The sequence below is a fragment of the Cryptomeria japonica genome, chromosome 11 (assembly GCF_030272615.1).
Source record: "Cryptomeria japonica chromosome 11, Sugi_1.0, whole genome shotgun sequence".
NCBI classification, from domain to species: Eukaryota; Viridiplantae; Streptophyta; class Pinopsida; order Cupressales; family Cupressaceae; genus Cryptomeria; species Cryptomeria japonica.
This window is the reverse complement of record NC_081415.1, coordinates 240,504,830-240,576,918: the sequence shown is the minus strand read 5'-3', so window position 1 is coordinate 240,576,918 and position 72,089 is coordinate 240,504,830.

Here is a 72,089-nt window from a genome sequence, read left to right as displayed (position 1 = left end):
ACAGTAAACCTCGAATCATAGATTTGTATCTTGTCAAATTAACAGGTACTGATGCATCCTTCAATGATAGTTTATCAATTGTAGTCATAGGTGTACTTACCGGTTTAGAGTTTTCCATGTCAAATTTCTTAAGTAATTCCTTCAAGTACTTTGATTGATTTATGAATATACCTTTATCAGTCTATGAAATCTACAATCCTAAAAAGAATTTTATCTCTCCAATCATAGACATTTCAAATTCTTCCTACATCTTATTAGAAAAGTCTTTACACAATCCATCTTCCCCTCCAAAAATGACATCATCAACAAAAACTTCAATAACCATGATGTCATCATTAGTCACTTTGTAGTCTAAGTTGTTGTTAGCATTACCTTTGGTGTAAGAAATCTTCAAAAGATATTTGTCCAATCTAGCATACCAAGCTCTAGGAGCTTGCTTCAATCTATATAAAGCTTTCCTTAACCTGCAAACCATATCTTTATCATTTGTCAAAGAAAATCCATCAGGTTGTTCAATGTAAACTTCCTCTTCAAGATAACCATTCAAAAATGCACATTTAACATCCATTTGATATACTTTATAGTTCTTGTGTGCTGCAAAAGCTAAGAATAATCTGACTGCCTCAATTCTAGCTACCGGTGCAAAGGTTTCATTGTAATCAATTCCTTCTTTCTATGAATATCCCTTACACACTAATCTTGCTTTGTTTCTAATTACCTTACCATCTTCATTAAGTTTATTTCTGAATACCCATTTATTTCCAATTACATTTTTTTTTTTAGGCCGGGGAACCAATGTCCATGTTTTATTCTTTTCAATTTGTTCTAATTCATCTTCTATAGATTTAATCCAATGTTTATCTTCACATTCCTTATTAATAGTTGTTGGTTCAATTTGATAAATTAGACATACCTCTTCATTTTTTAGTCTTCCTCTTGTCATAACTCCTTGATACTTATTCCCAATTATCTGACTTTCAGAGTGATTCAATCTTACATACCTGGGTGTATTCACTTGCTATTGTTCTTCAGTCACTGTGGAATTTTCAGATGATGCTGGTGTGACTGGATCAACATTCTATACCAGTGTACTCATTGTAGGTACATTTGCGATTATCTCAACTGCCAGTTCAGAGTCTATAGACCTTCTAAACTATTCATCAATCTTCACATTTGCACTTTCAATGATTTTCTGCAATCTCTTATTAAAACATCTATATGCGTTGCTCTTAGATGAATAACCAAGAAATATTCCTTCATCACTTCTAGGATCAAATTTGCCAATATAATCATCTCTCCTAATATAACATTTGCTTCCAAACATTCTAAAATATTTAAGAGTAGGAATATTACCAAACCATAGTTCATGAGGGGTCTTATCGGTTTCACCTTTGATGTGAACTCCGTTGAATGTATAAACAACTATATTGACTGCTTCTATCCAATACACATGAGGTAGGTTTGCTTATGATATCATGCTTCTAGCTACATCCAAAATATTTATGTTCTTCCTTTCCACAACTCCATTTTGTTGGGGTGTCTGAGGTGCTGATAATTGTCTTCTAATTCTATTCACTTCACATAATGTATTAAATTCCTTAGATGTGAATTCACTTCCTTGATCTGATCTCAAACATTTGATTTTCTTACCGGTTTCATTCTCTACCATAACCTTGAATAGTTTGAATTTCCCAAAAGCTTCTGATTTTTCCCTGAGAAAAGTAACCCAACACATTCTAGAATAATCATCAATGATTAGCATAAAATATCTATCTACTTGTAAACTTCTAGTTCTTGTTGGACCACATAAATCAATATGAATCAAGTCAAGAACATTATTGGATTTTTCTAGAATACTCTTAAAAGTTGCTCTAACTTGCTTTCCAAATTGACATTCCTTAAATAACAGATTGCGAGGTTTAACAATCTTAGGTAAATCCCTTACTGCCTTAGTTGTACTGATTTTCACAATGCAATTAAAATTTACATGATAAAGTCTCTTATGCCATAACCAACTTTCATCAATATGTACAATCAAGCATGTCTTCTCATTGTTATTCAAATGAAAGATATTACCTCTAGTCTGATTACTGATTGCAATTTTCAAACCAATTCTATTCATGATTTTGTATTTACCATTCTTGAATTGTAATTGAAATCCTTTTTCAACTAATTGACCAACACTCAAAAGATTACGCTTCAAACCTTCAACATAATAAACATTATCAGTTTTATGCTTACCATCAAAAGATATAGTGCCTTTTCCTCTAATCAAGCAAGCTTTGTTATCTCCAAATCTTGCTAGACTTCCATTGTATTCCTAAAAGGTTAAGAATTTACTGTTATCACCAATCATGATGTGAACATCCAGAATCAATGATCCATTCATCCTTTTCTTCAATTTTAGCTGTCAGGGCCTACTCTATCGGTTGAATAGTAGGTGTCGGTTGATCTTATATTATTGCAACAAAAGCCCATCCATTCTTCGTCGGTTCCTCATCAGAATCATCAGTAACTCCTTCATCAACATAGTAACATGATTTGTCTCTGTTCTTCTTAAATCTATATCTATGATATTCAGGGTTAGGCTTATATGTTCTTTTAGCTTCTTCTTTCAATATTGCATGTCTATCAGGACACCTAGATGCCATATGACCAATTTTATTGCAGTTAAAACATTTAAATGGTTCTTTACCTTCATATTTACTTCCAACTAGACCTTTAAGCATTTTCCTTGCAAATAGTGCTTCAAGCTCTTCAAGTTCTTCATTCTCTCTTCTAATTTCTTCAAGTTCTCTAGCATAGAGTGCTTTCTAATCAGATTTTTCAGATGATGATGATGAAGCTTTGAAAGCCAAATATGTCTTAATTGTAGCAATAGGACCAAATTCCTCAAGTTCAAAAGCTGAAAGTTTTCCAACCAAAGTATCTCTAGATATTGATGCATTAGGCATTGTTCTCAATTCATTAATAGCAGTTACTTTCATTTTTTATGCTGGTGGCAATGCTCTTAAAACTTTAGAAACAATTTCATCTTCACTTAAGGATCCTCTACAACATTGTATACCCAAAACAATTTCATTAACTCTTTCCATAAAAGCAGAAATCCTTTCATCTTCTTCCATTTTCAGATTTTCATACTTGCCCCAGAAGCATTCTAGTTTTGCAATTTTGACAGTGGTATCACCTTCATTCAATGTCTCCAATTTATCCCAAACAACTTTAGTAGTAGATCAGTCTGATAATCCCATGATTTGCTAATCTGACAATGCACTCAAAAGTGCTTCTCTTGCTTTGCAATCATTCTCATGATCTGTAGCCAAGGTTGGTCGATTAGGTTCACTTTGAGTAGGACCAACATAGCCAATCTTTGTAACATCTCATATGTCTTTTCCAATTCAATTCAGATGTGTCTCCATTTCGATCTTCCATATACCATAGTTAGTTCCATCAAGCTTCAGACTATCCTTCCTAAAATAGTTAGTTGCCATAGAATCTCCTCAAGTTGTTAAACTTCTGCAAAAAGAGGACTAAGCTCTGATACCAATTGTTAAGACCCGGAGGCAACTAAGGGGGGGAGGGGGAGTGAATCAGTTGTCTATTAATTTCAACCTGAATATAACTTAACCAAACTTAGTGCATAATACCGGTAAACCAAACTTAATGTCGGTAGATAGTTTAGTAGTTAAAAATAGTACCGGTAAAGATTAATGCATGAAACAGAAAGACAAATAACACACACAACACATAACACAATTATTTGCATGTGGAAACCCTGTAAGGGGAAAAACCATGGTGGGAAACCTTACCCACAATCAGATGATACTACTGTAGATAGTATGTGTGTACAAATGGGGTCTGGACATGTAGAAAGGTCAACTGCCTAAAGCTCACTACTCAATCACAAAATGGGAGTCACATTGACTACAATTGGATGGTTAAATCCAATGATAATGTACTGCTCAAAATAGCATCTTCATATGCTGGATTCGGTACTGATTAAGCTTTGATTGTCTTCCTCATACCTTCCTTGAATCTTCAAATGATGTCTGCGTGTATATCTCTTCTTATATTCGCATATACCTTATTACAATCCTTTTTCCATAATCCTTCTCTATATTTAATCTCACAAATGAGATCTTACATATATACCAAAACCTAAGACCAAATGTGTAGGTTGGCTCACTAAGATTATTATAATTAAATCAATTACAAATGAATCAATATGTGATGCATGATGTTAGCTCAATACATTTAAAACAATAACCAATCAATAAAACATCTCCATAACGTGTCGTGCTGATCTGGAATAGATAATGCTTGTCAGTCCATAACCTAGACCTATTTTCCGGTAACAACAAATATGCAAAATCAATTGTACCAATAATCAAATCACCAAAACTAAGTGTCCAAACAATGTCTTTGACATAACCAAGTAATCTCCAGATGATAACAGATCATCCTCTGTGCTGGTGAACAATATAACCTACCAGTGAACCAAACACTGGTGAACATAACCAAAGATCTCCAAGTGCTGATAAGTGTCCTCAAGTGTTGACAAGTGTTGACATTAATGACAAAACCAATGCAACACATCCATAATACCAACATATATATGTATACATACATACATACATACTTATATATATATATGTGTGTGTGTGTGTGTGTGTGTGTGTGTGTGTGTGTTGGTGTGTGTTGGAAACCAATAACACTGAGAGGAGAGGGTGAATCGGTGTTATAATAGAATAGTAGAATTTAGCCTTAACAAAATATTCATATACCAACTGGTATACCAGTATAAAAAGAATTGAAAGAAGTAAAGCAACCAATAAGCCAACACATAAATGAGAACCATAACACATAGATTTATACATGGAAAACCTCAAAGAGAAAAAACCACGGTGGGATTTGTGACCCACAATATTAATCCACTAGCTATATGAAGAGATATTAAAATATATGATGGGCCTGCACTTGCAAGAAGGCTTATAGCCTAGAGCACACTGCTCAATCACAATAGGAGCCTCACCGACTACATAAAATTCTAGACAACAATCCGGAGAAGTGTGAACTCCTAAGATAACATCTTCTATGCCAGAATACAGTTCTAGTTTAAGCTCTATCTGTTCTAGTTAGAAACCCTAAACCCTTTTACTGAAATAACCCTTACAATAGATTCCTCACATACATAATCTCTCTAAATAATTACATACACATATCCATTCCATTACATCCATATTTTTATTCTATCAAAATGATCTAATCAATTTGCCCTATATACCCTATACAAATTTATGCCTTATGACAGCTTACAAAGATATATATAATATGCAATTACATGTCAGCCAGATATAAAAAATGTATAAACATTAAAACATTTTGGTGATGCCATATCCAAGATATGTCGGCCTCCAATATCGATAACCTTTTCTATACCATGTCGGCATGCATTGTTGGTGACCAAAGAAATCCTTTCATCCTGCTAGTGTCGGTGACCAAAGAAATCCTTCTGTCCTTCCAATGCCGATGCTGGTGTAGAATCTGTGAAGTGCCTGTCGGTACACCATATGAAGCCAGAACACAAATTCATATTACCATCAATGACAACATAGTGAAACCAACCAATAGAGTGTCAATTGCTAACAGTATATATGTGTGTGTGTGTGTGTATATACATATACATACATATATACATATACATACATGTATACATACACATATACATATATACATATATACATATATATATATGTATACATATACATATAGACATACATATACACATATACATATACATATACATATATATACATATACATATACATATACATATACATATACATACGTATATGTATATGTATATGTGTATATGTATGTGTGTATGTATATGTGTATGTGTATGTGTATGTGTATGTATATGTATATGTATATGTATATGTATATATACATATACATATACATATACATATACATATATATACACACATATATACACACACATATATATACATATATTTGTATACATATATACATATATACATATATATATACATATACATATACACATACACATACACATACATACACACACACACATATATAATCTTTACATAATGCAAGTACATCTATTTGGAATTTTACTACAAAGTTAGAGAGGAGACTGAAACACACAATTAAACCAAAGTATATATCCATACTTGTCCAGATATACTTGTATACTAGCTAATCTGATTTTGATATCAAGATGTAGATAAAAAAGGAATAGTGACTGTTTATGGTGAAAATGGATACAACAATATTGAAAGACTAAATGAATTCAACCACAAAACCCTAGCCTAACAACAACAAAGATCCACCATAACATATGAAGATTACCTAAGACAATGCAAATCAAATGAAATCACAAAGAGTATACCATCACATGTCCAATAGGGTTTAAATCTCCATTCTTCCTATCTCCATTGATCTTACTTGATATATTTGCTCTTAGATTTTATGTGTGCACAAGAGCTCAACAAAGAACAAAAATGTGGTTGCAAGTAGGCTTGATCGCATATGAAAGTTTGAATGCTAGGATGCTTGATTAGAATGTATATGTCTAGGGGGTTGATAATGAAGGAAGCATCTCCTTATATAGAAGACACTATATGAAATGGAGGGATAAGATTGAGAGGTGTAAAGGCTAAATGGTCGGCTATGATTAGAGGGTAGGTAGAGAAAATAAGAAAATAATGAGAGGGTAGGTAGTGTAGGAATTAAGAGATGAATGACATGTGTCATGAGTAGAAAAGGTTAATGAATTAATTAAATAAATAAAGATTCATTTAATTAATAGAGCAAGTGGGATCAACTAAATAAATAAGATATTTATTTAATTTACGAAAATGATAATTTAAATAACTAAAAGTATTTATTTAAATGAGAAAAGGCTTAGAAGAGGATAAATGAATTAATTAAATAAATAAAGATTTATTTAATTAATAGAAGAATTAGGTTAAAATAATTAAATAAATAAAAATATTTATTTAATTAGACAAGACAATTTTAGGTGTCTACATTTTGCCCCTCTTTGAGACAATGCAACTTGTTGCGTTGTTTCAAAGAAAGTAATATGAATTGATACAAAGTTGCCCCAAGATGGGAATGATATGCCCCCTCGAGAGATTGGATGAAAATGTCTGAAAAGATCACAGACAATCTCTCAATAAGAAAGAAAGGCTAGAATGGACTGACAAGATAGAGTGACAGAGTCACAGGATAAAGAAAACTGACTCGAGAAACGAGGGCTAGGGCTAGGGCTAGAGCAATCTATAAGATAGACCACAAGGGGAAAACATCCTCATTGTCATCCACACATCCAAGAGATCAGAGTGCAGAGATAGTAGAGAGCAGTCAGCAGCGATGGCATTGCTACACAGATTCGATCACGTTCACCAATTTTAAAGGCCAACAGATGCAGGAGAACCGGTAAGTACCGCAAAACTTCCTTGTACTTTGTCGCAATAAATATTTTCATTAATGCATGCTAGGTGGTGCAATAAATGCACATTTAGGTATGTCTAGAAAAAATGTCAAGCGGGGTAAAAATGCTAAGGCACGTCTGTGCAATATGTAAGCGCGTTTATGTAATGAACGCACGTGTATGTCTTCAAGGCCAAATCAACAGTTTTGTGATGAACATATGTTGTCGATTGGATAAGCTACTGAGAGGATACACTCAAGAATAGACCCTATGATAAGATAGATTGAGACACTTTGTGATGAACAGCGAATACCAAGACAAAGTACTTTGTGATGAATAGGGAGTGCTAATATGAGCAGCACTTTGTGATGAACAGGGAGTGCAAATATGAGCAACACTTTGTGATGAACAGGGAGTGCAAAAAAAACATGTAGTACTTTGTGATGAATAGGGAGTACCACTAGGATAGAAAGAAACACTTTGTGATGAACAGTGAGTGTCATTAGGATAGAGCGTCATATGATAGATATAAGCACTAGGATAAAAAAACAACATTTTGTGATGAATAGGGAATGCCACTATGAATGACATGATTGATTTGCTTTACTGTAGGAGTACCTACCTATGCTAGAGTCACAGGAGAGATTCCCATCGACTCAGAGCTTGTGATCGGAGCTAACATTCAAGGATAGAGCAGCAGTTCAAGCTATGGGCCTGCGACATATTTTGTATGTGCCTGAGTTTCAGGCGAACATGGGATTGTTGACTGCTTTGGCTGAGAGATGGCACTCAGAGACTTGTAATTTTCATTTGTCGATGGGTGAGATGACAGTCACCTTAGAGGATGTTTATAGGATAGTGAGGATACCGATCGATGGGGAGTTAGTTCCTTACAATCGAGACGGAGATAGGGATGCACTGAGACGAGTGTTTCAAGATCCAGGACTAGAGATGAGGGTTGGACACATGGGAAACCACAGAAGAGATGATCCTAGGCTGGGTTCTTCTAGAGCTTAGACTCTATCGAGGCTAGTTGGCTTCGAGGGAGGGAGTTCATCATAGCCTTAGAGGGCTCCCTATGTATCAGTTTTGTACCATTTTTGTATGATGATGTAGACACCTTTGGGTGATTTTGTAGCCATATGATTTTGACATCATTGTATCATGACACTTATGATTATATATATCTATGAGATGATTTTTTGTGGCAGTTATATGCATGTGTACCTATGTGATGAGATGTTTCATGATGTATGTTTCTATGTGATTCTTATGTTATGGATGCAAATATGTACATGAGGAAATACAATATTTTTGTTCTTTTATGTTTTTAAATGTTATGCCAATGTGAATGTGAATGTATGAAATGCAAATGGATATGATAATGCAAATAACTATTTACATGATGAGAATGTAAAATGTGTTAACATGTGTTGTGTGCAGGATGTGATGTAATTGTGATGTCTATATGTATGTATGAAATGCTTAATATGTGGTAATGTAGGTGAAACTACATGAAATGCAAATGTTTTTGGTGTGTCATTATACTCAGTCATGTGATAGCAGGCTACATAGACTCAAGAAGTACGATGGAAGTCAATCAAGAAAGGGGGATGGAAGGTAAAAGATATGGAAGTGAAAAAGCTTCTTGTGCGTTATCATCATTGAGCTTTATTATGGCAAAATAGGTTATGACAATCGAGGTATATGTTCGACCCAGAAAGTCATTGTACCTGTTTGCATGGAGATCAGATAGTCACAAACAAGGAATGCCCCAGTTCATACTAGACTTACAATGTCCTCATATCCTTGGACAAGTCATAGCATTACTAAGAGACAATCCACAGACAACCAAAGAAAAATAGGTGACGATACCCCATTCTCGCCTTTCTAGTCAAAGACATCCTAGAGATAGAATCTCTAGTTAGAGACATCCTGGAAAAGCTAAAAGACATGTTACCAAAAGATAAAATCAAAAGAAAACCAAGACTCGACACAAACATCCACTATAGTCCTCAAGTTTAGTGTCTCTTGTCACTTGTATAAGTCTTATTTGATTGTGGTCACAATGTTTACTTTCACAAAAGGATAGATAGCACTAAACCATAATGTTGTCTAAGTCTATTGAAGGATTTGATTTGTTGAAGCCCATTGTTGCTGCTGTGTCTCATCTGAAACTGACTAAATCCATGAAACTGATACTTTATTGTGGAGAAGATGAAACTTTATTGCGGAACGGCAATGCAAATGTTGCTTTATTGTGGATTGTGCATGGATAGATTGAAGAAAAGTGGAAGAAACTATACTCCTTGAAACATGTGATTCTCTTAGTTCCACACCCATCACTAGATGTAGGATTTGCCTTAGCCATAGATAGGAGCTGATTTATTATGGATGAAAAGGGGTGAAAAGGAAGGATTATTATGGATGGCTAACCAATCTTAGGTAGATCAATGACAAGCCATGATGGGAATGGGTATGTTTATTATGGATGGATAGGTTGTGAGTGTGTGCAAAGTGAAAGGATGAAAAGTGAATCCTGAAGGAGGGAGGAGAAATGTCTCTACACATGGCACTGGTGACCCAGTTTTCACCATGGTACTTGCCCAGGGCACCACCGAAGTGGTTTTCATCATTGGACGAAAATGTTTTTCTTTACTTTTTTGATTTTTGATTTTTTTTTTGTGTCACAAGGTGCCTGTTTTCCAGGTTTTCACTAAGTAACGATTTATTTTATTTTATGATTTTTTTGTATTTTGAAATTTTTGAATTTTTTTGTATTTTTAAATTTGGATACTCTGAAGAGCTATGTGTAAAACCTGTGAAGGTGCATGCTATTGATAGGATCCTCCAAAGGTTCACCCTTTGGAGTTGAGAGCTGATATGCACCGGATCCATAGACTATTGTGATGATGTAAGGACCAAGCCAATTTGGTTCAAACTTTCCCTTCTTCTCTCTGTCTTGTTGATTTTTAGGATATTCCTTGAGAACTAAGTCACCCACCTCAAATGTGCGAGGCTTTACCTTGTTATTGTAATTGCGACATTTTTTGACTAAATAATATGTAGCTCGAGTGATTGTCTTCCTTGATAAAGGAACTGAGATGGAATTACTAGCGTGTGGACTACACAGGCCCATGTGCGTGTCACTTAAAGAAGTTTGGCCATCCCTAATAACAAAAGTCCTTTGAGGAAGCTCCATTAAAGGTCCATGATGTATCGCCAGAAGGGAAAGGATGTGCGGAACAAGTGGATGAGGGATGGAGGCTTATGATTGCGAAAAGAAGTGAAAGTATCATGATATGATGGAGACTTAGGATCAACAAGTATTATTTTTGGCTTGAGATTGTAGAACTTTTGCCCCCAGTTATTTTGATATTAGGGGAGATCAACTCTTGTTCTTTTTTCTTTATAGGATTTTTATCTTTGACCTTGATTTTTGTAGAGTCCAATAGATTTTGATTTTGATTTGGACTGAAGGACTTTTCTTTAGTTTTGACTTTTAGTTTTTCTGTTCATAGCTTGATTTTTCATCCCCAATGAGTAAGGGCTTTTGTAATTCTTGTTGATCCAAGTCTGGAAGTGGGGTGGAAATGGAATGAGTGGATGAAATGGTAAGGCTATGTGAGTTCTCAAGAGGGTTGGTGATACACTCAATAGATTCTTTGTTGGAACCACTCTTAGGACTATTGATATCAAGAGTTGCTTGCACCACTAGAGGATATTTGCATTCAGACTTAGTAGCCACAACACTAGGTGGTTCACACCCAATTCCTTGGTATTGCAAGTTGTTTATAGGTTGTTCTTGTTGATTGAATACCTTAGGAGATAGTGGGAGTTGATCAACATGAAAGATATACTCACCACATCCCATGTCTTTAATATTGAACTTTTATTTTAGCTCTGTTTGCTTTGATGTAGAAGCTTTCAATGATTCTAGATCCACATATGTTGAATATGGAACAACTTCTTGATTGATTGGTATTATTATTTCTAATCTAGGTCATAGATTGTTGCAATATATGAATAGATTTGGGTCAAATTTGATGGTCACTTCAACTCCATTGTGAGGGAACTTGATACATCGATGATATGTAGATGGGACTGCCCTTATTTCATGAATCCAAGGACTTCCTAGTAATATATTGTATGTACGATCTAGATCAAGTACATGACAAACCACATCCTTTGTAACTAGCCCAACTCTGAGAGGTAAGGTGACTGTGCCTTTGGATGAACGCTCTTCATCATCATATGCTTTAATGGTAATTTCATTTGTAGAATTCATAGCTTTATTAGAATATCCCAATTGTTTAATAGTGATCAATGTACAAATGTTTAGACCTGCTCCTCCATCTATCAGGACTCGTTTTATTCGATGTTTGTGTATGAAGGCTTCAATGTGTAAAGGTGCATTATGTGGTTGACTTACAAAGGCATCATCGGCTTCTGTGAATGTAAGGGAGTGTGGAACAGAAAGGTATCCCACCATGGCTTGAAACTGGTCCACATTCAAATCAGTAGGGATCGAAGTGTCTCTCAAGATTTTGTCAAGAATGGCTTTATGTGTGGGGGATATGTATAAGAGCTCGAGGATGGAGATAAGCGCGAGTGTCTTCCCTAACTGTTCTACAAGGTCATACTCAGGCTTAGTTGACGAGGAAGCAGTTTTTTTAGCTGGAGCACCTTGCAAAGTGAATTTACCTCGATGAGTTGTAACATTACATTCCGAGGTAGGTTCAGCAGAAGATCCAATTCCTTTCAAGATGATCTTGGGTCTCTAGGTAGAATTCTTAGTCGTTTTGTCCTTGATGATAATGGTAGAGACATAATTATTCATCGAAATGTGATTGATAGTTGAATCATAGTTATAAGATGCTTTGGTATAGTTGGTCTAGTCATCTGTGGCTTTAGCTTTTCCCTTGTCATGCTTTGGGAATGGTTCTTTAAACATTTCATGTTCCTGATTGGATGAGTGTCCATCAATCTCAATGTCACCTCTATCGATGAGATCTTGTATGATGTTCTTCAGTCGATGACAATTTCCTGTCTTATGACCCTCGCTCTTATGAAATTCACAATACTCATCATCATTCCACCAATTTGGTTTAACCTTTGGTTCATATGGAGGCAGGTTTGGAATCGTTATTATTTTGTTTGCCACCAACTTCTTGAAAATGGATTCTAGTGGTTCTCCCAATGGGGTGTACTTCCTTCGTGACTTGGAAGTTGTTTGAGTATTCACCTGATTGTTTGTAGAGCTTGATCTAGAAAAAATGATTTTGGGTCGCACTGTATTAGCATCACAACACCATCATTGACTGTGTTCTTGTTTTTATTCCAAATCTTGGCTTATCTTTTCCTTTAAAGTCAACCACAAAAATGATTTTGACATCAAGGTGTAGATAAAAAATGAATAGTGACAATGGAAATGCCCAACAATTGTATGTCTAGATGTACATCTATTCATAGAAGTATATGTCCATAGATACAGTGACAATGAAAATGCAGACAATGTAAACCCAAAAAGTAGTTGTATAGTTGTTTTGTAGGTTTATGTGAAACCATACATTTTTTTTTTTGTTTTGCAACAAAAAAACATGCATGGGTCCTTTGGGTGTGTATAGCTATATGTATAAATATACATGTTGATTAATAAAAATGCTTCTATGAGAACAACCTTATGGGAAACTTAGTGATTGGGGACCTGCACGTGTTCACTGAGTGACCTCCGAGATTTTAGAAGCTGACTCTTCATACATTGGGGAAGAAAAGGGGAAGAATGAAAACTTAAAACAAAGCTACTCTATAGCGATGCACTGAAATGATTTTAGTACACTATAAGCCCAAGAAGAATTCACATACGTGCAACTCTAAGGCCCATTCAATAATCTACATGCCCATAAAATTAAGATTGAAATATAAACAACAACCCATTTAACAGAAAGAAAAAAGTACCATTCATCTATTAGATAACAAGCTCAAAAGACATAGTTTAATATGTAGAGTTTTACAACATATATTCCAAAATTTATACGAAATTACAACATACATAGAAAAATATTCATGCACACTGAAAAATAGTGATCATATAGGTCGTAGGCACAATTTGATTATCACAGTTTCAAGAGTACAATTGCAAGTTAAAGGTGTAATTCACCTAAAAATTGTCTACATTTCTCCTCTCAAAAATCTCAACCCTTACAAAGGAAAAAGGAATCCCTTATATAATCAAGAAACAACGACCTGATAGAGAAAATAAAGAGAACAAAAATAACCATATGCACCATTGGCAGCACCATTAGTAACTGTGAAATAACCTGATGAGAAGCTAGATAAAACAACTTCAGCCTTTACCACAATTGACACCAAATCTTCTAATGACTAGATCAAAATGGGAGAACCTGTGACCATTATTGAATTATATATTGTTGGTGACAAACGCCCATTATCTCAAAATGCATTCCAAGGTCGCTCGGTGGTTGCTACAAAAATGTGGCAGCAAGAGGGAGTGGCTTGGGAACTTAACAAAACTACATAAGGCACCTCATGAGGAACTACCACGTGGTGCAAACTGAAAATACTTTTAAATTATAGGCCCACCAAAAGAGAGAAAAAAAGCAACCTACCACGTATCAGCCTCTCGCAGCTTCTTGACAAAGGGAAAAGAGAAACTTGAACAACGCGAGCCATGCCGCCATCTGGAAGATGCTAGGATGAAAAATTTAAAAGTTCAGCCAAGGGAAAATAAAAAACCAACTCCCTAAAAGGGGCATGGTGGACTAAAGTCTACATTTCTTGGTGACTTCTATGAAAATATTGCATGCAGGATGCGAATACCCAAAATCTTGGTTTGCGGACTAGGTCAATACCTCTAGCTTGAAAATTTTGTCAAAAAGTTGCTGCAGGAGAAACCAATCATCTTCAGAAGGGATAGCCCAAGCCTTGAGAGCCGAAAAAATTCTAATCTAGCTCCTTGACATCCTTGAAATGAATCACTTCTAGCTCTTTGTGGGTTAACTCAAACATGGTGAGGAGTTTGGCCAAAGGATAAAATAAAGCCTCAAACTCATCCACCCCAAGGGGGTGCTCAGAGCTTGTAGGGACAACCAATCTTTTTGCTTCTGTACTCTCAACCTTGGGAGCTTCTCAGCTTTCATGAATAAGCCATTTGAAAGAAAGGGGGAGGGTAGGCTAAGCTTTACAAAACCTTTGAGGCATTCTGTAACAAAAGCAATTGAGTCCTTTAAAGTTGACAAAGTAGAAGCGCCTTGCTTGGCTATCTTTCTAAAATTGATAAAATGATTAGTCTTTTAAATTACTTAGAATCTGTGATTCCCACTACAGTTAACTCTTGGGAGGGAGTGGCGTAAATATAATTGACTAACTTCTAAGCCTTGGAGACTTTAGGGGCCACTGCCTGCATGGTGTGTTCAATGAAAGGATCAACCTTAGCACCCAAGCCTGGGAAATTGTTAAGAACCTCAGAGTTGGTTCCAGGAAGGAAATTGATTGCTTTATCTTTCCCAATACATATTATGAAGCTCTTGCACTAGATAGGTGAAGTCTATGGGGGGAGCAGGCTGGGGATCCAATGGTTTTGAAAGTATTTCCGCCTTAGCCTCTTTGGATTCCAAATTCTCGCGCATTTCTTTCAAATCCTTCACTTCTTCTGCTACCTGTTGTTACAACATTACTATTATTGTATATTTATCTTGTTCTTCTTCCTGTAGTCACTTGTTTTCTACCTATTGATCCTCAACATCCACTTTAGATTCATGAAGCTCCTGAGTGGATTGAGCCTACAAACTTTGGAAGTCCTGCAAAGCTTTATCTTTTGTTGCTCATTCTTCTACAAGAAGATTCTGAATTCTAACCAATTCTCGATTCTCTTTTTCTTTCTTTGCAATAGCTTCCTGTAGTTGATCTTGAACCTGAGCGATATCTAAAGAAGTGACTTGTACGTACAATAATTCATGTGTTTTATCATATAGTTCTTTGGTTAATGTGTTTTTAGCAGACTGCTCTACTCGTAGTTTTTCCTTGAAGACTTTTAATGCATTCTAGAGCTTGTCTTTCTCACCCTTTTCTTGAACTATCACAGATTGTAGATGAGTCATCTTCATTTCTCTAGCCTTTCCTTCCTTTAGTAGATGCTCATTTGTAGCTTTTACTCTTTCCAGCTCGGTCGTGAGCTTCTCTAGGTGACGAGTACACTTCAGATAGTCTGAAGACCACCTTCTATGATTCGTGCATGATTTCCACCCTATCTTGCGGTCAGGCTCTATTTAGATTGATGCCAATGGCATGCATAAAATAATCTATGGGCCTCATTTAATTGGCTAGCTTGACAACATTTGGCATCATGGCCGCAAACAATAAATTTTGTTGATCCTCCCTAAAAATGGTCTAGATACAAGATTTCGCGAGCTTTTGGGAATCTTTAGCCTTTCTTTTCCATGCCCTCTGAGCTCGGGCAAGCTTGATCAAATCTGCATTTTGCAAGAATTAGGATGGAGAAGGCATCATTTGCCCTACGAAAGGATCTCCTACGGGTGGGATGAAATGAGCATGAGACATGCTATCTTGCAACTAGGTTGGAGTTGTCAAAGAGAGTGCATTTGGGGAAAAATGAGGGATCCCAAGGAAAACACTGACAGACAAGGAGAACAACGACCCAATACTGAATGAGGCAGTGGGTGTATGAATTGCAAACCTAAGGACATGCAATACAAATGATATCTCAGTTGACTAGATTGAGGTCTGAGCAGAGTGGGTCATGCTCACTATGGTGATGCTAGGTCGGAAGACACAAACGGACTAGCGGAGACTGAAACTGATTGGGTCTTTGAAGGTGGCATAGATAACACGAGTCCTATCTCAGGATTACTTAAAACAATAGCAAGCTTGATTGAAGATGACGTCAACACAGAAACTAGAGAATGAGAAGAAAGAAAAGGGGGAGAAATAGTACCTATGCTGGAGAGGTTGTCGATACAAGCGAGGCTTGCATTGATATATAGACCTGAGCCTGAGAAATCTTGGGAACACTAGAAGTGCTCTTTTTCTTCTTCTAAGAGGTCATGACTTCCTCTAGAGAATCTTGTTATTTTGAGGTTTCACTTGGTCGCTTCCTCGAACCTTGAGATTGAGGCCTTTCGACAGGCTTCTTTATAGAGTGAAATGTGGTCTCAGGTGCGGGGCCTATAGCAATGATCTTTTTCTTTTTCTTTTTCCCTTTCCTTCAGGCTCCTCAACTTCTTCTACAAAATATCCTTTGTCAATTCCACTCAGAGGAAGATCATAACCTTCCTTAGTGTCGTTGTTATATTTACACCATTCTTCTTCAAAAGTCTCATCACTAGCGAGATTTCCCAATCCTACTTTGGTTTTTTTAATATCTTGCCTATATACCCAAAATTCATGCCTCTTATCATCAAATCAAATATCTATTAGATAGTTCAGAGAACCAGAAGATAACTGAGAGAAGGGGGGTTGAATCAGTTGTCTCAAATTACAAGAACATTTAGCAATTAAAAATTTAATACTGGAACCCAAAACAATAATACTGGAATAGTAGTTAACCAATTAAGCATAAGCAATAATCACATAATAAAATCCATCCACACAACACCAAGATTTTATGTGGAAAACTCAGTAAAAGGAAAAAACCATGGCGGGAAGCCTACCTACAGTCAAATAATACTTTTGTAGTAAGTATGTGAATTGCAATGAAGGGGTCTACACTTGCAGGAAGGCCAACAACCTAGAGCACACTTCTCATCACAAAAGGAACCTCACTGACTCCATATAAATCCAAACTACAATCTAGAGAAGTGTTGAACTACAAAAGATAACATCTCCTATGCCTGATACAGTTCCGGTTAAGCTCAATACCGAAGGACTAAATCCTCTTATATAAACCCAATTCAATCTCCAATGATAGAAAAACTCCTCTACCTAAATGATATTACATTTATTCGGACATTACATTCCTTGACCATGACCTCTTACATTAATCATGATGATCTACAATGATATCTTACATTTATTTATACAAACCCTTGACTATAAACAATCAGGTCGACCATCGGATAGTAAACCAATTACATAATTACAAACCATGTTGGCCTTAGACCAAACAAGTAATATCAACACATAAGACATCCTAGAAATACATTAATAGGTCCTATCCACATGTTTCATCAAAGCTAATCCATAACCTAGATCAACTGGGACCAAGTATAGGTCCACACACTTCAACAATGATCTTCAAATGCCAAGTCTTGAAGATGATCACCAACAACATCATGAAACTCCATAACAAGCTGCACCAACACCACTTATGCAATGCATCAAATATCCCCACTAAAAGCTATGTCGAAACCAGAAACCAATCTTCTAAGCAAGCAGGACAACAACCAATCATGAGACCAAAACCAACTGACCAAATATAAGTATAAGTATCATGAACAAGCCAATTCCATCACCAGACTATATCGAAGCCTATCGGATACTGGATCCAAGTTAACTAGAAACCTTTTAACCTACTGGAACCAGAAGGGTGTCGGTAAAGCATCCAAATAGCTAGTGTTGACATCAAAGACAAAACATCAATGCAACACATAATCAATTCCACCAAATGTCCAACAATCTCCCCCTTTGGCATTGATGGCAACACTAGATGTGAAAAACATCTAAGTACCAAGAAATGCCAAACAAGTCTCCCCCTATGGAAGACTACCAATAATCACCCACATATAGTTCTGAATATCTCTCCCTTTGTGACTTTTTCATATCTCTCCCCCTTTGACTTTTTCTTTTTCTTTCTTTATCTTTTTCACACCACTATCTCTTTCCCTTTGACATCAATGCCACAAATCTGACAAAAATATCAAAAATAAAACATAAGCCTCTGAATCTCAAAGATGACTACTCTGCCTGAGCAGTAGCATCCCATATCAGTTCCAGAATGAATAGTATCTCAGATAGTGCATGTCAGACTGATGCCAAACTACATCAATCAAGTCTCTACCGAAGGGGCATAAACTCCCAATCTGTCTCTCAAGTACTCAAATGATTCCTTGGATAAAGGTTTAGTGAAAATATCTGAAATCTATTCTTTAGTGTTCACATAAACCAATCTAACTTCATTTGCTTCCACCTTCTCCTTCAAAAAGTTATACTTGATAGATATGTGATTTGTCTTATAATGAAATACCAGATTCTTTGATATATCAATAGCAACAAAGTTATCACAGTGAATACCTACCGGTGCATCATAATCCACCTTTATATCCTTCAACATTTTCTTCATCCATAAAACTTGTGTACAATTAGTAGCACCAACAACATACTCATCTTCGACAGTAGATAAAGAAGTACATAACTGTTTCTTGCTAATCCATGAAACCAACTTCTTTCCAAGAAATAAAGCTCCATCAGAAGTACTTTTCCAGTCATCAACATCACCAGCCTAATCAGCATTTGTATATGCACATAAAGTAAAGTTATCATCCTTAGGGTACCATAAGCCATATTCTGATGTACCTTGCAAGTATCTAAAAATCCTTTTCACAGCCATCTCATGATTTTCTCTAGGATCACTCTGAAATTTTGAAACAATACAAATAACATTCATAATGTTAGGCCTAGTCTAAGTCAAATAAAGCAAACCTTCAATCATAGATTTGTATCTTGTAGGATTTACTGGTGCAGAAACATCTTTTCTTGTCAATTTGTCACTTGTAACCATAGGAGTACTTACCAGTTTAGAATCTCCCATACCAAATTTCTTCAATAATTCCTTAACATATTTAGTTTGACAGATAATTTATCTTCACCTCCAAAAATAATATCATCAACAAATACTTCAACACTCAGAATATCATCATCAATGATTTTATAATATAAATTATTGTTAGCACTTCCCTTAGTAAAACCAAGCTTCAAAGGATATTTATCCAACCTTGCATACCAAGCTCTAGGTGCTTCTTTCAATCCATATACGGATTTCCTTAATGTACAAACCATATATGTATCATCTGATAGTGAAAAAACATCAGGTTTCTCAATATAAACTTCCTCATCAAGATTCCCATTCAAAAAAGTAGATTTAACATCCATCTAATAAAATTTGTAGTTTTTATAAGCAACATAGGCAAGAAATAATCTTACAGCTTCAATCCTAGCTACAAGTGCAAAAGTATCTCCATAATAAATTCCTTCCTTATGAGAATATCCTTTACAAACCAATCTAGCCTTATTCCTTATAACTTGACCATCCTCATTCAATTTGTTCCTAAAAACCCATTTAGTTCCAATAACATTTTTATTTTTAGGCCAGGGAACCAAAGTCCATGTGTTATTTTTCTCAATCTGATCCAATTCTTCTTCCATAGCTTTCAACCAATGTCCATCTTTACATGCTTCAATTACTGATATCGGTTCAACTTATTAAATTAAACATACCTCATTAGTTGCCAGTATTCTTCTTGTCATCACTCCATTGCTCTTATCCCCAATGACTTGATCTTCAGAATGATTCAATCTCACATACCTAGGAGTCTTCTGACTTTTTGCTTCTCTTCCCTATTCTTTAGTTACTGATGTTGCCAGAGTAACTGTTTCAACTCTCTATTCTAGTAAAGGTGCCACCTGTTCAGATTTAATCATTTCCATTGTTGATTCTTTCTCATAAACTTTGATTTGACTTTTGTTCAACTCATCTACTTTGATATTAGCACTCTCCACAATTCTCTGCAATCTCTTGTTATAACATCTATATGCTTTTCTTTCATTACAATAACCAAGAAATATGCCTTCATCACATCTAGGATCAAATTTACCAATAGTATCATCTCTTCTAATATAACATTTACTACCAAAAATTCTAAAATACTTAACTGCAGGTGTAGTTCCAAACCGTAATTCATAAGGTATCTTACCGGTTTTCCCTTTGATATGTACTCTATTGAATGTATAAACCATTGTACTCATTGCTTCTCTCTAGTAGATATGAGGTATATTAGCTTCCATCATCATTGTTCTAGCAACATCCAAGATAGTTCTATTTTTTCTTTCCACAACTCCATTTTGCTGAGGTGTCAGGGGAGCCAAAAATTATTTTCTTATACCATGCTTGTCACAAAAGTTATTAAACTCACCGGATGTGAATTCTCCACCATGATCTGATCTCAAACATTTAATCTTCAATCTTGTCTTAGTTTCCACTTTAGCCTTAAAGATTTTAAACTTTTCAAATGCTTCAAATTTTTCTCTCAAAAAAGTAACCCACATCATTCTATAATAATCATCAATGATTAGGATGAAATATCTATCACCATGAAATTTTTTAACTCTAGCAGGGCCACACAAATCAGTATGAATAAGATCAAGAACGTCATTTGATTTATCTTGTATACTCCTAAAAGAGGTTCTGACCTATTTACCCATTTGACATTCTTTACATACATGATTATAGGACTTCATAATCTTAGGTATATCCCTAACTGCCTTATTTGAATTGATCTTCACAATGCAATTAAAATTCATATGACACAGCCTTTTATGCCATATCCAACTCTCATCAATCTGTGTAATCAAACATGTCTTCTCTCCAGAGTTCAAATGAAATATATTACCTTTTTTCTATGAATCGATTGCAATCTCCAACCCAGATCTATTAATGATTTTGCATTTTCCATCCTTGAACTATAATTGAAATCCCTTATCTACCAATTATCCTACACTCAATAAATTATGCTTCAAACCTTCAACATAATAAATATTCTCAGTAATTTTCTTACCATCCAATGATATAGTACCTTTTCCTTTAATCATACATGCCTTGTCATCTCCAAATCTAACTAGTCCACGATCAAATTATTAGAAAAACATAAACTTCCCTTTATCTCCATTCATATGATATGAACAACCACTATCAATTACCCATTCATCCTTGTCTTCAATTTTAGCAGAAATTTCCTTCTCTTCAGGTACATTCTCTTCTAGTGCTAGATCATCTTCCTTGATACCCAGGAATACGCATTCCTTCCCATTGCCGGATCCACTAGTAGATTCCTCTCCCGGTTCATCATCTGAATCAGTAATGCCTTCTTCATCCACTATGTAGCATGATTTGTCTCTATTTTTCTTGTACTTATATTTGTTCTGATATCGAGGGTTAGGCTTAAATGATCTTTTAATTCTTTCTTCAAATCTGGAATTCCTTTCAGGACATTTAGATACAAAATGACCAATCTTATTACATGCAAAACATTTTAATGGTGCTTTCGCTTCGTACTTACTTCATACTGGTCCTTTCTGTACTCTTCTAGAAAATACTGCTTCAAGCTGCTCAAACTCATCATCTTCTCTCTTCATATATTCTAATTCCTTTGCATATAAAGCTTTCCAGTCCTGCTTACCGGTTGAAGATGTAGATGCATGAAAAGAAGGTTCAGTCTTTACAACTCTAGAAGGTCCAAATTCCTCAAGATCAAAAGAAAATAGTTTCCCAACCAAGGTATCTCTATTGACATATGTATTAGCCATTGTTCTTAACTCATTATTAGTAGTAGCCTTCATTTTTTAAGCTGATGGTAGGGCTCTCAGGACTTTAGAAACAATTTCATATGAGTTCCACCACAACATTGAATTCCCATAACAATCTCATTTACCTTTTCCATGAATGCAATAATCCTTTCATCTTCTTACATTTTCAGGTTTTCATATCTCACTTGGTAACCATTAGATTTAGCAATCTTCACTATAGGGTCACCTTCATTAAGAGTCTCCAACGTATCCCATAGAGACTTTCCAGATGATTTGTTAGTTAATCCAATTATTTGTTGATCAGAAAGTGGACACAAGAGGGCTTCTCTTGCTCTACAATCATTCTCAAGATCCTTGTCCAAGTTTGTTGGAGGAGGATTGCCAGATCCTGGATTATAGGGTGTGATACCATTCTGTGTGATCTCCAAAATCTCTTTGCCAAGACATCTTAGATGAGTCTCCATCTGAATATTCCATACTGTGTAATTTGTTCCATCAAGCCTTAGAATATCCCTTTGAAAGATAGCTCCAAAAGAAGTGGATGAACTTGAACTGTTAGTCACCATAGGATCTTCCTCAAGCGGTTAAGGTTTCTGCAGAGAGGACCAAAGCTCTGATATCAATTGTTAGATAGTTCAGATAATCGAAAGACAACTAAGAGGGGGGGGTGAATTAGTTGTCTTAGATTATAGGAACATTCAACAATTAAAACTTTAATACCGAAACCCAAAACAACAATACCAAAATAGTAGTTAATCAATTAAGCATAAACAATAATCACAAAATAAAAGCCATCCACACAACACCAAGATTTGTACGTGGAAAACTCAGTAAAGGGAAAAACCTTGGTGGGAAGCCTACCCGCGGTCAACTAATACTTCTGCAGTAAGTATGTGAATTGCAATGAAGGGGCTTGCACTTGCAGGAAGGGCAACAGCCTAAAGCACATTTCTCATCATAAAAGGAGCCTCACTGACTACATATAAATCCAGACTACAATCTGGAGAAGTGTTGAACTGCAAAAGATAACATCTCCTATGTTTGAGTACAGTTCTGGTTAAGCTCAATATCAAAGAACTAAATCCTCTTATATATACCCAATTTGATCTCCAATGATCGACAAACTCCTTTGCCTGAATAATATTACATTTATTCGCACATTACATTCCTTGACCATGACCTCTTACATTAACCATGATGATCTACAATAAGATCTTACACTTATTTATGCAAACCCTCGACCGCAAACAATCAAGTTAGCCATGGGATAATAAATGAAATACATAATTACAGACCATGTCGGCATTAGACCAAACAAGTAATATCAACACATAAGACATCCTGGAAATACATCAATAGGTCCTATCCACATGTTTCATCAAAGCCGATCCATAACCTAGTTCAACCGGGACCAAGTATAGGTCCACACATTTGGGCAATGATTTCCAAACGTGAAGTCTTGAACATGATCACCAACAACATCCTGAAACTCCATCAGAAGCTGCACCAACACCACTTATGAAATGCATCAAAGATCTCCACTAAAAGCTCTACTGGAACCAAAAACCAATCTTCTAAGCAAGCAGGATAACATCCAATCATCGGACCAAAACCAACTAACCAAATATTAGTATAAGTATCATGAACAAGCCAATTCCATCACCAAACTATACTAGAGTCTACCAGATCATATCAGATCCAAGTTAACCAGAAACCACTTAACCTATCCAGACTACAAGGGTGTCAATAAAACATCCAAATAGCTAGTGTTGACATCAATGCAACACATAATAAATTCCACCAAATGGCCAACAATCACCCCCTTTGGCATTGATGGCAACACTAGATGTGAAAAACATATAAGTACAAAGAAATGCAAAACAAGTCTCTCCCTATGGAAGACAACCAACAATCACCCACATATAGTTCTGAATATCTCTCCCTTTGTGACTTTTTCATATCTCTCCCCCTTGACTTTTTCATTTTCTTTCTTTATATTTTTCACATCAGTATCTCTCCCCTGATAGGGAGGTTACCTAATCAACCATCAATTAGTCTTCTTTGATGGTTTGCTCCTATCCCTTCCCAAGTTTCAAGTCTACTCCACTAGACTCCTAAGGGATTCCCTACCATTTGTTTGCTTATCTCACCTTCCTCAAGCTCACAAAGCAAGCTTTCTCACTACATCATTTTAGGGGTGCAGGACACACACACATATATTCTCTTATTTAAAAACCACCCATTTTATTTGGTTTAGCAAACTTTTCTTTGTTTAATTCACAATGTCATGATTTTAGGCTTGTAGCCTTCTGGAACTTCTTCTAGCTCTCAACAGATCCCGTCCTTGCAAGTTATCTTCTTTACGTTACTGACACCTAGCCAGACTACTTCCAAGATCACCTAGGCTCAGTATGCAGAAATGGTGATTTCCATTTCCTGGTTTCCTCCTACTGCTATTTTACTCATACTATACATTTTTGGCTCTTCCTGAAGTGCTCCAATGGCCACGTGGATCCCACAGTGGAGTTTCAAGGCATAGCCATATTTACAATGTGAATTCAAAATAAAGTATTGAACAAAAAAAGGAAACTTTAATACATATCTGTAATGAAATTTAACAAAACAAGATAGTATGACACTCAATGAAGTAAAACCAGAAAATAAACTATATGTATTTCTTTTTTGTTTTTAACCATCCAACATCCAACCCTTTACAAATGCCCATAAGTTCTTTTATATATTTTTCCTTCTGTTATGAACTTCTCCTATTGGACAAGATAAATATCATTACCAATGGTTTCCATTTGTAACTATCTCACTGGTTCCATCGGGTCACCAGTGGGAGAACAAATCCTAGCTTTCGATGGCTGATGGAGACTTTCCACGCTCTGCACTTCCTATCAGGCTTTGGCATAACCTCAAAACAGAGCCACCAATGTCTGATGTCTATGTCCACCACTTGCACTTTTCTATTGGGCATCAAGATAATAAGAAATCCCTTCGTCCAATGCTCCTCCGCTTGTGCTTTGTCATCGGGCCATTGGTGTAACCCAGAAGCATTCCTCCCGATGGTAGATGAACCTCCTCCGGTTGTGCACTTTCTATCAAGTTTTGGCATAGGTGAGAACCTTTCCTACCAATAACTGATACCACTCGAACCTCCTCCAGTCGTGCATTTTTTCTATCGGGTTTCAGCGTAGGTGAGAACTTTGCCCGCCGATAACCAATACCACCTGGTTCATGCCACTTTCATTAGCATCAAGAGCCTTAGAAGTGAACTCTTGAACCTTGAACCATTTGAATTGCTTGAACCTTTTGAACTGCTTGAACCTTTTGAACTGATTTGAAAATTGGTTCAAAGTTCAAGTATAGAAAATAACTTAAAATAGAGATATCCACTCATTATGCAACAACACATTGTCGTGGCTTACAAAAGACATTTTGAAACTTGAACTAATTTGGTTCATGGGTTTGAATTTCAAAACGGATGACAATAGAATGCTTTCTTTCCCATTGGGTCATCTGGGTAGCATAAAACTACTTCATCTAATACCTAATAACTCCACTCTAACCACAGGCGCCCACATCGGGACAAGTCTTGCCGATTAGGGTAGGTCTTGCCGATAGGCAAAAATTGCAAAAATTGCAAAAAAAAGGACTTAGAGCCAGTCCAGGGTATGTACATGCCAAATTGGTTAAGGGCATTTCAACCCTTAGGTGCTCCTCCACCATACTCCCCAAAAACAAAGAAGTCAAGTGACTGTGTGTAGTAGTAGGGAGAGATCAATTCCCATCTTGAAAAAGTCGGATTCAGGGACCCAAGTCGCTTCATAAATAGGTTTATGCATCCATTTGACCAAATGTTCCATGTAGACCTGGTATTGAGTCTTCTTGAAAATGCGAGAATCCAACACTTTCTCAGCCTGAGGCATGGTAGAAGAAGGTAAGGGAAGATCGGCAAGTGCCTGCTGAACCTTTGAAACTCATACATCCTCCTTGGGAAGTTTCCCCTTGTAGGCAACCAAATCTACAACATTGAAAATGGGTGACAAAGTAACATCAGATGGAAAATCAATCTTATAGTCATTAGAGCCACACTTGGCTAAAAATTTACATGGACCTAGTCTCCTCATTTGTAGCTTGCTGGGAATCCCTTTCTATAGTCGAGCCTTATTAAAATGTACCATCACCAAATTTCCAACAGAAAATTGCACATCTCTCTGTGTGGCATCAACTCTAGCTTTAACCTTTTATGAAGAATCTTGGAGAACTTGCCTGACTTGGTCATAAACTTCCTTCATAGATTTAGCGACATCATTAGCTTTACCACTTCTGTGTGATAGATTACCAAGATCTCGTAATTCCAAAACACCTCATGGGTGCATACCATACACTATTTCAAAAGGACTCTTCCCAGTAGACCTGTTGACACTGTCATTGTAGGCGAATTCTGCCTGGTGAAGAACTTCACCCCAATTCTATCCATATTCCTTCGTCAAACATCTTAAAAGGTTTCCCAATGTCCTATTGACCACCTCTATTTGACCATCCATTTGGGGATGATAGGCTAAACCAAAAGACAATTTAGTTCCCAGTCTTTTCTGTTAGGGTTTCAAGCAGATCCGAAGCAAATATGAACTAACAATTATATGCAAATTTAAATACAAAAGATAAAGAAATAAAACAGGACACAGATAACACAGAGATTTAACGTGGTTCACCCAGAATGGGTTACGTCCACCATACACAGTCGTCCAATCTTTCTTATTATCTAGCAAAAAATAGTACATCAACCTTACAATGCCTTAAGCATCCCAGCCACTTATAACATGCGTTTTTAGGGCAACAAACAAAGTCGACCTTTTTAGGGTTTTATTACAATGTCGGTTTTCATCAACAAAAAATGGCAAAAAAAATTTTCTCGGGGGCTGCCGCCCCCGAACCCCTGCCCAGGGCCCGGCCCGGCCCCGGACCCCGGCGAGGATACGTGCTAAGTGTACAGTACTTTGCTGATCAGTCACCACATTTCAACAATCTCCCACTTGGAGACTGATCAGGCTCCACACCGAACAATCTCCCACTTGGAGACTGATACTACACGACACCACTGTACATGCAACATCCGCTGGATAAAACACTAGGACTTGACTGGTATAAATTCCACAATTATTAATCAAGAAGACCAACAGAAACTGATGAAGAAATCAGCTTCTCCTGTGGAACTGCCTTTGTGAACATATCGGCAGGATTCTCACTTGTGTGAATCTTCTCAAGCCGTAACTGACCCTCCTCCAAAATAGTCCGGATGAAGTGGTACCTGAGCTGAATGTGCTTTGTCCTTGAATGAAAAGTAGAGTTCTTCGCAAGATGAATGGCACTCTGGCTATCAGTATACAATGGGCTATCCTCTTGTGTCTGACCCAATTCCTTCAGAAAACATTGCAACCAAATCATCTCTTTGCTGGCTTCTGTAGCGGCAACATACTCAGCTTCAGTGGTTGAAAGTGCAACAACCTTTTGCAACCTAGAAATCCAACTGACTGCAGTTCCCCCTATAGTAAAAACATACCCTGTAGTACTCCTCCGTGAATCAATATCACCTGCCAGATCAGAGTCAACAAATCCACTTAGAGCAGCATTAGATCCTTTGAAACATAATGCCTTCGTAGTAGTTCCTTTCAAATACCGAAGAATCCATTTCACAGCATTCCAATGTTCCATACCTGGATTACTCATAAACCTGCTCACAACTCCCACTGCATGTGCAATATCTGGCCTTGTGCATACCATTGCATACATTAGACTGCCAATAGCTGATGAATACGGGATGTTAGACATTTTATTAACCTCTTCCTGTGCCTTTGGACACATCTCCTTAGTCAATTTGAAATGACTAGCCAAAGGTGTACTAACTGCTTTTGCATCCTGCATGTTAAATCTTTTCAACACCTTCTTTATATACTCACTTTGGGACAAATTCAAGATTCTATTTTTCCTGTCCCGTGTAATCCTCATACCGAGAATTTGCTTAGCTGCACCCAAATCCTTCATAGCAAATGACCTGGCTAATTTTTCTTTAAGATCATTTATATGTTGCATGTTAGACCCAACAACAAGCATGTCATCAACATAAAGCAACAGGATAATATAACTGCCATTATCAAATCTCTTAAAATATACACAATGATCAGAATGACATCTATGATAACCGTGTTCAGCCATGAAACTATCAAATTTTAAATACCATTGTCGGGGTGCTTGCTTTAGGCCATACAGACTTTTCTTCAACCTGCACACCAAGTTCTCCTTACCTTTGACCTCATATCCCTGTGGTTGCAACATGTAAATTTCCTCCTCCAAATCTCCATGGAGAAAAGCTGTTTTGACATCTAATTGTTCAAGATGTAAATCATCTGCAGCCACAAGACTAAGTACAGTTCTAATTGAAGTCATTTTTACAACTGGAGAAAATATTTCATCATAATCTATACCCTTTTTCTGTGCAAATCCTTTTACCACAAGTCTGGCCTTATATCTTTTCTGACCTCCTTCCTCCTCCTTCAGCCGATAAACCCATTTGTTGGGCAAGGCTCTTTTTTTTGCAGGTAAAGGGACTAAGTCCCAAGTCTTATTTTTCATCAAGGAGTCCATCTCCTCTTTCATGCCTAGTTGCCACTGTTGTTTGGCATCCACCTGCATTGCTTCTTCATATTCTTCTGGTTCACCAGAATCTGTTAATAAAATAGAATACAAAGAAGGAGAAAATCTTTCAGGGGGTCTACTTGTCCTCGTAGAACGTCTAACACTTGCAGGAGTTTGTGGGACAATCTGTTGTTTCTGAGCATCAGGTACCTGTGGCATTTCATTTTCAGGAATCTCATCCAACACCACATATTCTTGTTTGTCCTGTTCATGCTTCTTTTCCTGCATCTGTTCTTTATACATAACCTTCTCATTGAATATAACATCTCTACTTCTAATTATTTTCTTATTTTCAAAATCCCATAACCGATAGCCATATTCATCTATCCCATATCCAATGAAGGTACATTTCTGAGATTTAGCATCAAGCTTGGTTCTGTTTTCTTTATCAACATGGACAAAAGCTTCGCAACCAAAAGTTTTTAGAAAAGAATAATTTACCTTTTTACCAGTCCATGCCTCCTCTGGAATATCACCATCCAAAGGGGTTGAAGGTCCTCTATTTATCAAGTAGACAGCAGTATGTACAGCATCTACCCAAAAATGTAAGGGCAATCCAGCATGCAATCTCATGCTCCTCGCACGTTCCATGATGGTCCTATTCATTCTCTCTGACACACCATTTTCCTGTGGAGTTCCTGGAACTGTCTTCTGCTTTTGAATCCCATTTAAGGAACAGTAATCTTCAAATGCTTTGCTGCAATACTCACCTCCATTATCCGATCTGAGACACTTCAACTTTTTTCCTATCTCATTCTCAACCAGAGCTTTCCATTTCTTAAAAGTTTCAAAAACATCTGATTTTTGTTTTAGGAAATATACCCATGTTTTTCTAGTTGAGTCATCAATAAAATTAACATAATAACAAGAGCCACCAAGAGATGATACCTGAGCCAGTCCCCATACATCTGAATGTACAAGCTCTAACTTCTCACTCTTCTTCTCTTTCCCAACCTTGAGAAATCTGACTCTTTTCTGTTTACCATAAACACAGTTTTCATAGAACTCTAAATCAATCTTCTTTAGTCCTGGCAATAGATTTTTGGAGTGAAGGATTTTCATCCCTTTCTCACTCATGTGCCCAAGCCTATGGTGCCACATTATCGAATCTGTTCTTGCAACATTTATTGTTGTTGTCCCTGCAGTAACTTTATCTATAGCAGCTAAGGTAGAGTAAGTGTTACCAGTACACAGATATAATGTGCCTACCTTCACACCTTTAGCTACTACTAACGATCCTTTAGTGACCTTCCACATACTGTCTGAGAAGGTAACTATGCAACCTTCACTACCTAGTTGCCCTGCAGAAATTAAATTTCTTCTTAAATTAGGAACATGTCTTACCTCTTGCAGAAACCAGTCATTACCATTCTGCAACTTGATCTTTATCTTTCCTTTTCCAACAATTTGACAGGGCTCATCATCACCCAAATATACCTGTCCAAAATCACCTTGAACATAATCTAGAAAATATTTTCTATGGGGTGTAGCATGAAATGAAGCCCTAGAATCTATTACCCAGGAATCATTAACATTATCCAAACATAAGATTAAAGCATCTTGTAGAGTATTACTTGCAATATTAGCTTCCTTACTGTCATTTTCATTTTTGTCTCCTTCTTTGTTTTTCCGAGATCAACAGTCTTTCTTTAGATGACCAGGCTTTCCGCAGTACCAGCAATCTTTCTTTCCTCTAGATTGAGAGCGTCCTTTCTTTGACTTCCCTCGTGACTTCTCATTCCCAGGGCCTTTTCCTCTTTCCTTTGATCTTCCTCTGTTCTCCACATTCAAAACACTACCCGATGATGTTGAAGTCTCACCTGTGCTTTTCCTTCGCATTTCCTCGCTTAGGATAACACCAACAATATCATCAAATACCAAAGTATTTTTACCAAAGACAGAGTTACTTACAGCCATAACCAAGCTATTCCAACTTTCTGGCAAAGAACATAAAATCAAGAGAGCCCTAACCTCTTCTGCAAAGGTAATTTTTACCAAAGACAATTGACTGGTAATTGTATTAAATTCATTTAAGTGCTCCGCTACAGATCCTCCCTCACTCATTTTCAAATTAAACAAACGCTTCATAAGAAATACCTTATTCGAAGCCGAGGGTTTCTCATACAGCTTAGCCAATGTTGCCATCAAATCTACAGTCGTTTTTGCTTCTGTTATATTGAATGCTACAGACACCGCAAGGCACAATCGAATGGATCCCAGTGCCTTTCTATCTAAAATGTCCCACTCTTCATCTGATATTGTGGTCGGTTTCTTTGCCTTTCCTTCCAATGGCCGCCACAAATCCTTTTGATACAGGTAATCCTCCATCTGCATTTTCCATAACTGATAATTCTGGCCGTTAAACTTTTCGACCTTGAATTTGGAATCCTCCATTGCTCCCACTCAAATCTGAAAGTCCTGCCAATTTACAGAAAACCTCGCTCTGATACCAATTGTTAGGGTTTCAAGCAGATCCGAAGCAAATATGAACTAACAATTATATGCAGATTTAAATACAAAAGATAAAGAAATAAAACAGGACACAGATAACACAGAGATTTAACGTGGTTCACCCAGAATGGGTTACGTCCACCATACACAGCCGTCCAATCTTTCTTATTATCCAGCAAAAAATAGTACATCAACCTTACAATGCCTTAAGCATCCCAGCCACTTATAACATGTGTTTTTAGGGCAACAAACAAAGTCAACCTTTTTAGGGTTTTATTACAATGTCGGTTTTCATCAACAAAAAACGGCAAAAAAAATTTTCTCGGGGGCTGCCGCCCCCGAACCCCTGCCCGGGGCCCAGCCCGGCCCCGAACCCCGGCGAGGATACGTGCTAAGTGTACAGTACTTTGCTGATCAGTCGCCACATTTCAACATTTTCCATAGAGTTTTCCAAAAATGTCAAAGGAATTTGATGTCCCTATCGGAAACAATACTAACTGGAAAACCATCGATTATTATAACCTCTTTGAAAATCAAGTGTGCAATGTGACTAGCATCATGAGTAGTTTTGTAAGGAACAAAATGTGTCATCTTACGGAATCTGTCAACAACAACAAAAATGCTATCACAACCAAGATTTGTTTTGGGTAAACCAACCACAAAATCCATACTGAAACATTCCCATGGCCTAGTAGGAATAGGTAATGGATGATAAAGTCTAGCATTAGTAGTTGTACCTTTGGCTTTCTGACAAACCATACATTGCTGAACATACCTTTTGTTATCCCTCTGCATTTTGGGCCAATAGTAGAACCTTTGAACAAGTTCCAATGTCTTATTAAGGCCAAAATGACCACTCAAACATCGATTGTGCTTTTTTTGGATCAGATTATCTCTCATCGATCCTTTGGGAACACACAATTGTCCACCTTTAAACAACAAACCATTCTGCAAAGTAAAGTCAATATATTCACTATGAAAGTGATTCTAAAATTCGTGGCAAACCTTGTAAATGGCTGCAAAATCTTCATCATTGGGGTACAAATCTTTGAAGTAATCAACTCCAATACTCTGAATCTGCACTTCTTGCACTGTCAGTAGCCTTCTACTCAAAGCATCTGCTACTTTATTACATTGTCCTATCTTATGCTTAATAGAAAAAGTATATGACTGCAAATACTCAACCCATTTAGCATGCCTATGACTCAACTTATCTTGTGAATTCAGAAAACTTAAAGCTTGATTATCTATGTAAACAACAAACTCCTTAGGTAACAAGTAGTGCCTCCACTTCCTAAGAGCTTTAACAAGAGCATACAACTCGAGATCATAGGATGAATACTTCTTCTTGGCATCATTGAGTTTCTCACTAAAGAAAGCTACAGGTCTATTCTCTTGACTCAAAACAACACCAACTGCTATATTACTTGCATCACACTCAATTGTGAACAACTTATCAAAACTAGGAAGAATGAGTACTAGTTGTGTAGCTACCTTTTGTTTCAAAAGTTCAAACCCTTTATTGGCTACATTGGTCCATTGAAACTTGGTCTTAACTCCCCCTTTGATAGTATCCAACATGGGTGCACAAATCTCGCTAAACGCTCTAATAAACTTTCTCTAGAACTATGCCAAACCATGAAAACTTCTTACTACACTCATTGTCTTTGGTGTTGGCCAATTTATGATGGCTTCCACCTTTGATGTGTCCATCTTCAAATCTCCTCCTGAAACTACAAATCCAAGATAGACAAGTTCCTTCTTCATAAACTCACACTTCTCCAAGTTTATTGTTGGTTGCTCATCATACAATTTTTGCAATACAATACTAAGATGCTCTAGATTTTCCTCTTTAATTATACTACAAATCAAGATGTCATCTAAGTATACAATAATAAATTTACCAATAAAATCTTTAAGCACTTCATTCATGAGTCTCATGAATGTACTGGGAGCATTACTAAGACCGAATGGCATAACAAGCCACTCATAAAGTCTTTGAAGGTTGTTTTCCATTCATCACCTTCCTTTATCCTGATCTGGTGGTATCCACTCTTGAGATCAATCTTAGTGAAGTACTTTGCACCTTCCAAACAATCCATCAAGTCTTCAATTCTTGGGATAGAAATTTGTATATGATAGTGATTCTATTTATAGCTCTTGAATTTGTGCATAACCTCCACGTTCCTCCTTTCTTGGGTTCTAACATTGAAGGTACGACACAAGGACTTATACTCTTCTTTATCAATCCTTGGTCCAACAATTCTTGGACTTGTGATACTAAGTCATCCTCAGCATCGGTGAATGATATAACCTATCAGTGAACCAAATATCGGTGACTGTGCATAAGTCACTGAATTTGTTGGTGCAGATAACCAAGATTCTCCAGAAGGATAAGTGTTTATAAATGTTGACATCAATGACAAAAACAATGCAACATATCCAAAATACCAACAATCTCCCCCTTTGGTATTGATGGCAACACAAGATGGAAAAACTATCTAAGTGCCAAAACAGAAATGCCAATAAACCAAAAACTAACAATCTCTAGAATAGATCAATACTCAATACCAGAATTTAGAATATAAATACAGAGAGTACAAATCTTTCCCCCAATGAATAATCTCTCCCCAAATATGTTTTTCCATACCAATACAAATACTAGATACAAATAGTTCAAAATACCAACTTATCCAAGTACTCCCCCTGAGAAGTAGCTCTCCTCCATCAAAGCCAGAAAAAGGTTTCTCTATATATTTTGTCGGTTTGATGCCAAGCATCAATTGTCTAAGTCTCTACCGGTGAGGGTATAACCCCAAGCTATTCTCTAAGATATTCAAAATTTTCCTTAGGCAAAGGCTTAGTAAAGATGTCTGCAATTTTCTCTTTAGTATTCACATAAACCAATTTCACTTCTATTGCTTCAACATTCTCTTTCAAAAAATTGTATTTGATAGAAACATGTTTAGTTTTAGAGTGAAATACCAAGTTCTTAGATATATCAATTGTTGTTGAATTATCACAATAGATTATTATAGGTTCTCTGCATTTTACCTTTATGTCCTTCAACATTTTCTTAATCCATAATACTCGAGTACAATTAGTTGTTGCTGCAACATATTCTGATTTTGTTGTTGATAGTGATGTACAACTCTATTTCTTGCTCAACCATGAAATCAATCTGCTACCAAGAAAGAATACCCCATCGGTGGTGCTCTTTTTTTCATCTACATCTCCTTCTCAATTAGCATCGGTGTATGCACATAACTCAAAATTTTCATCTTTAGGATACCATAAACTGAGATTTGTTGTGCCTTGTAAATACCAAAAAATCCCTTTTATTGTTGATTCATGATTTTCTCTAGGATTACTTTGAAATCTTGAAACAATACATACTTCAATTTTTCTATCAGGTCTTGTTTGTGTCAAATATAGTAAACCTCCAATCATGGATTTGTATCTTGTCGGATTAACACGAGCTGAATCATCCTTCAATGATAGTTTATCAGTTGTAGTCATAGGAGTACTTACCGGTTTAGAGTTTTCCATACCAAATTTCTTCAGTAATTCCTTCAAGTAATTTGATTGACATAAAAATATACCTTTATCGGTCTATGAAATCTACAATCCTAAAAAGAATTTTATCTCCCCAATTATAGACATTTCAAATTCTTCTTGCATTTTGTTATGAAAGTCTTTACACAATCCATCTTCTCCTCCAAAAATGATATCGTCAACAAAAACTTCAATAACCAAAATGTCTTCATTAGCCACTTTAAAATATAAGTTGTTGTCAGCATTACCTTTAGTATAACTAAGCTTCATAAGCTATTTGTCCAATCTAGCATACCAAGCTCTAGGAGCTTGCTTCAATCCATATAAAGCTTTCCTTAACCTGCAAACCATATCTTTATCATTTGTTAATGAAAATCCATTAGGTTGTTCAATGTAAACTTCCTCTTCAAGATCACCATTTAGAAATGCACATTTAACATCCATTTGATAAACTTTATAGTTCTTGTGTGCTGCAAATGCAAGAAATAATCTGACTGCCTCAATTCTAGCTACTGGTGCAAAGGTTTCATTGTAATCAATTCCTTCTTTCTATAAATATCCCTTACACATGAATCTTGCTTTGTTTTTGATTACCTTACCATCGTCATTAAGTTTATTTCTGAATACTCATTTAGTTCCAATTATATTTTTATTTTTAGGATGGGGTACCAGTTTCCATGTATTGTTCTTTTCAATTTGTTCCAATTCATCTTCCATAGCCTTAATCCAATGTTTATCTTCACATGCCTCAATAACAGATGCTGGTTCAATTTGAGAAATTAAACATACCTCTTTATTTGCCAGTCTTCCTCTAGTCATAACTCCTTGATACTTATTCCTAATTATCTGACTTTCAGAGTAATTCAATCTTACATACCTAGGTGTATTTACTTGTTGTTGTTCTTTAGTCACCATGGAATTCTCTGATGATGCTGGTGTAACTAGATCAATATGTTGTACCAGTGCATTTTGTATAGGTTCATTTGTGATTATCTCAATTGTTGGTTTAGAATCCATAGACCTTTAATCTCTTCTAAAGTGTTCATCAATCTTCACATTTGCACTTTCAATGATTTTCTGCAATCTCTTATTAAAATGTCTATATGCTTTGCTTTTAGATGAATACCCAAGATATATTCCTTCATCACTTCTAGGATCAAATTTTCCACTATACTCATCTCTCCTAATGTAACATTTGCTTCCAAATATTTTGAAGTACGTAAGAGTAGGAATATTATCAAACCATAGTTCATAGGATATCTTACCGGTTTCACCTTTGATGTGAACTCTATTGAAAGTGTAAACCCTTGTATTCACTGCTTCTCTCCAATACACATGAGGTAGATTTTCTTTTGATATCATGCTTCTAGTTGTATCTAGAATAGTTCTATTCTTCCTTTCGACAACTCTATTTTGTTGAGGTGTCCGAGGTGCTGATAGTTGTCTTCTAATTCCATTCGCTTCACAATGTGTATTGAACTCTTTAGATATAAATTCACCTCCTTGATCTGATCTTAAACATTTGATTTTCTTGCCAGTTTCATTCTCTACAAGTGCCTTGAATAATGTGAATTTCCCAAAAGCTTTTGATTTCTCCTTGAGAAGAGTAACCCAACACATTTCTAGAATAATCATCAATGATTAGCATAAAGTATCTATCTCCCTGTAGACTTCTTGTTCTTGCTGGACCACATAAGTCAGTATGAATTAAATCAAGAACATCATTGGTTTTCTTAGAAATACTCTTAAAAGTTGTTCTAACTTGCTTTCCCATTTGACATTCCTTACATATCGGATTATGAGGTTTTACAATCTTAGGTAAATCCCTTACTACCTTAGATGAACTAATCTTCACAATGCAATCAAAATTTACATGATAGAGTCTTTTGTGCCATAACCAACTTTCATCAATGTGTGCAATCAAGCATGTCTTTTCAATGTTATTGAAATGAAAGATATTACCTCTAGTCTGATTATCGGTTGCAATTTCCAAACCAGTTCTATTCATGATTTTGCATTTACCATTCTTGAATTGTAATTGAAATCCTTTTTCAACTAATTGACCAACACTCAAAAGATTATGTTTCAAACCTTCAACATAATAAACATTGTCTGTATTGTGCTTACCATCAAAAGATATAGTGCCTTTTCCTCTGATCAAACAAGCTTTGTCATCTCCAAATCTTACTAGACCTCCATTGTATTCCTAAAAAGATAAGAATTTACTTTTATCACCAGTCATGTGATGTGAACATCTGGAATCTATAATCCATTCATCTTTTTCTTCAATTTTAGCTGCTAGGGCCTGCTCTACTAGTGGAAAAGTAGGTGTCAGTTGATCTTTTGTTATTGCAACAAAATCCCATCCATTGTCTCCTAGTTCTTCATCATAATCATTAGTAACTCCTTCATCAACATAGTAACATGATTTGTCTTTATTTTTCTTAAATATGAATCTCCGATTTCCAGGGTTAGGCTTATATGTTCTTTTAGCTTCTTCTCTCAATCTTGCATGTCTGTTCGGACATCTAGATGTCATATGACCAATTTTGTTACAGTTAAAACATTTGAAAGGTTCTTTATCTTCATACTTACTTACAATAGGACCTTTAGCCATTTTCCTTGCAAATAGTGCTTCAAGCTCTTCAAGTTCTTCATTTTCCCTTCTGATGTCTTCAAGTTCTCTTGCATACAGTGCTTTCCAATTAGATTTATTAGCTGATGATGAAGATGCTTTGAAAGCTAAATCTGTCTTAATTGTAGCAACAAGACCAAATTCCTTAAGCTCAAATGTTGAAAGTTTTCCAACCAAGGTATCTCTAGATACTGATGTATTAGGCATAGTTCTCAACTCATTGATAGCAGTTACTTTCATTTTGTATGTTGGTGGAAATGCTCTTAAAACTTTAGAAACAATTTCATCTTCACTTAAGGAACCTCCACAACATTGTATTCCCAAAACAATTTCATTAACCCTTTCCATAAAAGTAAAAATTCTTTCATCTTCTTCCATTTGTAAATTTTCATACCTGACCTGGAAGCATTCCATTTTTACAATTTTGATAGTGGAATCACCTTCATTCAATGTCTCCACTTTATCCCAAATAGCTTTAGTAGTAGATCGGTCTGATAGTTCCATGATTTGCTGATCTAACAAGGTGCTCAAAAGTGCTTCTCTTTCTTTGCAATCATTCTCTTGATCCTTAGCTAATGTAGGTGGATTAGGTTGACCTTGTGTAGAACCAACATAACCATTATGTGTAACAACCCATATGTCATTTCCAATGCAATTCAGATGTGTCTCCCTTCTGATCTTCCATATACCATAGTTAATTCCATCAATTTTTGGACTATCCTTCTTGAAATAGTTAGTTGCCATAGAATCTCCTCAAGTTGTTAAACTTCTGCAAAAAAAGGACTTAGCTCTGATACCAATTGTTAGGACCTAGAGGCAGCTGAGAGGGGGGGCTAAATCAGTTGTCTAATAATTTTAAACCAAATATAACTTAACCAAAATATATACTTAATACCGGTAAACCATACTTAATGATGATAAATAGATTAACAATTAATATCAGTACTGGTGAAACTTAATGCATGGAACAGAAAAAGAAATAGTATCCACAACACATAACACAAAGATTTATACGTGGAAACCTTGTAAGGGGAAAAACCATGGTAGGAACCCTTACCCATAAAAAAATGATACTACTATAGATAGTATGTGTTTACAAATGGTGTCTACAATTGCAGAAAGTGTTGGTATTTTGGTATGGTTTTGTCATTGATGTCAACACCTACTAAAACTCTAGCACTTTGGAGATTCAGCAACATTCACTGGCAAGCTAGTGACTTATGCACAGTCACCGGTATATGGTACACCGATAGGATAAAATGATCACCGGAACTTGGAATGGCATGGAAAACACTTGGTTATGTCGAAGACATTGTTTGGACATCTTATCTTGGAGAATTGTTTATTGGTATATTCGTGTTTGCATATTTGTTGTTATCGGCAAATAGGTCCAGGTTATGCACCGACAGGTTTATCTTTTCCAAATCAGCACAACATGCTATGGAGATGATTTATTATTGTTGTAAATGCATCAAGCCAACATGTTGAATCAGTTATTGCATCAGATATTGTATTGTTTGTAAAATGATTTTATTGTAATATCTTGTAGAGCTGACCTACTAAAATTGGTCTTAGGTTATGGTATAAATGTAAGATCTTATTTGTAAGATCAAATGTGGAATGCAAAAAAATAATTGTGTGAAGGCATATGTGAGAATAAGAAGAGCTATACACGCAGACATCATTTGAAGGTGAAGCTAGGTTTTTGTGAAAGCATATAAGAACTACACCGGTACTGAATCCAACATATGAAGATGTTATTTTGATAAGTACATTCTTATTGGATTTAACCATCCAATTGTAGTCAGTGTGACTCCCATTTTGTGTTTGAGCAGTGAGCTCTAGGCGCTTGGCCTTTCTACATGTGCAGACCCCATTTGTATACACTTACTATCTGCAGTAGTATTATCTGATTGTGGGTAAGGTTTCCCATTGTGTTTTTTCCCCTTACAGGGTTTCCATGTACAAATATTGGAGTTATGTGTTGTGGATGACTTTATCTTTTTATTTCATGCATTAATTCTTACCAATATTGCAATTATCTTGTAAAACTATTCACCGGTATAACAAACTGGTTCACCGGTATAACAAACTGGTTCACCGGTATTAAGTTGTAAATTGGTTAAGTTGTTTTTGGTTTAAATTTATTTGACAACTGATTCAGTCCCCCTCTTAGTTGTCTCCAGGACCTAACAGAAAGGTTGCCTACCTAGAGCTCACTGCTCAATCACAAGATGGGAGTCACACTGACTACAATTGGATGATTAAATCCAATGATAATGTACTACTCAAAGTAGCATCTTCTATGCTGGATTCAGTACTAGTTAAGCTCTGATTGTCTTCTTCAAACCTTCCTTGAATCTTCAAATGATGTTTGCGTGAGTAACTATGCTTATATTTGCATATACCAAATATCACAATCTTACAATACCTTGTTACATACCATACCCATATCATATTAATCGCACAATTGAGATCTTACATATATACCAAAACCTAAGACCAAATGTGTAGGTCAGATCACTAAGAATATTACAATAAATTCAATTACAACAAGTCAAGATGCGATGCATCATGTCAGCTCAACAATGATATTAATTGATTTAACCATATCCATAGCATGTCGTGATGATCTGGAATAGATAACGCATGTGGTTCATAACCTAGACCAATTTTTTGGTAACAACAAATATGTCAACCCATTTAGAAAAATAACCAAATCTCCAAAACCAAGTGTCCAAACCATGTCTTTGACATAACCAAGTGATCTCCAGATGATACCAAGTCATCCTCAGTGTCGGTGAATGATATAACCTGTTGGTGAACCAAATACCGATGACTGTGCATAAGTCACTGAACTTGCCGGTGAACATAACCAAGATTCTCTGAAAGGATAAGTGTTGATAAGTGTTGACATCAATGACAAAACCAATGCAACATATCCAAAATACTAGCAGATTACTATGTGGGATTCTTTCCAACTTCAGTTTAGTTACTGCTTCCTCTAACATAATGTTGTCAGTAGACCCTGAGTCTATCACTACTCTACAAACCTTACCAAGGACCTTGCAGTCATTCCTAAACAAATATCTTCTTTGAGTTGGTTCTCCTTTGATTGGTTCCTTCATCAAGACTCTTCTCATCATTAAATTTTCTCCATCTTTAGGAGCTAAGGTCACACCTTGTGTGTTGCTGCTCTCTGCATCTTCTTGTGCATATGTCACTCTTCTTTCACCTCCCTGGGATGAAGAAGACTTCTCAAGACATCTATATGTAGGGTGACCCAAATTTTGGTAATTGTAACACTTCATGTTGGAGATGTAGGACCCTCTTCCCAGTCCACTAGATCTACCTCTTCCTGGGTTGCTAGATGATCCCCTTCCTATATAGCTTCTCTTGCTATGTGAATCCTCACTTTTCTCTATAAGTTTGGACTCTCCTTGGGACCTTTGATTTGCTCCTCTTCTACCATAATTGTCTCTTTGGCCTCTACCTTTTTTACTCTACCTCTTCCTCTGTTGCTTTATTCTTGCTTCTTCTTACTCTTTTTCTCCACCTTTAGTGCCAATTGATAGCACTTATGCATGGTGTTAGGGCTTAACAAACTCAACTCCTCTTGAATATTCCATCTCAAGCCATTCAATTATCTAGCAACCTTGATACTCTCATCCTCTACTACCTTGGATCTCAGACACAACTTCTGAAATTCCTCAGTGTAGCTGCTCACATCCAAGTCTCTTTGTCTCAGATTTTGTCTCTTTTTGTGTAATTGGATCTCATAATCTTCAGGAATATAGGTTTCCCTTACCTTAGCAATCATTCCTACCCAACTGGCTATTTGGTTCTTACCCTCTTTTTGCCATTCTTCTTGGATAAATTTCCACCAAATCAAGGCTTCTCCTCTCAATCTAGACTTAGCTACCTTCATCTTTTGGGCTTCACTAATTCCATCACACTCAAAGTTATTCTCCAATCCTTCGATCCATTCCATGACTATTTTAGGCTCCATTTTCCCATAAAAAAGTGGTACTCCTTCCAAGGATTTTCCTCTTGAGGCTTTAATGGCTTTCAGGAAATGTTCTTCAGGTAGAACAGGGTCTGGTGTAGGTATCCTATCCTCTTCTACTAATTCTTTTCCCTTCCCTTCATTGACCTGGATTGCTACTTTCTCAATTTTATCCTCAACGGTGTCTAGTTTGCTCTCCAGTTGCATTAATCTTTCTCTCAGGAGTCTATTCTCTTCCTCCTGGTCTTCTACCTTCTTAGGTAACTCTACATTGGTCACCATTCTGGAACTATTTTCTCCCACTGAATTAGTGTCTGACATCAACTACTTTCTTCCCAAGTCTAAACTTGCTCTGATACCAATATGATAGGGAGGCAACCTAATCAACCATCAATTAGTCTTCTTTGATGGTTCGCTCCTATCCCTTCCCGAGTTTCAAGTCTACTCCACTAGACTCTTAAGGGCTTCCCTACCATTTTTTTTCTTATCTCACCTTCCTCAAACTCACAAAGGAAGCTTGCTCACTACATCCTTGCAGGGGTGCAGGACACACACACACATATTCTCTTATTGCAAAACCACCCATCTTGTTTGGTTTAGCAAACTTTTCTTTATTGAATTCACAATGTCACAGTTTTAGGCTTGTAGCCTTCTGGAACTTCTTCCAGCTCTCAACAGATCTCATCCCTACAAGTTATCTTCTTTACATTACTGACACCTAGTCAGACTACTTCCAAGCTCGCCTAGGCTCAGTATGCAGAAATGGTGATTGCCATTTCCTAGTTTCCTCCTACTGCTATTTTACTCATACTATACATTTTTGGCTCTTCCTGAAGTGTTCTAATGGCCGCATGGATCCCATGGTGGAATTTCAAGATAGAGCCATATTTACAATGTGAATTCAAAACAAATTATTGAACAACAAAAGGAAACTTTAATATAGATCTATAATGAAATTTAACAAAACAAGACAGTATGACACTCAGTAAAGTAAAACCAAAAAATAGACTATATGTATTTCTTTTGTGTTTTTAACCATCCAACATCCAACCCTTTACATATTCCCGTAGGGCCTTTTAAACATTTTCCCTTCTATTATGAACTTCTCCTATTGGATGAGATAAATCTCATTACTAATGATTTCCATTTATAACTATCTCACCGGTTCCATCGGGTCATTGGTGTGACAACAAATCCCGGCTTCCAACGGCCGATGGTGACTTTCCGCAATCTGCACTTCCTATCGGGCTTCGGTGTAGCCTCAACACGTAGCCACTGATGTCCAATGACTATGTCCACAACTTGCACTTTTTCTATCGGGCATCAAAATAACAAGAAATCCCTTCATCTGATGCTCCTCCGCTTGTGCTTTGTCATTGGGCCATCGACGTAACCCGAAAGCATTCCTCCTGATGGCCGATGAATCCCCTCTGGTTGTGCACTTTCTATTGGGTTTCGGTGTAGGTGAGAACCTTGCCTGTCGATAACTGATACCACCCAACCCTCCTTCGGTTGTGCACTTTCTATCAGGTTTTGGCATAGGTGAGAACCTTCCTTGTCGATAATTGATACCACCCAGTCCGCACCACTTTCATTATCATCAAGAGCCTTAGAAGTGAACTCTTGAACCTTGAACTATTTGAACCGTTTGAACCTTTTGAACTGATTTAAAAATTGGTTCAAAGTTCAAGTACGTAAAATAACTTAAAACAGAGACATCCGCTCATTATGGAACAACACATTGCCGCATCTTACAAAAGACATTTTGAACCTTGAACTAATTTGGTTCATGGGTTCAAAGTTCAAAATGGATGAAAATAGAACGCTTGCTTTCCCATCAGGTCATCAGGGTAGCGTAAAAATATTCTGTCTGATACTCGATAATTCCACTCCAACCACAGGCGACCACATCGGGACAAGTCTTGCCAATCAGGGTAGATCTTTCCAATAGGTAGAAATTTCAAAAATTGCAAACAAAAGGACTTAGAGCCAGTCCATAGTATGTACATGCCAAAATTGGTTAAGGGCATTTCAACCCTTAGGTGCTCTTGCACCATCTCCCTTTGACATCAATGCCACAAATATGAAAGAAATATCAAATAAAAAACATAAGCCTCTGAATCTCAAAGCTAACTACTCCCCCTGAGTAGTAGCATCCCACATAAGTGCCGAAATGAATAGTATCTCAGATAGTGCATACCAGACTGATTCCAAACCGCATCAATCAAGTCTCTATCGGAGGGGCAAAAACTTCCAATATGTCTCTCAGGTATTCAAATTCTTCCTTGGATAAAGGTTTACTGAAAATATCTGCAATATGTTCTTTAGTATTCACATAAACCAGTTTAACTTCATTTGCTTCCACCTTCACCTTCAAAGAGTTATACTTGATAGATATATGCTTTGTCTTACAATGAAATACCAGATTCTTTCATATATCAATAGCATCAGACTTATCACACTGAATAACTCCCAGTGCATCACAATCCACCTTTATATCCTTCAACATTTGCTTCATCCATAAAAGTTGTGTACAGTTAGTAGCAGCAGCAACATACTCAACTTCAATAGTAGATCAAGAAGTACATGACTGTTTCTTGTTGATCAATGAAACCTTCTTTCCAAGAAAGAAAGCTCCACTGGAAGTACTTTTTTGGTCATCAACATCTCTAGCCCAATCAACATCTATATATGCACATAAAGTAAATTTACCATCCTTAGGGTACCATAAGGCATATTCTAATGTAACTTGCAAGTATTTAAAAATCCTTTTCCCGCCATCTCATGATTTTCTCTAGGATCACTCTGAAATCTTGAAACAATACAAATAATATTCATAATGTTAGGCCTAGTTTGAGTCAAATAAAGTAGACCTCCAATCATAGAATTGTCTCTTGTAGGATTTATTGGTACAGAAACATCTTTTCTTGTCATTTTCTCACTTGTAACCATAGGAGTACTTACTGGTTTAGAATCTCCCATACCAAATTTCTTCAATAATTAATTAGCATATTTAGTTTGATAGATAAAAATACTTTTGTTAGTCTGAGTAATATGCAAACCTAAGAAAAACTTCATCTCACCAATCATAGACATCTCAAATTCTTTCTCCATATTTTTAGAAAATTCTATGCATAATTTATCTTCACCTCCAAAAATAATGTCATCAACAAATACTTCAACAATCAGTATATCATCATTAGTGATTTTATAATATAAATTACTGTTAGCACTACCCTTAGTAAAACCAAGCTTCAAAATATAAATATCCAACCTTGCATACCAAGCTCTAGGTGCTTATTTCAATCCATATAAAGCATTCCTTAGCCTGCAAACCATATATGTAATATCTGATAGTGAAAAACCATCAAGTTTCTCAATATAAACTTCCTCATCAAGATTACCATTCAAAAATGCACATTTAACATCCATTTGATAAACTTTGTAGTTTTTATAAGCAACATAGGCAAGAAATAATCTCACAACTTGAATCCTAGCTATAGGTACAAAAGTCTCTCCACAATCAATTCCTTCCTTCTGAGAATATCCTTTACAAACCAATCTAGTCTTATTCCTTATAACTTGACCATCCTCATTCAATTTATTCCTAAAAACCCATTTAGTTCCAATAACATTTTTATTTTTAGGTCGGGGAACCAAAGTCCATGTGTTATTTTTCTCAATCTGATCTAATTCTTCTTCCATATCTTTCAACCAATGTTCCTCTTTACATGCTTCAATTACTGATACTGTTTCAACTTGTGAAATTAAACAGGCCTCATTAGTTGCCATTATTCTTCTTTTCATCACTCCATTTCTCTTATCCCCAATGATTTGATCTTTAGAATGATTCAATCTCACATACCTAGGAGTCTTCTGACTTTCTGTTCCTCTTCCCTATTCTTCAGTTACTGTATAATTCTCTAATGTTGCCGGAGTAAATGGTTCAACTCTTTGTTCTGTTAAAGGTGCTGCCAGTTTAGATATAATGATTTCTACTGCTGGTTCCTTCTCATAAACTCTGATTTGACTTTTGTTCAACTCATCTACTTTGACATTGGCACTCTCCACAATTATCTGCAATCTCTTGTTATAACATCTATATGCTTTTATTTCATTAGAAAAACCAATAAATATGCCTTCATCATATCTAGGATCAAATTTACCAATAGTATCATCTCTCCTGATATAACATTTACTACCGAAAATTCTGAAAAACTTAACTATAGGTGTATTGACAAACCATAATTCATAAGGTGTCTTACCGGTTTCCCCTTTGATATGTACTTTGTTGAATGTATAAACCATTGTACTCACTTCTTCTCTCTAGTATATATGAGGTATATTAGCTTCCATCATCATTGTTCTAGCAGCATCCAAGATAGTTATGTTCTTTCTTTCCACAACTCCATTCTGCTGAGGTGTCAGGGGAGTAGAAAATTGCATTCTTATACCATTCTTGTCACAAAAGTTATTAAACTAACTGGATGTGAATTCTTCACCATGATCTGATCTCAAACATTTAATCTTCAATCCTATCTCGGTTTCCACTTTAGCCTTAAAGATTTTAAACTTTTTAAATGTTTCAAATTTTTCTCTCAAAAAAGTAACCCACGTCATTCTAGAATAGTCATCAATGATTAGCATGAAATATCTATCACCATGAAAATTTTTAACTCTAGAAGGGCCACACAAATCACTATGAATAAGATGAAGAACATCATTTGATTTATCTTGTATACTCCTAAAAGAGGTTTTGACCTATTTACCCATTTGACATTCTTTACATACTGGATTATAGGGCTTCATAATCTTAGGTATATCCCTAACTGCCTTAGTTGAACTGATCTTCACAATGCAATCAAAATTCACATGACACGGCCTTTTATGCCATAGCCAACTCTCATCAATCTGTGTTATCAAACATGTCTTCTCACCGGAGTTCAAATGAAATACATTATCTTTTGTTTGTGTACCGTTTGTAATCTCAAAGCCAGATCTGTTAATGGTTTTGCATTTTCCATCCTTGAACTATAATTTAAATCCCCTATCTACCAATTGTCCTACACTCAATAGATTATGCTTCAAACATTCAACATAATAAACATTGTCAGTATTGTTCTTACCATCCAATGATATAGTTCCTTTTCCTTTAATCATACATGCCTTGTCATCTCCAAATCTAACTAGTCCACCATCAAATTATTGCAAAGATAAAAACTTCCCTTTATCTCTAGTCATATGATGTGAGCAACCATAGTCAATTACGCATTCATCATTTTCTTCAATTTTAGCAGCAAGTTCCTTCTCTTTAGGTACATTCTCTTCCAGTACTAGATCATCTTCCTCTATAGCTAGGAATACTCATTCCTTCCCATTGTTAGATCCACTAGCAGATTTTTCTGTCAGTTCATCATCTGAATCAGTAATGCCTTCTTCATTCACTATGTGGCATGATTTGTCTATGTTTTTCTTGTACTTATATTTGTTTTGATATCCATGGTTAGGCTTAAATGATCTTTTAACTCTTTCTTCAAATCTTGAATGCCTTTCAAGACATCTAGATGCAAAATGTCCAATCTTATTACATGCAAAACATTTTAAAGGTTCTTTTCCTTCATACTTACTTCCTATCGGTCCTTTCAGTACTCTTCTAGCAAATAGTACTTCAAGTTGCTCAAACTCATCATCTTCTCTCTTCATATCTTCTAATTCCTTTGCATATAAAGCTTTCTAGTCTTGCTTACCAGTTGCAGATGTAGATGCATGAAAAGTAGGTTTAGTCTTCACAGCTCCAAAAGGTCCAAATTCCTCAAGCTCAAAATCAGATGGTTTCCCAACCAAGGCATCCTTGTTGATAGATGTATTAGCTATTTTTCTCTACTCATTAATAGCAGTAGCCTTCATTTTGTAAGTCGGTGGTAGGGCTCTCAGGACTTTAGAAACAATTTCATCTTCTCTCATAGTTACACCACAACATTGAATTCCCATAACAATCTCATTTACCCTTTCCATGAATCCAGTAATCCTTTCATCTTCTTCCATCTTTAGATTTTTATATCTCACCTAATAACCATCAAGTTTAGAATTCTTCACTATAGGGTCACCTTCATTAAGAGTCTCCAACTTATCCCATATAGCCTTTCCAAATGATTTGTCAGTTAATCCCATTATTTGCTGATCATAAAGTGCACACAAAAGGGCTTCTCTTTATCTACAATCATTCTCAAGCTCCTTGTCCAGGTTTTCTAGTGGAGGATTGTCAGATCCCAGATTATACGGTGTGACACCATTCTATGTGATCTCCCAAATCTCCTTGCCAAGACATCTCAAATGAGTCTCCATCTGAATCTTCCATAATGTGTAATTTGTTCCTTCAAGCCTCAGAATATCCCTTCGAAAGATAGCTCTAGAAGAACTAGATGAACTTGAACTGTTAGTCACCATAGGATCTTCCTCAAGCAATTAAGCTTTTTGCAGAGAGGACCAAAGATTTGATACCAATTGTTAGACAGTTCAAATAACCAGAAGACAACTGAGAGGGGGGGTGAATCAGTTGTCTTTGATTGCAGAAACATTCAGCAATTAAAACTTTAGTACCAAAACCCAAAACAATAATACCATAATAGCAGTGAATTAATTAAGCATAAGCAATAATCACATAATAAAAGCCATCCACGCAACACGAAGATTTGTACGTGGAAAACCTAGTAAAGGGAAAAACCACGATGGGAAGCCTACCCATAGTCAGGTAATACTTCTGTAGTAAGTATGTGAATTACAATGAAGGGGCCTGCACTTGTAGGAAAGCCAACAACCTAGAGCACACTTCTCATCACAAAACGAGCCTCACTGACTAGATATAAATCTAGAATACAATTCAGAGAAGTGTTGAACTGCAAAAGATAGCATCTCCTATGCCTGAGTACAGTTTCAGTTAAGCTCAATACCAGATGACTAAATCATCTTATATAAAATCAATTTGATCTCTAATGATCTACCAACTCTTGTAACTGAATGATATTATATTTATTCTCACATTACATTCCTTGAACATGACCTCTTACATTAACCATGATTATCTATAATAAGATCTTATATTTATTTATACAAACCCTCAACCATAAACAATCAGGTCGACCACCAACTATTAAACCAGTTACATAATTATAAACCATGTCGACCTTAGACATAACAAGTAATATCAACACATGAGACATCCTGGAAATACATCAATAGGTCCTATCCACACATTTCATCAAAGTCAGTCCATAACCTAGATCAACCAAGACCAAGTATAGGTCCACACGCTTCAATAATGATCTCCAAATGCCAAGTCTCGAACATGATCACCAATAGTATCCTGAAACTCCATCATAAGTTGCACCAACACCACATATGCAATGCATCAAAGATCTCCACTAAAATCTCTACCGGTGAAACCCTTGTCGGAACTAGAAACCAATATTTTAAGCAAGCAGGACAACATCCAATCACCAGACCAAAACCGATTGACCAAATATGAGTATAAGTATCATGAACAAGCTAATTCCATCACCAAACTATACCAAAGCTTTCCGGATCATACTGGATCCAAGTTAACCAAAAACTACTTAACCTACCGAGACCAAAAGGGTGTCGGTAAGGCATCCAAATAGCTAGTGTTGACATCAAAGACAAAACATCAATGCAACACATAATCAATTCCACCAAATGGCCAACACTATCTTCCTCCATTTTTTTGTATAAAGGGAGCAATAATTTCTTATTCGAGTCATACTTTTCTTTCACCCTATAGAAAGACAACCAAGGCGGTCTTTCTTCCTTGGGGATGAGATGCAAACTTATGTATAATACCGAGTTATCCTCTTAAGAGTTTCTCCTTAAATCCTAGGTGGGGCCATGTGGGAAATGCATTATAGGATTCTTTCTTAAGGTGAGGTGTTCATCTAGGTCATAACTCAATTTATCATCAATAACAACAAGGTTTAGCTAAACCAACTTTGAAGTGAGAACACCTTTTGCATTGAGTCTTTTAGCGATGACAATGGGTCCAATTATCTTATTGTCCTTGAATATGGCAACCCCATGTCTCCTTGCACCTATGCATCACTTAATAATGATCAGCTACCTAAACATCTCTAGGGCCAAAGTGCAATCCAAAATGAACTAAGAAAGACAAAAAATCTCTTTAGTAAACCCATGAGTTATAATGAAAGAAAAGTCTAGCCCTAGATACCAATCACATGAGAGAACATTAGATGTCATCTAGGAAATTTTCATTGTTGAAAAGTGAGTGATTGAATTTGTATTTGTTTTACTCAAATCCTGCATTGCAGGGGCAAAGAAGGCATCTAAAAATGCATAGGCATCATGTGTGGCAGACAAAAAATGAGACCATACTGTTATAGGATTCTTTCTATTCTGACCATCATAGATTGAAAGATCCATGAATTCTTTAAAGAAGTTAGGATTTTGGTACAAAAATATGTGGACAAGGAAAGAATTGTACCTAAACCTACATTTCTTTTTGAAATTTGTCAGTTGTCCCACCATCTCATGCACCAAAACATCCGTGAAGTCAAACTAGAAGGCTTCTTTCTGCTTGCAGAACTTAAATAGGAAACCCATCTGAAATGGGTAAATATTTCGATCATTATCTAGACCAAAGATTTATGCTAGCATAGATGCAACATCTTTCACATCTTATGGTTTGAGGTTTTCATAAGCCAATGGGAATTGAGGGAGCTTGGTGGTCTTCGGATTTCTTTGCATCAAGTCATTACAGAAACCAACAACATTGTCTTTATTCTTCTAATAACCCTCTAGGGTCTTTGTCTTGAAAATCACTATATTGTTATCAATCTGACGGATACGCAACATATCCTTGATAATGATGACTTCTACACTTATCACTACTCTTAGTGATTCTCCTTCAATTATTGGCGGGTTTGGGGTAAACTTTTCAATGCATTCATTGATCTGATCAAGGCAATGAGGCACCATAGGAACCATATATTGTGGGAGGGTAAAGTACCAAAGCAGAAAGACAAACCTAATTGAACCACTCTTCTTCCATCTCTGATAGCGGCCTCTTAGAGGGTCTTTGGCTGAATGCAAAGATCTGGATCAAAAAAAATTTCAAACTTGTCTACAACCACAACAGTGCCTTTGACAGGTCCTTTTTCTTTTGCTTTAGTGAATAGACACCCAAGCTTTGGAGGCATGACATAAGCAACAAAAGATGCATCCCAAAAAATGTCTACATACTGGCCATTGAAAGAGGTACCAGAAGCTCTTGCAGATGATGCCATTTTACTGTATTTTCTCATAATTTACACTTAGATGCTAGGAAAACTTTTCTCTTGTTTTATTTTGTTGTTGCATGCATTTTTTATCCTTGATAAAACCTATTCATGAGGATGGGATCCTTGAAAATCGCACTGAATGGTAAATTAATCGAGAGTTAACTTGATGAAGTGGCCAAATCACACATACGTGTGGAATTAATTTACTTGTTGGCACATTATTGCTAGCTCATTGGATAGTGAGGCAATCATGCCCTTTATCGCCACCATTTGGAAACTTTTCATACCGTATGACATTCTTGATAGAAGGGCTCCCCGATCTATGCATATTTTTGAAGGCCCACTGAACATGTATATGCAAGAGATTACTTAAGATCTACCGCAAAAGGAAATATCATGGATGGATGTGTGTCGGTAGTTTGTGATTTGCACATCCTTTTAAAAGACTATGTAGGAGGGATGATTAAAGGATAATCTATGCAGAAATAAACACCATTAATGCCAACTTGCGTTAATGAACAAGCCATTTGATACTACTCTAGGCATAAGATTTTTATAAATACTACTTGAGAAAGTATTTGTGATCATACTAAAAATAAAGCATCAGTGGTTTAGGATAGGAGTAAGCAGTTGCTTAGGATAGGAGTAATGGATACTCCCATTAGACTAGTGAGCATGGACAATCAAGTCTCTTTCTTAGAAAATATCTCAGACCACCGTCTACAAAGGATGGTGACCCATATCAACCCCATAGTTCTAGCTACTATCAAATGGGTCTTGGGAAAAGATTTTGTAAGCTCTAAAGACCGATATTGTGTAAACACAAGTATCACCTCCTGCTTTGTCACCTCCCTACTAGATATTGTTCTACCCAAAAACCTTATTATGTAGCTTATTGACGTGCTTTTTTATGAGAAGTATTTGGGTGGATTGGGGGAGGTGATTGCCTATGCAGACTCGATTTGGGGCATCCCTGCAGCCTCAGACTTGAGGTGTTACATTGATGACGGTGAGGTAGTCCCAAGGTAATGTGGTACTTAGACTTTTGGGACTACATTTTCCCAAGAATCTTGACTCCTAAGGATCCTCCTATCCTCCAAGTGGTTCTGTGCTTCTCAGACTCTGACTCAGATTTTGGGGATGGAGAGGAGTTTGAAGAAGAAGATGACAACAATGAAGAAGATGACATCAACAAAGAGGAACTCGAAGAAGAAGATAATGACGATGAAAAATAATCAAGCCTTCCCTCTACAACAACTTTTTCCTTCTCTTTTTTCATTTTGCTCGAATGATATAAGGGCCTAAGAGCCTCTTTTGAATGTAAATATGTAAAGAAACCATATATAATATAAAAGACAATTTTTTTTTGGCTTACATGTCTTCTTTGACTCAAAACGCTTGTCAATTCTTTCTTTTCCTTTTCTTGGGTCCAAAAACAACTCAGAATTTAAGAGCTTAAAGAATAAGGACTAGGACAAAAAGGGCCTCTAAAAAAAATAAGAAGAAACACTATTTACAATATTTGCACGTAAAAACAAGGAAGAGCCTAATGAAAATATTTGAGATGGATCCCATTGATTGGAATCTCCAATAGCTCACCTTGTGAGTTCTCCAACACAAAAATGTTAAAACCTTTACACTAAAAAATGTGGAATGGACCTTTCCACAAGCTGTCAAAATTGGTGTGGTGTCCTGGATTAGCACTGCATTCATTATACTTTAGGATGAGATCCCCCTATTTAAGACCAAGGTCTGAGATTTTTCTGTCGAACCATTTTTTCATGATTTGCTAGCGATTTTGAAGAGATTCAAAAACTGCCTCTCTTTCTTCTTGCAACTCCAAGAGCTCCACCAACCTTACTTTCATAGGCTTGTTTTCTTCCATCTTAATGGATTTTAGGAGCTGCAAGGATGGAATCTATAATGATATTGGAAAATGTGCTTCCTTCTGGTATATGAGCCTATATGGGGAGTTCTTCAACACTTGTTTGGGAGTCACTCTATCCGCCTAGAGTGTGCTTTTCAAATGGTAGTGCCATTCTCTTTTATATTCTACCCCAATTCTTTTAATAAGATAGATCAAATTTTTATTGGTAGGGCTTAGGGCGAGTTGGGTAACCCTAGACCCTTGAATTCTCTAGCATTATCTGATATTATGGTCCTCAGTAGACCAAACCTTGTAACTAGCTCCTCTAAGAATCTCAAAATCTCAGTTTTGGTTGTGTTCTTCAATGACACTACTTCTGTCCAACATGTGAAGTAGTCTGTAGTCATGAGGATCCATTTGTAGCTAAAGGAAGATGATGGGTTGATCAATACCTATTAATTCCAATCCCCATTAGGTGAAAGGCTCATCAACCATTATAGGCCTAAGTGACATGGCTTCATTTCTCTATTTTCTAATGTAGAACTGGAATTCTTTACATCTCTAGACAAGGGTGTGCACATCCTTAAATAATGAGGTCCAATAATAGCTTGCACTGGTGATTTTTATCATAGTTGTTTAGGTCAAGAAATGACCTCTCACGGGGGTGCTATGAAACTCGTGCATAATCTTTTTGGCCTCCTGCCTATCCACATAATAGAGTACAACTTCATTAAAGTCTCACTTAAATAAGACACCTTCCAATAACCGATAGTCACTATTCTGTAGCTTGTAGAATCTTTTATTTTCTACAAGGAGGTTTGGAGGAAAACTACCAGTTTGCATGAAGAGTTTGCAGTCAGCGATCCATCTTCTTTCCTTTGATTCTATATACATCAGCACATTCTTGTCTTGAGATTCTCCTAGATCCTTAGGTTCCTGAGTTAAGTATTCACATAGACCCTTCCCTCATATTAGCTTGGTAGGCCTGACATCAATGCCATACTCAAGGATCTTGATAATCCAATTAGCTCTCTTTTCCGTGATTTCTCCTTCCTTGATGTATTCACGGACCATGTGATTAGCCACATAGATAGTTGTCTTATTACAAGCAATGAAATGCTTGTACTTCTTTAATCCTTTTACAATGGTGAATGCTTGTTTTTTAACAAATTTGTACTTGACTTCATATGCTTTTAGCATTTTTGAATGGAAAGTAATTGGATGCTCCCCTGTACCTTCTACGTCCATCTGTGTTAATATAACAACAATACTGAAGCTACTGGCATAAACGTACATGAGGAAATCCTTGGATATATCCAGATTAGCTAAGACATGGGCAGATGAGATGGCCTCTTTAATCTTTTCAAAAGATTCATTAGCCTCTGAAGTCCATTTGAAATGCATGTCCTTTTTAAGCATAAGGGTGATTGGTCTTACCATCCCAGCAAAATCAGAAATGAATCGGCTGATGAAGTTGATCTTTCCCAAAAAAGATTGGACAACCTTCTTGTTCACTAGCAAGGAAAACTCTTTGGTATATTTCACACGGTCTGGGATGATTGACGCTCCTTTAGATACTACATGACCTAGACACTTCCCTTGAGGCACCTCAAAGATGCATTTCTTAGGGTTCAAAGTGATGCCAAAATCCAGACACTTCTAGAAAACTAGCTCCAAATGGTCGAAGTGATCTTCTTTGTGCTTTGAAAAACTATCAAGTCATCCAGGTAAATGAGGATTATCTTTTTAATTAGCTCTCGAAAGGTTATATCCATGGCCCTCTAGAAAGTAACACCAGCATTAGATAACCCAAAAGGCATCTTCTGATATGCAAATATTTCCCATTTGGTGGTGAACGTGGTTTTATGTTGGTCCTCCAGTTTGAAAGGACTTGATTATATCTAGAGAAGCCATCAAGCATAGAGAACATCTCAGACCTGGCTACTGTATGTAGAATCTACTCCATCGAAGGAAAAGGATAATGGTCCTTCAAGGACGCTCTATTCAGGTCCCAAAAATCCACACAAAGGCGGATATTTCCATTCTTTTTCCAAACTAGCACCAAGTTATAAACTCAGGTACTATGCTTAATTGGATAGGTAATCCAAGAGTCAATTAATCTTCGCAACTCTTGTGACATCAAAGATTCTATCTTTGGACTAATCGGATGTTTCTTTTTCCGAACAGGCTTTTCTCCTTCAGTCAACTCAATGGTATGCTAGATTACCTTTGTATTGTACCCACAAAGCTCATCATATGACCATGCGATTACCCCCATATATTCATCACAAAAATGGATTAGCCCATCTCTATCACATTGGGGAATATCTTTCCCTACCTTGAGCTTTCGACCATCCCCAACTTGAAGTTCAGTATAATCCCCTTTATCTACTGTGAACTTCCTTTTATCATTTCTAGAATCCTCATAATCAAAATGATTTTCTAGTGTAATCAAACCTTTAGGAAGTTTGTTTGTCTTTAACTAGATCACTTGCTCATCGTATGCCTCAGACACCTTAGGTTGAAATTGATTTGCAAACTCCTTAGATTGCTGGATGAACATCGCTATATGTTTATCACTTTCAAAAACTTTCCAATGGATATCATTGTTAGGTATAGCAGGTCTGACAATTACCCGACTTGAATTCTTGTTTTCTAATAATTCTAATGCGGGATCAAATAGGGATCCTATGGTGACTATGTGGTCAGTAGCTTCATTTTTCTTTTAGGGAATCCTTTGAATGTTAAAAGATTCAAAGCTCTCCATCAAGTCCCAAACTCTATGGCAATACAAACACATGTTGACATGCTTCACAATTGATATTCCTTGGACCTAATGGATTAATAACTCTAAATCTCCCAAAAATCTCAACTACTTGACTCTGAGGTGCTCTGCAAGACTTAAACCATGAACCAAACCCTCGTACTCTGTCTTGTTGTTAGAATAGTCAAACTAAAGATAGAAAGACCTCAAGATCTTCTCTTTGCAAGGCAAAGTGAGACAAATGTCTACTCTAGATCTAGTTTTACATCTAGCTCCATTAAAGTGGAGGGTCCAAAGCTTAGAGGTCGGGTCTTGTTTTTCTTTTTCTTTGTCCTGCAGGTCCTTTGACACTTTACGAATTGGTTGGTCTTCATAAAAAATCACATACATTGCAATTCTAGTGTCTTAGTAATTCCTGTAAGGATTTACATCTATGAATTCATTCAAGAAAACATCCTGGTCTACAGATCGGTCTTCAATTATCTCTTCATCTTCTAATAATTCCATGCACTTCATTTAACTTCCAGAAATGGACATTTGGGAAGCTTCAAAGTTAATCGTAGCTTCATCATCTTTGTATTCTGAATGAAGAGGTTCAAAAAATATCTTCAACTTAGCCCCATGCTTAGTCCTAAGGATGAGGTGAGACCAATCTAAAGAGAGATATCCTCCAATCTTCATGGTGAAATCTCAAGACAAACAAAGGCTGAAAACAAGGGGAATATCAATGATTGCTACTTCTTGGATTACTACGATGCTAGGGCAAGCGAATAAAGTGAACGAAAGGTTTTTAATAATGCCCATATCCTGGAATCTATTTCCATCTAATTGAATGACTCCCCTACTTACAAGTTCATATTTCAAATTCAAGACTTCCTCTATTTGCTTAGGTATAACAGTAGTACTAGCACCAGAATCAAACATGGAGTTGTGGAGCAACTTATCTCCAATGATAAGATTCAAAAAGAAAGGATTGGGTTTCAGCTTACCTTCCCTCATGTTAGCAACAACTTCAAGGCCTTCATTGGTAAATACCATTGAGGTTCATGATTGGTTTTCTAAAATAGGCCCATTTCTCTTTGTGTGATTGATTTTCTACTGACTCAGCGGAAAGCTTTTTATTTCACTGAGTGCCTCCCACAAATGGCCTTTTTGTTCAGGAATGGTGAGGATATCATATAGGAATACATTTTCTGGAGCCTTCTTCAATCTCTCTACTATGTCAATAATTATGGGAATGGGGAACTTTGAGTTTTTGGCCTTGTAAGGTATAAAGCCTTTTTCCTTTTGAGAACTAGAAACCACAATGGGTTATTCCGTCAACTTCTCTGTATTTTCTTTCAGCTCTTGTATCACATGTTCTCCTATAAACCGACACTTAGAGTGGAGGTTATAATTGGACTACACTTGTAGCATCTTGGAAGATGATGTGGAAGCATCATTTCTGAGAACAATCTCCTCTTCTTCCATCCACTAAAAGAGGGTGTGATCTGGGGCAATTTTAGCCTCTTGTTCCATTGACATGCTCTACATTTGAGTGGTAAGTAAAGAATTATCCATACCCAAAGAAGCATAGACTCCAAAATTAGGGCTCATTACTTGACTCCTTTGCTCAACCACTTTCTATAGAAATTTTCCTCTTGGACAATTTATTAGCATCATTGCAAGGGAAGCACCATGAATTGGTATCATCCACAAAATTATTTTGGCCTACAACCAATTCTAATTTGTTGTTATTGGGAAGTAAAGTTTGCAAAGGGGTAGGCACAAGCACAAGCTGATTGTTCAATTGACTTTGATTAGATTTCGGACCTCCTTGATATTGGTTTTTCTAGTAAGGAGGTCTTGTAATTTGGTAATTTTGCAAAGGGGGTCTAGCGAGAGCCTATTGCCTCTTAAGGTTGATAATCTCATTTGAAAAGGTTCTAGGAAAATTTTTCATATCATTTACCTCTACATTTAGGCCAGAAAGAGCAGAAGTGCTTTCTTGGTGAGCATTGGGATAGACATACATATATTGAGGGGTGAATGTGCTTGGAGGTGATGACTCAGGTATTTGGCTTGTCAAGTCAGGAAAGATTGGCATTGACGGTCTTGGTGGGAGATTCCCTGCATCAATTAAGTTGTTCTTTGCCCAAATAGCTCGCTCATAAGCATATGGAAGAGTGCCACCTCCCAAAGAATAGATCATAATAGATATGTTGAAATTAAAAGCTTTCAAATAGAATATGAAAGTCATGTCCATAAGGGGACAAGCAGATATAGGTATTATTTGCCAAGTCTTCTAGAATTTGGTATTGAAATCTGTTATAGCCTCCTACAGAGCCCTTCTTATCATTATCATATGCTACATAAGAGAAGATCTATCTCCCTTTTCTATAAACCACTCAAATAAATGATCTCCCAGTTGGTCCCAACTTCCTATTGAATTAGGTGTGAGAGATCTGTACCAATCTTGGGCTTTTCCCTTGAAAGAAGCTACTAGTAATCTTAATGCTATATTTTTTTGTGTGACATTGTGTATAGTGCACACATCAGCCACATCTTGTAAATGATCCTCGGGGGTCTAAGAACCATCTCCAGTGAATTTTGGTAATGCTTTAAATGCAGAGGTAGGGATAGCATCCCATTAAGCAGGAGGGACAAGCGGGATAAGGGGGCTAACACTATTCCAAGTGACAAAATTTCATGGAGGTTGGGCTATCATCGATACGTGGGTTGCCTAGATAGGGATTTGCACTCCAATCCTAATACTATGTGGACCACAACTAGGGGTGGTAGCAATAAGGTCAGATTTGTTGTAGTTTGGCTCCTAGTAAATGGTTTATGGCTCATACACCCTCTTTAGACAAAGTAAACAAAAAAGGTCCAATCGGACATCCCAAAAAATTAATTGCGGATCAATAAAAATACTTCTACGAGAACAACCTTATGGGAAACTCGGTGATGGGGGACTTGCATGTGTTCATTGAGTGACCTCTGGGATAATAGAAGATGATTCTTCATACAAGGGGAAAGAAAAGGGAAATAAGGAAAACTTAAAACAAAGATACTCTATAGCGATGCGCTGAAATAATTTTAGTACACTATAAGAATGGAGAAACTTCACATACGTGCATATCTAAGGCCCATTCAACAATCTACATACCAAGGAAATCAAGATTGAAATATAAACAACAACAACCCATTTAACATAAAGCAACAAATACCATTCATATGCACATAAAACATATATCCCAAAAGTTATAACATATATCTAAGGCCCATACAACATATATCCTAGAAGTTATACATAATTACAAAATGCACATAAAAATATTCACGCATACTAAAAATAGTGATCATATAGGCCACATGTTTAATTTGATTATGATAGTTTCAGGAGTACAATCACAAGTTAAAGGCATAATTCACCTAATAATTATCTATATTTCTCCTCTCAAAAATATCAACCATTACAAAGGCAAAAAGAATCACTTATATAATCACAAACCAACGGTCTGATGGAGAAAATAGAGAGAGCAAAAATAACCATATGGACAATTGGTAGCACAGTTAGTAACTGTGAAATAACCTAATGAGAAGCTAGATAAAACAACTTCGGCCTTTAGCACAACTACCACCAAATCTTCTAATGATCGGATCAAAATGGAAGAACCCACAACCATCACTAAACTATATATTGTTGGCAACAAATGTCCATTATCTCAAAATGCATGCCAAGGTCACCCGATGGTTGCTACAAACAAAACATGGCAGCAGGAGGGAGCGGACTGGGAACTTAATAAAATTGCATTAGGCACCTCACGAGGAACTGTCATGTGGCATAAATTGAAAACACTTTTAAATCGTGAGCCCACCAAAAGAGAGAAAAAAGGAAACCTTCCATGTGTCAAACTCTCGCAGCTTCCTGACAAATGGAAAAGAGAAACTCAAACAACATGAGCCGTGCCACCATGTGGAAGATGCAAGGATGCAAAATTTAAAACTTCAGCCAAGGGGAAATAAAATCCATCTCTCTGAAAGGGGCACAGTAGATGAAAGTCTACAATACACATACTTATGTATATGTATACATAGATATGTATTTCCATAAGTATATACATCCATGCATATATAGGTATGTGTCCATAGATACATGCTTTAATGTATACATATGTATTTGTGCATATATATGTATGTGTGTGGTAGATTATGTTCATATACATATACTCATAGATATGTATAGAGTTTGTATATCGTGCAAAGAACATGCAAATAGAAAATCAAAAGGCATCATGTGAATTCATGATAGCTATATGTATGGATTTACATCTACATCTACATCTACATCTACATATATATATATATATATATATATATATATATATATATATATATATATATATATATATATATATATATATATATATATATATATATATATATATATATATATATATGTCCTTATAGATAGGCACAATGAAAATGCAGACAATGAAAACTCAAAATTAAAATATGCATGAGTCGTTCGTGCTTATACAACTATATGTCCAAATATACACATACATATGCATATGTATACAAAGATATGTATTTCCATAACTATTTACATCCATACATGTGCATAGATAGATTATTTAATGTATATATATGCATTTGTGCATATATATGAGTGTATGGGAAATTAAGCGGATACATATTTGTTAAAATATGTAAATGTGCTCATAGATATGTATATATGTGTTTATACATATAGTGTTTGTATACTATGCAAAGAACATGTAGGCAGAAAATTTAAAGACATCATGCAAATTCATGGCAGCTATATGTCTAGACATACATACATACATACATACATACATACATACATATATGTGTGTGTGTGTGTCCTTATAAATAGGCACAATGGAAATACAAACACTAAAAACCCAAAATTAATTGTGAACTTCATTCCCAACAATGAAAGTGACAGGCACACTAGCAAAGGACACTAGAATAAACTGAAGTGTGGGTGGCATATACATCTTCTCTCTATTGCCAAACTTTTTATGTTATGATGTGCACCCTTTGTTCCTATTCAACTATGCATATAAATATACATATACATATGTATATGTGTATGTACATAAACACATGGTTTTATTTATATGTATGTATATGTGTATGAATATATCAATGTGTATGCAAATTTAGTGGAGAAATACAATGAGAACGCAGACAATGAAAACCCTAAACTAATTAAGTGACAGAGTAATAGAGACACAGAATGAAATTGTGAGCAATCAATATATGCTTGAATTTTTTTGTACAAATATAAATGCATAAAAATATTTCTCCATGAAAATAGTGAGAATAAAAAAATGGAAATAATGGAAAGAAATGAAAAATAAATAGACTCCATTTTAGATGATGGAAATAATAGGCACAATGGTGAAGGAGACCAAACACACTTAAGGACAACCAAATATTTAGCCACATTAAATGCTTCATGTTCACACTGTCAGCCATCGCATAGGTGGAAAGCATGCTTGATGCCCTTGGTCAGTGTGCATGTCACTTTATTTCCCTATCACTGTCCAACACAATGGTAGAAAACATGTATGGTGTCCTTAGCCATTGTGCTTGTCATTGACAAAAGTATGTCATTGCTTGTTACACCGAGCCTGGTCAGTGAGAGGCCAAACATCCAATGATTACTAGAAAGATGACACTTTTATGGTCTCCCATCTAGTTGTTGTGTATGCATGTATAGATGCATATATACATATATGTGTGTGTTTTTATAACTTTGTATATTTGTTGATAGATGTATACGTTCTTGCATTTATGTAAATGTTTGGTCATATATATGGTCTTTGTATACAATACAAAAAAAAATTCAATACTCCTTCAAAGTACAAAGGCAAAGTGACACAAACAATGAAAACCACATATGCATTCCTATTTTGAATTGTAGTTTGTTCTTGTCACTTTTTTATGTTTGCACATTTTGTTATTCTTTGCAAGCTCTGTTGCACCCCTTTCATGTTTATACCTGCATTCATATACTACACTCTCTACATTTTAGTATGCCTATAACCATAAATACTTGTTCCTATGGATTCTTATTTACATGAATCATACCTTTCATATTAATATGTACCTATGTTTTTATTCAACTATATGACTAAACTTACATATGCAGGTCTAAAAATGGTCAACGCTTGCGATGTCATATTTTAACATGTCTGCATGACATTATTTTAGGGTTTTCGCATCTTTTTAACATTTATTCTATGTCGCGCACTTGATCTTTATCATTTTTCAACATCTTTCCATTCTTCTGCATTTATTTCCCCTTCGATTGTGTTTTTTGCATTTGTAATTAGGCCTTGTCAATATCATTTTTGAATTGCAATATTTGGTTGTGATCATCTTGTCATATCAATTAGACATCATCAATCCTAATTTTTATTAAATTATGGTTTTTTCCTTGATCTTTATTAATTTTCAATCATCTTTGATCAATTATCATCATTTTTCTATCATTTTGGATCCTCTTTTTAATTGTCAGTTGTCGATCAATCTTGTCAATTTGTAATCGATTCCTCATCGGTCTTTGTCAATCTCGATATCATGTCAACCTTCATCAAGTCGACACTTTGTCAATCTTTGATATATTTGTCATTGATCTCAATCAATCACCAATCCTTGTTAATTTTGGATTAGTTAGTCATTGATCCTTTATCATTTGTCGTCTATCAATTTGGTCCTTCTGTCAATCTTGATCAATTTGTCATTGATCTTCAATAGCCAATCATTGTTGGTTTCCTATCAGTTATCAAATCCTTGGTCATTTGATCCCTCCAATTGTAATTTTTTATCATTTCTTGGCTTTGATCTTGTCTTGACCTAATTTCTTTTTTCTAATTTATCTTAGGGATTAATGATTTATTCATTTAATCCTACTAACATCCCTTTGTAGGTTAAGTGAATTTATTCACTTTGCCTAGGTCCTTTGTGTCACAATTAAATGTTTCATTTAATTGACTAACTATGTCCCCTTTGTGAATTAATTAGTAAATGAGAATTTATTAATTAATTTCACATTTTTCCTCATTCCTAATTTTCTAATTTCCTCTTTTTCACCTAATTTTTAATTTTTGAATTTCATATTTCTTCTAGTTTTTCCCTCCTAAGTTTTCCCACTAATTTATCCTCTTTTTAAGCTTCCCTTTGTAATGATTTATGAAGATATTTCATGGCTAATTTATCATATAATTTGGAAGCTATTTTTCCTCAATCATGTCATAAGTCATGAAGCAAATTTTGTGCATAATCATAAAGCATAAATTTCTCTCAATTTGTAATTAATTTTGCATAGCAATTTATCATGTTTTCACATAGAAACTTGTCAATCAATTTATCATAAATTTTGTCATTCAATTATGCCATTTTCAAATAAATTTGCCTTTTCTAAATCAATCATTCTAATTTCATGGTCTTCCTTATTTTGTCCTATTCATTGACCTCTCTTTTCGATCAATTTCTAACCACAGTTCAAGTACCCTCATGCTATCACTTTCGAATCCACCACTTGCAATCATCTTGCTTGCTAATCTTTTGCATTTGTAGGTGACACCCACATAATTTGGAGGAGAAAGAATAACAATGGAGTCCAAGTAAGGAGATTTCTACATGTGGTTTACGTTTTTGTTTTGAAATCTTGTATTTTCTTCCTCTATTGAATGTATTGGGATTTATTTTCACGACTTGTTAGTTTTTGTGGTTAGCTAACTCATGGGTTATAAATCTTATAATCAATTTCCTATGTACATTTTTTGGTGAACCTAACGTGAACTGACAGATTTTCTATGTTTTGAGTGTTTTTGAGGTGTTTGACAGGTCCAATTTACAGAAAAGGAGCCTTTTTGAGGATTTTCAGGCCTTCTGTGCCTATGCAGGGCACTTTTGCATCTAGGTGAAGTACTTTTGCATCTATGTGACATAGACTTATGCCTGTGTGGCATAGACTTGTGCTTGTGCACAAAATAGGGTTATTTGTTAAATAAGTTTGAAATTTGTTTGTATCTTCACTATTGAGGGATTATAAGGTTAAATTAAGCTTCAATCACATCAAAGATGGCTTAAAATGAACTCACCTAGTCCTAATTAGGGTTGTTAAATAGCAACAATCCTCACATTTATCTTTTTCATGCAAATTGATTACAAAGAACTCAAAATATCTCAATTTGGGTGATTAAAATGAACACAAAATTTTGCAAATTGATTCAATTTAATTTTAATTAGGGCTAATTAGGGCTAATTTTGTGCCTGTGTGGCCTAGACTTGTGCTTGTGTGGCTTAGAATTGTACCTATGCAAGGGTAGAACCTAAGGTATAAATCTTGAATTTTCTATGCAGATCATGTGATGTAGGAGCATCACCAGTTCATAGCAATCCTACATCAACCAAAAACATTTTCCTTTCTATTTTGCTTCTGTTTGCAGTTTCAGTATTCCTTTCTCTATGTCTCAATTTTGGCTCACTGGATCCTATGGATTTGGATTCTACTTGAAGACTTGATCATCTTTCTTCCTTCCAGACCGCATCACATTTGGATCATTTTCCGGCAAGATATTGCTACTGATTTCCATGACATTTTCCTGTTACCGATTGACAGTCCTTTGTTACTAATTACCTGGACCTATTTTGGTGATCTACTAAAACCCCTTTCTAAAGCTTTCTGAGCCTTGGGCATTGATTTTGATGTTCCTTGTCATGTGGCCAACCTTTTCTCATGATCTACATTTCATCCTTTTTTATTTTTTGGAGGAATCTCTTGGCGAAGGCTGACCTTGTTTATTTTGCACATTAGGTCTTGTTTTTCAGGTTTTGATCCCTTTTGGGCCGACTATATCCTTTGGATCAATATATATATAATTCTAATTACACATTTGAATGTAATAGAGGGAGAGAATCAAGTAGATAGACTGTGCATATAAGATAGATCTCACGATTCAAGGTCTCGGTTCTGACCTATTATGTATGTTCTACTAGGCCTATGGGCTGGTATGTTGTAACCCAATTGTTACTGGTTGGATGTAATCAAATTTCATGGAATAAAATAATCTGTTCTGCATTGCCTCCATCACATCTTTGTGTTTATATTATGTTTACTCTTGCCGACCAGTCTGGATTGATCTCTTTGAAGTCCCTCCTCACCGGTGACTGCTTCATCATGTCAATTACTTTCTATTTTTTATGTTTTGGCTTTCTATCCTATTGATTATCTATGTAAAAACTTTGTGAATGTTGGAAAAGACTTAATCACAAACTAATAACGCATTTGGTGTAGGACGCAGTCAAAGGATTCTATCAAAAACCAAGTGTTTGTGATTTCTAGGATAGCTCACGCTTCAATTTCTTAAGATTAATGAACAAGTGTTTGCTTTGTTTTCATAGATTATTTGTGTGTGTTAATCCTTAGAGGGATTGCTTCCTAATTTGTATGACACTTTGCATAGGTATTGGTGAGAGGGAAGGACCCAAGTGGTAACGGGCTAAGGCCAAGCTCTTTTGAACCACTATAAATGAATGCGTATATGAGGAAACTCATAGGCAATGGGTGTTGATGTGTCATACTGACATAAGTATTCCTCAGTGTCCATGTGACACATGAAAATATATAGAGCTTAACCTCTATAGGATGGGAGGAATCCTTAATGGAGCGAAACAGTGCATGTATGGCCACCCGAACAGATGCCTTGACTAAAAACTCTTTGTTTAAGAAACCAAAAACCTTTTAGTTGTTGGTACAAGAGGTATGACCTCTGATAACATCTCATGTCCTTATAGTTCTTGGTAGATATACAAAGTTTGTCATGGGGAGTTTTCATGGGGACTGATTCTTGGCTGCCTTGGAGAAGTGAGTGCCATGGAGTGGAGTCAGTAGGGTCAAGCATCTAAGTATGCGCTTTGAGAAAGCATAGTTGGGGAACTCAAGTGAGATCCAATAGCTATAGTCCTTTCCATCCATAGGATTCATTGTTAAAGGTGCATGGTTTTCTTGTGTCAAAGTCAAACAAAGACTTTGTCTTCCATGTTTGTCAAAAGGTGGATAAAAAACAATCTTCACAAGTGATCATAAACAACCCTGATTTTTCAAAGTGCAAACAAGTCAAACACAAGTTTCATACCCAATAAAATGCAAACAAAGAGTTCACATTTTTTGTCCAATTTTATCCAACAATTGAACATGGCTTTTCAAAACATTGGAAATCCTTTTTTCAAAATTCATGTCACTTAGGTTAGGTGTGGCATTGTTCAAACTCTAGGTTTTAGGTCACATAGACATTACCTTTTATTTTAGTGTCCTCATTTTGCACTTATGTTTAAGGTTATTATCATCCATTTTATATTATCATACCAAAGTAAGGTTTCATTTAGGTCATATTATTGCCTTGCATATCCTTCTCTCACATTAGATCATATCATTGCATAGTCCAAAACCCTAGGTATTATGTTATGTTATCTTTGTCACATTTACATTCATATCATACCAGTAGGACATATCATATCCCAAGTTTTGTCAATATTTTTATTCATACCTTAAGCTCATGGAATAACCCTAGCTCATATCATTGCATAATAGCCTTAAGTCAGTTCATATCTTTAGGTCATTTCATATCTCTAGGCCATAACACATTTTGAGTTCATTTTCATATCCTATCTTGGGTCCATACCCTAGGTCCTCATCATTATCATTGTCCTTCTTGCATTTAGTCTCAAAATTAGGTTTTATCAAACTTCAAATATTCAAATCTTTAATTAAACCCTAAGTTGTTGTCACGGAGTCTTGACCTTGTCTAAAATTTGTCCTCTTGTCAACATCATTTTGTCAAACTTAGCTTAGTATCCAAGCATATAGGTGAGACATTGTCATTTGTTCTATTTTCATTTGGTACTTTGTCCTTTTAAGGTATAGACTTCATTTCAATTTTCCAAGGTTGCGTCTTTAGGTTTGCATTCCAAAAAAGTGTGTCCAAATCTTGAAAAACAACAAAAACATAGGTTGCATTTTTTTCCATAGATTGCATTATCATCTGCTAAGGTTGCATTTAGTTTCATTTCATTGTCATTCCAAAAATTCAAAAGACCAAAAACATAAGTTGTATTGTTAATCATTTAGGTTCCATTTAGTTTCACACATCATCCTTAAAATCAAAAATCCCAAAAACATTGCATAGTGACATGTCTATTGAAACAAGATTCCAAGCTCCTATGATGCAACAAAGTTTGACTTATCAACTGATGATTGGTCCAATGAATAACACAATTCAATCATAATTCTATCCAACCCAACAACAAGGAAATACAATACAACCAAATTTTAATCCAAATGTTGGTCCACATACAAACATGCTATCAAAGTATGAAATCATTCAATTAGGACCACCCCCACACTTTGAATCAATTTTCAACAAGGATGTGGAAATGTTTCACCAATGCCACCAATGAATCTATCACCAATTTTTTATTCAAATCAGTTAAGTCAAGGTCCCTACCTACAAAGAACCTTGGTAGATGGTCAATGCATCTTTCATCCAGATTATGATTATATTCGAGTTAAATCATTACCAGATTCCCAAGAAGAGGCAAATTCAAATGATGAATCATACACAGATTCTGAAGTTATTGAGGCAATGAACAATCCTGAGTTTTTGTAATTTTTGGACCAGTTAATCTTAAGTGATCCTCGAAAAATACTTCTCACGCATTATAAGAGACCTAGCCTCAAGTCTCAAGCAAGAAAGTTGTGTCCCACAACAACTTCAAACAAATCAAGTCCAGAATCATGTTTCAAAATAAGAGACAAAAATTCCACTTGTCCAATATAAGCAACAAATTCAACCCATGTCTAGAAATGGTTCATACACCCATCCAGAAATCAATTTTCAAGTGGCCTTCGACCCTTCCATTCTATCTAATCTTGAAGTTTTTGGGATCCAAGAACACTGAGAGGGGGGGTGAATCAATGTTCTACCTAAATGATGATTTTTATCCTTATTAACACAATAACTTAGAAACTGGTAAACATAAAATGATATAACAATAAGTACCAATGCAACCACAAGATGAACACCATAACACCACATATTTATATGTGGAAAACCTCAATGAGGAAAAACCACAGTGGGATTGGAGACCCACAATATCTATCTAGTGATCAGATGAATAAATATTACAATAAGGGACCTTCACATGCAGGAAAGCCAATAGTCTAGAGTGCACTACTAATCACAAAAGGAGTCTCACTGACTACATAAAACATTAGACTACAATCTGGAATGAAGATTGAACTACACGTATAGCATCTCCTATGCTTGAGTATAGTTCCAGTTAATCTTAATACCAAAGGTCTTAAACCTCTTTCACAAACCCAATTCGATCACCTATGATCGACCAAAACCTTTGCATATGATTACAACATTATTCGCATACAGATAATCCCATGATCTACAAAGAGATCTTACATCATATTTATACTAACTCGGGACCTAAACAATTAGGTCGGCCACCCAAAAGATAATACAATAGATCCATTACATAATCCCACAAACCAATGATAAAACAAGTCAGCCTAAGACCAAAAAAACATAAACCAAACAATAAATCCAATCAGTGATGCATCGGGAGCATCAACCAACATGTTACATAAACTGGTCCATACCCTAATAGAATAACATTGGACCCAAAATAGGTCACCATAAGCCAAATGAAACACCATGAACATGATAACCATCAGCATCCTGATAACCTTCTAGAAGCCACACCAACACCACTTATCAGATTCATCAAAAGATCTTCATTAAAGCGATGTCGGTAAAACCCTTACCAGTAACCAAAAGGCTTACGAGAAAAAAATGATAGCATCTAGATCATCAAATCCCAAACCAAATGAATGTGATACACATCAAAACACATGAATAAAAAATCCAAACCAATTCCAATAGCCAGACCAAAATTGGAGACAAATCTCCAGATCAACATCAAATACCAACCAATCTACTGGAAGCCAATAGACAACAAAACAACTAGTGTTTTCATGAATGATAAACATTGCCAATAGAAGTTTTATAAGACAAATTTCTACCATTGCCTCCAAATGATACACCTAATAATGCATCCTCCCAAGGACTATCTGCAATAGAAATACATGCTAATATATCTCTTTATACAAATCGCTTGGACTATTTAGAAATGCAAGATTCAATGCTACCAGATTTTTCTCTTTTAGAGAGTCCCATACAAAGTCCATCCCTCTCATGTCAAAGTATTTATTCCTTTCCAAAATCCTCCATGCATGTCCAAATTCCAACCCTATGTCAAGAGGATTATTTATAGCATGAAGAAATAAGTCTTGAAACAAATCAAGATCAAGACCCTAAAACTTTTCCATTGCATACTACATTTGACCAAGATCTCATTTCCTTTGATGATCCCCTTATTCCTATCCAAGAACATAATGCCTTTCCAAGTCCTATTGTTATTCCACTCCTTGAGCAATATCAAGATGTCCCTTCCATTCTTCCTACTAATCCCATTGAAATTCAAGAGTAAAGCACCTTTAAAGAGGAATTCAATGATCTTCCTCCTTGTCAAGATCAAAGTATCCTTTTAGCTTCATTTCCACCACAAGATGTTGTCATCCCTCCATCTCCATGTCCTAATTCTCCATATACACTCCAAGATCTCATTTCTTTTGATGATCCTATTATTCCTCCCATTCCATCTCATGCAAAGCTTGCCAATTATCCTAGTCCCCCTCATGATCCTAACATGTTGATGTATGATGTTTAAGAACCCCCTACATACACAATGGATTCCTCCACTTTGGTCCAATTTAATTCACTTCATGATCCCATCATGTCATATCCACATCATAATGGACTCGCATCTTCTTCCCAAAGCAAAGAGTATCATACAAGTCAAAATATTCATAAAGGAAAAGGGGTAGACCTTCACGAGCAAGAACCCCTCCATATTAAAGAGGATATTAATGGTCATGGCCTTAGTGACATTTATCAAGATGTTGGTATCCCTACTAAACCTATATCCAAACATATCCCTTCCCCTTCATCCCTTCCATCCATCTTAGGTCCTTATATCCCTTTGTCCCCTATGTGGGATCAACAAAGACACAAATCATTGAGCACCTTTCATCCATCCAACAAACCTCCATATCATTCCTATCCATTCATACATTCCTTTCCCCCTCCAAGTAATTTGGATTCCAAGCACAAAAGTCTTAAGTCTAGCAATCCACATGTATTCAAGGATCAACATCTCCAATATAATAGACATGTCAGAGCAAAGAAAAATATGATCCAAAAAGGAAAGGAAATGTCCAAAAGGCCACAAAGGCCCACTGAGCAAAATAAAGAAAAATCAAAATCTATATGGGTTCCTAAATCCCTTGTGCAAGCAATGCAGTCCAAGGAACTACAAAAGCATGAAAAAAAAAAAAAAAAACCATGTGGATTCCCAAGCAACTCCTAGAAGCACAAAAAGAAAAATCCAAATTGGCATCCAAAATTGCTATTCCTCCATCTAAACCTTTCAAATCTATTACTCCATCACCTCCTTCATCCATTTTGGGCCCCCATGTCCCAAAATCCCTAGCCTTTCCTCCATAAAAATCCTAATATCCAAACTCCATTTTTCGTCCATCAGCCCATCACCCCTCAAGGTGTATGCCAATGCTAATCTTTTCAGCATTTCCGTCTTCTCAAGCCCAAATATTCCACCCCCTTCATTATCCAATGCATATTTTCCATCCTTCCATCCCCCTAATCCAATCCTTTATATAAATCCTTACCTTAGTCCCATCTCATTCCCATGTTATTATCCTACCAATGTCTTTGAGCATACTTTTAATAGTCATGGTCCATTTTTCAAGGATACTATCCAAAAAAAAAGATGCTTGAGTCCCTCTTAAATCCCCTATCACATGTCCATCTTCTCATTCCTCAAGATGTTGGTATCCCTCCATAAAAATCCAAACATATGCCTTCCCCTTCATCTCTTCCATCCATTTTAGGTCCCTATATCCCTTCATCACATATTCAAGGTCAACATAGGCATATATCTTCTAGCATATTCCATCCATCCAAAAGACATTCATATCATTCATATCCATCCATTCATTCTTTTCCTCCTCCAAGAAATTTGGATGCCAAGCATAAAAGTTATAAGTCTAGCAATCCATATGTATTTAAGCATCAACATCTCCAATCTAATAGACATGTTAGACAAAATAAAAATATGATCCAAAAAGGAAAGGAAATATCCAAAAGGTCACAAAGGCCCACTGAGCAAAAGAAAAAAAAATCAAAATCTATATGGGTTCCTAAATCCCTTGTGCAAGCAATGCACTCCAAGGAACTACAAAAGAATGAAACATCAAAAAACATGTGGATTCCCAAGTGGCTCCTTGAAGCACAAAAAAAAGCACAAAACTTGGCATCCAAAATTGCTATTCCTCCATCTAAAATTTCCAAGTCTATTCCTCCATCATCTCCTTCATCCATTTTGGGTCCTTATGTCCCAAAATCCCCAGCTATAACTCCATCCAAATCTCAAAATTTAAGATCTATTTTTCCTCCATCGGTCCTCCACCCCTCAAGGTGTGTGCCAATATTGATCTTGCCAACATTTCCATTAGCTCAAACCAAAATTCTCCCAATATCCTATCCATTATCCAATGCATATTTTCCATCCTTCCATCCCTTTGATCCACCTAAATCTTTAGTCTCATCTCATTTCCATGTCATTATCCTACCAATGTCTTTGAGAATACTTTTAATGGTCACGGTTCTTCTTTTTCAAAGATACTATCCAAACAAAAAATGCTTGATTCCTTCTATCCCCTATCATGTGTCCATTTTTTCTGAAAAAGTTTTTAAAAAAGCAAAAAAAGAGGAAAAAATAGTGAAAAAACAGTGAAAAAATGACAAAAAAAAGTAAAGAGAAATAATTCCTCCTCTAGTGAAAACCTAGAAAATAGGTGCCTTGGGCAAGTACCATGATGAAAACCTAGCAAATAGGCATCATGTGTAATATATGAATTTCTTGCATACCATACTTGGGGGCATGTTTCATTTATACTACCCTATCATATCCTATTGGCCTTCATTATCCTTTCACCCTTTATTATCCTATTGACCTTCATTATCCTTTCACCCTTCATCATCCTATCATACCATTGTCATAATCCTTCATTATCCTATCATACCCTTGTCATACTCCTTCATTATCCTATCATCCCTAATGACCATATTCCCTTTTCCACCTTTGATCTTGACAAGGCTAAAGATCTTCATGAGTGACATGGTTCCTGTTCACAACTTTCAGTCTATCATAGCTTTTGGTATTTATCCATTGGCTTATTACAACTTTTCATCCACATTCCATTGGATTATTACAACCTTTTTTCCACATTCCTTGGCTTATTGCAATCTTTCATCATTATTCCTTAGCCTATCACAACCTTCTGTCCATATCCCTTATCCATTTTTTTTTATCTTTCTTGTCCTATCCATATCCCCATTGCTCATCCATACACTCTTTTCCATCCCTTGATCTTGATCTAAAATAAGGATGTAAAATGCAAAACATTGTTTCAAAAAAACCTCTTGACATGTCCCTCACGCCATGCCATTTGTTTTATATTGGCATATCCAGTCCTTTACCCAATTACGTGACATCCCTTAGAAAATTGAATCAGATTTATCTCCATCATAAATAGCATTTGTCT